Source organism: Ambystoma mexicanum, chromosome 3p (genome assembly GCF_040938575.1).
Source record: "Ambystoma mexicanum isolate Mex_15411 chromosome 3p, UKY_AmexF1_1, whole genome shotgun sequence".
In the NCBI taxonomy this organism is placed as follows: Eukaryota; Metazoa; Chordata; class Amphibia; order Caudata; family Ambystomatidae; genus Ambystoma; species Ambystoma mexicanum.
The window spans coordinates 86,674,463-86,746,551 of NC_090925.1; positions in this window are offsets into that span (position 1 = coordinate 86,674,463).

The following is a 72,089-nucleotide window of genomic DNA, read 5'->3' on the forward strand; positions in this document are numbered from 1 at the left end:
GCCCAGCTATTAAAAAAAGGGTCAAATGTAGCAGGATCAGCAAAGGAGGTCCTCCGTCCCCCTGTAAAGACGTGCAATGAAAGTGATTGTTGCCGTTCCGCTCTAAGACCCTCAAATTATCTTGCCCTAACAGTACAAGTCCATAAATCTTTATATACAGTGCAGATCATACTGGTCTCATGTGATACATCTGGTTTATTCACAAAGCCGACACGTGTTTCGACCAGTCGGTCATCTTCAAGGCTGTTGTACCATAAAACACACATGTTGTATAAAAAATAATGCATCCAAATGTGATTACCAAAGCATTGCCATATAGCATAGATACACAAAAATATTTACAATAATAGGCACATTTAGTGTCAGAAACAGAGATGGTTACATTTCATTCAGTGAAACAGTATCAGGATGGGAAAACGTTTGCAGGGGAGATAAGACAAAAACACAATATTCAACAACATCGTACGACGAATGTCTACATAGTTAGATCTGTTGTCTTCAAGGGTGCTAACCCTATTGTATATAAATATTACCAACTGCATAATGTCGAAGAGTTGTTACTTATTAAAAAGTGTTTGCATGAGTGAACTGCCAGTTGTATCAGTAGCAGTGGTTCATGTGAATCTTGGGCATATGTGAGTGTTACCTATATTACCTGGAGATACCTTATCAATAAATGTGAAATCACACCAAAATTGCTCATGGCTTGTTGACTGGCATACTGGTTTACTACTGGTACAGACAGGAGGCATGCGGAGTTAGAGAGAGCCCTTGCGGCCCGATCTTTCTTAAGGGCAGTTATACTTATGGTTCCTGGTCCAAGATAATACACATATTCCAAATTGCTGATGACCATTGAACTGGGTTTTATGCAGTGTATCGGGGGAGGTGGGGTGTTTGGGGAATGTCTCGTCCTTGGATTTGTTTTGGTATTTCCGATTATGGGACTCTTTAAAGGCACTGTTTTCGACATTTCTGAAATCGCCAGAGGTGGCTAGTATTTTGGACGGAGTGATAGGGATAGCCAACACAGACAGACTTGTGTCCAAACTATGTGGCAAAATAATAGAAACAAGGGGGTGGCAGGCAGAATGGGAGGCAATCCTGGGCTACACCATCACTGATGAAGTATGGTGGTTTTGCTGCACACAGACTAGGAAAATTGCTATTTATAGCAGGTTTAAGCTAATACATTTCAAATATCTCAACCAGTTCTACTATACCCACGATTATACATAGTTTGTTTCAGGACACGCCGAATGAGTGTGTTCGATGTGCAGCTTCAGCTGAGGACATGTTTGACATAATTAGTGTCATCATCAGGGAAAGAGTAGACCCCAGACCGACGGTGGCATTACTGGGATATACCAAACAAATAGTTTTTTCATGGAAGGAGGTTGGTGGGCTGCTCCTACTGTTGGTAAAGAGGAGAGTGGCAATGCCAAAATGACCTACAATAGAGCTTTGGAAGGAAGACATCCTCTATTGCAATGAAATGGAGATGGGGCATGGGACTATGGTGCACCAAATGCTAAGCCCAGGGATATTTGGGATCCCTGTAAACAATATCTTATTTCAAGAGGCTTTGTCAGGAACAGAGGATGGTATAACTTAAGATACAGCCTGGCAGGGGGAGCTAATGAGGTTGTTGGGGGGTACGTTTGGTGCTGTATCTGTTAGATATATAATTGTTGTAGTTAGGCCTATTGCTGAGGGAGAGATAGGGTACTAATGAATGGAGATTTATTTGTATGGACAAGAGAGGGGATTTCATACTGTTTTGTGCTTGGGGGATCCGTGAACTATTGTTTTTCGTGTTTGTCTTGTAAACAATAGAAATAATTTTAAAAAAAAATGAATAGTATTTTGTAATTATGGACATGTTTTCTGGACCATGTCATAAATAAAAATATACTGATGAAATTATCCAAAGACTAATATGGTGAATATTCTCAGTGTGTGTGCAGTTTACAATGAATACAGTTGATACTTACTTCTTCATGAGCGCTTTTTTAAACTCTCCATTTTTCAAACTGTATATAATGGGATTAAAGAGTGGAGTGACAGCTGTGTAGGTTAGAGACACTATTTTGTTGTATTTCGTTGAGTATGCTGACACTGGTCGCATGTATGTTGAAAAGAGTGTTGCGTAGAATAGGACAATGACACTGAGGTGAGAGGCACAAGTCGAGAAAGCTTTGCTCCTTCCCTCCTGGATTTTAAAGATGGCTGAGATAATGTTGATATAAGATATGATTATTAAAATAAATGACATAATTGCCAGCATAACCCCCAAGACAAAGGTAAATGCTTCAATTCCATGAGTGTCGGTGCAAGAAATCGTTATCAAGGCTGGAAGATCACAGAAGAAGTGGTTGATTGTGCGGGCCTCACAAAAGGAGAATTTAGAGATCACTACAGTGTGAGGAATTGCATCTAAGAGACCAGCGAGCCAGCTTCCGGCAGCCAATCGCATGTTCACAGCATTGTTCATGATAGTCGTGTAGCGTAAGGGGTTGCATATGGCCACATATCGATCGTAAGCCATGACAGTGAGGAGATGGAACTCACTAATCACCATGACAATGTAAAAATACATCTGCATGAGGCATTCAGTGAGAGAAATTTGTGATCTGTCCTGGAAGAAATGGACCAGCATCCGAGGGAAAACCACTGAAGTGTAGCTGATGTCGATCATTGACAGATTTGTTAGGAAGAAATACATGGGTGTGTGTAGATGAGAGTTGCAGTAAATTATTGACATAACAAGTGCATTTCCCACCAGAGACGTCAAGTAAATAAGCAAAAATCCAATGAAAAATGGAACTCGCAGCTGCGGAAGATCTGAAAATCCAACAATCAGGAAGTAATCCCCAGAGGTCTGATTTCTGGCTTCTATTTCCATGGCAACATACTCTTTCACATATTTTAACGGGGTCTGAAAGCAAATGAATACAGTTAAAGTAGGGACTTAAAATGTCAACTGTGTGTCTGAAATAAGGGTGCATGACTAACAAGATATTTTAGAAATAAAATTGTACATATTGTTTTCAAACTAGAAAGTTGAAGACTATCCATTTCTGACAATTTCAAAATGTAGTTGAAGTTTATTAAACATGAGGTTAGTGTGCAAACTTGGGGGTGCAAAACGCTACATGTTGGAGTACACATGATTCTTTTTTGAGTACAATATCAAAGCACATGATCGTGTAGCGACATCCAACAATTCAGTTTTTAGATTTGGCTAATAGGTGGTGTGCAATGCCACCTTTTGTGAGCCAACAGTAAATCTCTTCTCTGCTTCTGGTGTAGTGAGGGCACTGCAGAAGCAGAGGGTTATCCCAAGTGTTCTTTTGGTGCCCATCTGAATGTGCCTACCTATGCCACAGGTAGAAGTTAAGTTAAAGCTCATTAGACTCGCTCCTCACATGATGCTGAGCATGTAGCCTATCAAATGGGGTGAAATAAAGAAGGAAACCAAAGTAATTTTTTTCATGGTTTGTCCTTTAATTGGTGAGCAGGAGCACTCCATATCACAATGCCATCCAAAACGATTGGAAAGTGGACAGGGCCAGAATGTGCCTCCATTGCACTGGGTAGCCCTCCTGATCCACAAGTTAGCATACTCTCTCACTGCTAAGCTCTGATCCACAACCAAAAGTACTGTCTGGTGTTCACCACCTCCTACCTCTGTGCCTCAGACTACTTCCCATTACAAGCAACAACCCCATTTTGTATGTATACCTATATGTATACCTTGCATCATGTTGAAACCTGTATAGAATGAAGCTGCCAGATACTGGTGGATGTTACTCTTGGCAGTTCAGTCATAAGTTTATCAACTATCCGAAAAACAAGATGCACACCCACCCAGCCAGCACATCAGGCTTGGTCTGTGCCAATCCTATTAGATTGATTCTCCAAGCATCCCTGCCTTAATGTTGTGAGGTTGAATCATTATGTTGCTGACAATTCCAGGACCATGTGTGTCATATCTTTAACTGAACACAGGTGGAATCAGGTTACATAAATATGCACTTGAAATATTATTTATTTACATTTGAAACCTAGGCACTTCAGATGACTTGTATGCAAAACAAATCGATTTTTAATGGACAGCTGACATCCTATAAGACAATTAATAGAGCAGCAGTGTCGATGTGGGGCCATTTTATTGTTGTTATTAAGATTTATCGTTCAATTGTTTAAATATGTATCTTTCCATCCAAAATCACACATATTAAAACTAGAAGACAAAGAAAGATTCATCTATTAGGTCCATTAGGGTACAGCCTTTCCCCATATAAGTCAACATTCTGTAAAATTAACCTTGAAAGAATTCAGCAAAGTATTCACCCTCCCCTTACTTCCCATTTCCCCATCAAGAAGGTCCTCATTCCTTGCCTCTCCCCAAGATTTCCTTTAAAAACTGAATTGTCGCCATTAAGATTCACCCACTGTGATCCAAGTCCAGATAGCTTCAGCATCTCCCATGCATCTTCCTTCAATCAATTTATCAAGGTTTCTCGTACGGATCTCTGTTATCCCTGAGCAGAACAAGACAATGGGGCTCATTTCGAGTCCGGCGCTAAAAATCTGGTGTTACCGTGATGGAGGTCCCACCGGTTCTGTCAAAGCCGGGCGCTGAAAACTAGGTAGTATTACGCCTTGTCGGCTGTGCGCATACCGTATCTGTAGAAAGGTGCCACAGCCATCACGGTAACACTGTTGGAGACGGATTTACTGAGATGGTTGAATTCTCCAGCGGTCTTCCACCTGCCCTGTCATTTTTTCATCATCGAGCCAGTCAGACAATTCAAACCCTACTGGCAGTAATAGATGTGCTAAATCTAGTCGGGACGCTTTTACGATCCCTGAGTGCAGGTGTAGGATTACTCGATCTTTGACTGATTCCCTTAGAAATTCCACTATTTTTATGTCTTCAGATTTGATGAACTTTAATGGAGGGATATGTTGAAAAAGGTTTGTTCCGTTCAAACTGATGAGCCGGTCCTCCCCTGGAAAGAGACATTGAAGTTGCACTGCTTGGTCATCAGTGTTTTTCCTAGCTTTATGCCGCTTGATTTTGCTCGTCCATCTTTTTTGCCCTTCAATAGAAGCCGTTCTTTCAATTTCCACCAAACTTATTTAGAGGTCTTTTCCCCTTTTTCCATCTTGTCTTTCGTGATCTTGTGAATGCAGGCTCTTTTCTGTTCCAGAGTTAGAAAGTGAGGGGCTATCTGCATTGTTTATGATTGGTGAATGGGTATGTGAACCACTCTCTCATCCATTAAGCAATAGCGGGCTTGTGAAGATGTTGTTCTGGAACAGTCCAGTTGGATCCCCCCCCTTGCGTCTTGTATGGTGTCTTTTGTTTCTCTTTCATATCCAGCCAGAGAGGATGTGATAGCCACTTCCTCCTCATCATTAGTGTAGGTGTACTAGCCCAATAGGTCCACTTCCCCGTCTACTAGGCTATTCACCATCCAGTGTTTGGTGGAGTCCTGAATATTCTGCTCCTGTACAGGCTCCTTGACTTCCTCTGTTATTGCGGCTGGCAAAGGAGGCTGTCTTAGGTTCCTTACTGACAGCGCTGGTGAGGTTGTAAGGGGGCTGTCTTAAGTTCCTCACTGACAGCACTGGTGGGGTTGTAAAGTGTCTTATGAAACTTTCCCTGTGTAGAATTTTCTTTTTTTGGTAGGGGGGAGGTTTTGGGGTTTCTTCTGCTTTGTGCCATTATGTTTTTTCTCGTTGGGCAGGTTAATTTTCTTAAATTACATACACGGCCTGTGCTTCCAATGGGAAGGGCACGCCTAAATTATTAGCTTTTGTCTTTGTAGTGATAGACGCGGTTTCCTGGAAGCCTTCCGTAGGCTCTAGCATTATATGTTCTGTTTGTGTCCGCTTGTCTTGCAAAGTGTCCCTATTTCGAGTAAATCCAGACCCGAAGTCCAAGATTTCTTCTGGTGTCTCCCTGATCTTCATATTTAGATTTTTCTTGTGCATCTTGGAGGTATTTTATATCCAAGTGAGAGTGGGGGGTCGTGGGCGTGTGTTGTCTGGTGTGTGTTTGTCAGCATCAGCATAGACATTTGCTGTGTGCTTTTAAATGTATCTTTCCCTTCTGTAGAGCATTTGGTCTTTATTCGGGTGCCTGCGGGAGTCGAGCGTCCCACACCCTCATGACCTGACATGCTCTGCCGTACATTAATGACCGAAGTAGGGACTCCAAATCTTGAATATGGCCTTGTTGTAGCCCACGGGATGTATCCGGGCGTTGTACACACAATCATAGTTTCTCAGAGCTGGCCACTCCTTTGGTGGCTTGCAGGCATAAGCTCGATATAGACAGTTATGAACGGATATGTGTTTCCCTTTCTGGTAAGCTTACTGTGCAGTCCCGAATCGATCCGAGGTTAAGTGCATTTCTTCCCACCTTCCTCACTGTCCTCACAGAACACACAAAACACTCTGTCTCACTCCGTGAAGATCAATGTCAGAGGCAGTGTTTTAAAGAGTTTTAGGTATTGAAGCAGCCAGCAGAAAACAGCGAAGAAAGGCTGTAGCAGGGTCCCAAACACACAAAACACTCTGTCTTGCTCTGCGACACGTCAGAGACAATGGGCCTCATTACAAGTTTGGAGGTAAGAAACCGCCATTACCAGCATGCTGCTGCTACTGTGTCCGTGCTGCGCTGCTGCAGGAATCAACAGTTGATTCTGAGTCTGCATACACGCACATAACGGCATGCCGGTAACGGCAATTCCAGCATGCCGGTAAGGCCTTCAAACCCCCTGATAGCAGCTTCATCAAATCTGCAGACACTGTCACCGGCATCGCGGAACCCGCTAAGAACGGCACTGTTGGTACTGTTACCGATAATAACAACAGCGTTAACAACTGCACCGGAAATAACATCAACGCGCCGGAATGGGAAATGCAAAACACAATCCATCGCAATCCTCTGCATACAGGACCTCGATTCCAGAACTGTGTACCCTGCCATCGAGACCATGTCCAAGGCTACACGAAAACGCACACCTCGTCTGTGTAAGCCCCATTTTTCTGACGAGGAGTTCAATATGCTTGCAGACACCCTTGTTGAGAATGCAAATGTAGTATTTTGCCAAGACCTGCGCTGTGCTGCACCATTAAAGAAGAAAAGTATCTGGGAGGAGGTGGCCCAGAAGGTCTCTGCAGTGGGGACAACCCCACGCAGTGTCAAAGACTGTCGCAAAAGGTGGAACATTCTGTGGCTGCGAGGACACAACATCTTGTCCTCCAACCACATCCAGGCAACAGGTGGTGGTTCCTCATCACCCATCAAGCTGGCAAGGTGGGAGGAAGCCTGTAGCTCCGTGATCGACATGGAGTCCATAGAGGGAATCGGCCAGTCGGAGATGGGAGTGCCATCCTCGGCCGATCACGGTGAGTGACCCTTAGCGTAATACAAAAGTCACCACACACCCCCAATACCCCAAGTACAAAGTTAGACTCCAAATGACAAGTAGATAAGAGCAAATACATGGCACATCACCTCCCACCTAAAGTCAGCCCTACCACAAACACCACATCCTGGCCATGCAAACACACAACAATCCCCACTGGCACAAACCACATGAAACCACAATTGCAAACACACGCAACACATGCATGCACATACACACACACACACACAGATACATCACTGTCGAGATGCCGGCCTCACCACTGTGCCATCTCAATGCATTGTGCACACAACTCCACTAACGATTGCACACCTGAGACACAACCACACAGCACATGGCACACAGCCCCTGAGACATGGCTACAGCACACAAGCCACATCACACCTGTAGGCCACCCAACATACACCATGGCCATCATGGCTGCACCACAAGGATGCCAAAACAATACAACCCTCCTAACCCCTGCAAGCACCATGCCTGCCCCCAACATGCACACGACAATGCAGATGACCCAAAATGTACCAACAACGGTGTATGTAGTGTTATGCAGAATCATATGCAGTACCCTTTGGGAACACCACACACAATTAAGACTACAGGTAGAATACAGATTAACTTTTGGTACAAGCCTGTACTACACAGTAAAGTGGTAGTGATGGCTGAGCAGCCAGACTTATCTCAAGAGTAAAGTGAGCAGTACCAGAAGTTACACAAAGGACAGCAGTTACAATGGTTCAAACAAACACCGATTCAAGGTTTCTGAGTAAAAGAATATACATTCATTTAAACATCAGTTGTAAAACATTTCACTAAGTGAAGCAGCAGATAAATCACACTCTTGATATACTACACCACACTCAATCAATTCTGGACAAGTTAAGATCAAAATGAAGTGTGAGCAAAATGGCACTCCAGTAATTTAAAAAGGGAGGGCAAGGCAAGGTTATACAAAATTAAGCAGCACCAACAAGTAATGGGCAGGACAATCTAGAAAAAGGAACTACAGTGAGGAAATATAATCAATAGGCCTGGGCCAATGTTAATGGGTCAAAGTCTTTTGCTCAAGATCACACAGTTCAGGGTAGTTCGTGGTTAAGTCTTTGCCAAGAGTTCAGAATGAAGTTGGTCTGCAGAAAAGTTATTTAAAAGAGTAGAGAAGGACAAGCCCTCGGTTTGGAGAAAGATTTCAAACACTTTCACCACGGTCAGATGAAACGAACAACCAGATTTGAACAGTACCTTAAATGGAGAAGAATGCGGTAGCTGAGGCAGACGTTCCTGGCAGGTCCTGCAGGCTCACGGTTCCTGAAGCGACTGTCAGACTGACACTGAGTAGGAAGACTGGGGGGTACTGCACTGCCCAGGGAAGAAACCAGCAGCAGTGCAAAGTAACGAATAAAAGGTGTGCTCCTTAAAACCCAAGCAGTGTCCGGTCCTCCTGGCTGTCCGGTTCACTGCAGCACTAGACAGCAAATACGACCAGGAGAGGGAGGCCTTGCTTGGAGTTTGGGCAAACTGATTAGTCCCACCAGCTCAGGGGAAGAAGATTCCTTGCAAATCTTCTCTGTCGTGGAAGTTTGAAGATTCGGACCTGCAGCAGGCTTCACCGGGAGGTTCAGTCGTGGTAAGGGGCCACTTATGTCAGCTTCTCTTTGGTTCTCTCGTTCCAGTGGCGACTCTGCCTTCTCAGTCCCAGAGACCTGCTTTTATGCAGTTTTCCCCCATTCACACAGCCTGGCTGTCAATCACACAGCAGGTTGGCTGTCCTGGCCGGACCTGGCCAATCAAACAGGAGCGCAACTTGGGTTACCAAGGGAACCCACGGCAGGGGTCCTAAAACCCCTCCCTCACATCCTGCCTTCCCAGACATTCAGATGCCTAAGGAGGGCTTCAGTGCGGAAGCCCGCGAAAGGACGGCAAACAAAGGAACCAAACCTGGTTTGACGCGCAGAGTAAAACACAAGAAATAATTTTACAAAAAGAAATGGCGACTAAACCCAGCTGGAACAAAATAAGAACATATATGGTCCAGCGGGTTTAAGTTCGAGGCTACCAAGATAGCCTTAAACAATACCAAGGCTATGTAATATAACCGCGGTATAGAAATAATATGGTAGATACCACTGCCACCAGCCAATTCTTAATGAAACGGGAACGAAACAATGCTCCATGAGAGACAGACAAACAGGGATAACTAGTAACCCTTTCCAGCACTCTATGTAAGATAGTTTGTACTGGGTATGTGGATTAAAAGACTAATAAAGCCAATGGCAACTTTACATGTTCTGCGAGACAGTAGTCAGTCCCAGAAAATTGAGTCTGAGGTGGGAAGTCTGAAAAAGACAACCCTGTGTCACTGCACTGAGGGTGCTGTGTAACACACAGCAAAAAGATGAAGCCTATGGAGTAGGTGAGGCTCCACAGCAGGGGAGTGGCTAGGTCTGGAAAAGATCTGGGGCTAAGCTAATGTCCAGGCTGTCAGGACTCGGGGCTAGCTAGTCTTTTGGCTGTAGCTCCTGAGCTTCTATCCGGGGCTACAGCCAAAAGATCCGGGGCTATAGCCCCCTCAGCCCCCCCCTAGCAACGCCCCTGCTCCACAGTCTATGAACACAAACATGTTAAACACACACAGCAAAACACATGTAAGAGTGGGAAAAAGGCTCACACTCTTACCAGGTAAAAAAAATAAATTCTAGAAATCCAGCAAAGCTGCTGAGGGACTCAGTAGGTAAGGGTAATTAGCCATTTTGGAGAATTATCCCTAACATGTAGGATGTACGTTGACCCATGACTGATGCCCTGCCTCTCCGTCCCCCACAGGCTCGGGATCAGACAGCGATGTGGAGCACACCGCAACTACCTGTAAAGCACCTGTACGCAAGGGCAGAGGGGACAATGACGCCAGCAGGCCGTCTACCTCCAGGGCCGTCCCAAGGAAAACCACTGCACCCAAGCCACAGACCACCAGCAAACAGGGCAAACAGGCCAGAGAGCAAGCTAGCTGTGACAGAGAGTCATGAGCCCCAGGCCGGACAGGTTGGTGTCATTAAGGTACGCATGCCAAAAGACAACCCGCACCACAGGTCACACCCAAGACAACTCCGGCCCCCCAGCAGACACCTCATGTGCAGAAGGATGAGTCACCAGGGGCCAGTGATGTTGAGGGGCCGTTGTCAATGGCCACAAGTGACATAGGTGAGGCGGCAAAATCCGCACAGCATAGCGCGCAGGAGTATGAGGAGCATGATGATGCAGACACAGCAGGCCATTGAATGTTCGTAGACATGCAACACACCCCGCCCATGCAGGACAGCCCACAGTGCTCCATAGGTGGATCTGGTGGAGGCAGTACTGCATAGGAGATGACCGAATGTGAGTTCAGCCCTGTGAGAGGTAACTCACCACCTCCACCTTCCGTGCAACCGCCATCTGCAACATCCATACTGGACTTTGAGGGGCGGCTGAGCCGCATGGATGGGCGCCAGCAGGCGCTGCACGACATGATGAAACAATACCTGGCCGAAGGGGAAGCCACACGCCGGGCCAATCAGGAAAACACCCAGGCAGTTACCCGTGCAGTATATTGTGTGGTAGGCGGGTGCGTGAGGGCAGTGCCTGCCACCATGGCCCAATCTCATCCTGCCCCAGCCGACCCACAACCCCCACCATCGTCAAGCTCAACCCCGGCGAGCTCGACACAGACAAGTCCTGGTCGAAGGTCCATTTGCAGTATGCGCCGGTCGTTGTATCAACCCTCTCCATCAAAAAGGGGGCGTTAGTGGCCTGAGACACCTGGACATGTTAGGAGGGAGTCCAGTAGAACTCTAATTGGTTGCAGGGGGGGCATGGGTATGTGGGGGTGTTGGGCCATGGGGGGTCGGGGTGGGGGGCGTGGGTGTGTGGGCTTGTTGGGCCATGGGGATCAGGGGGTGGAGAGTGGGTGTGTGGTGCTGTTGGGCCATGGGGGGTCAGGGGTGGGGGGTGTGGGTGTGTGGGGCTGTTGGGCCATGGGGGGCCAGTGTGGGGTGTGTGTGTGTGGGCGTGTTGGTCCATGGGGGATGGGGGGAGGTGGGCATGGGTGCATGTGGGTTTTGGGGCATGGGTGTTGGGCCATGGGGGTTGGCAGGGTAGTTTGTAGTATGCTGCGGGTGGAGGTCTACGTTGATTCATGTACATAGTTGTCATTGCATTAATACACCTGGTGTGCTTATGAAAAACACATGACTGGACATTGCTTGTTGTGTGTGTGTCAATTTATTTTTCATCGTGCCCACTGCCCAGTGTCCCCGTTCCCAGTGCACAATGTCCCCCATTCCCAGTGCACAGTGTCCCCCATTTACAGTGCACAGTGTCCCCCGTTCCCAGTGCACAGTACCCCTGTTCCCAGCGCCTTGTGTAACCCAGTCCATCAGAAATATTGTTCAATCAAATATTGGCACACAGCACATCCTTCACGCACATTGTGATGTGGCCGATGTGCAGCATCTTCTCCATCATCCTCCTCATCATCCGGTGGAATTTCGTCCATGTCAGGGGGCAAGGTCACGTTGCACCGGATGCAGATGTTGTGCAGCATGGCACATACCAATACAATCTTGCCTACCTTCTCAGGCCCGTAAATGAGTGCCCCACCTGACCTGCTGAGGCAGTGAAACCGTGCATTCAACAGGCCAACAGTCTGCTCAATCATCACACGCGTGCGTGCATGTGCACGATGGTAGTCCTCTGCGTGCCTGTTGAGTGGATGCCTGACAGGGGGTGAGGAGCCACGGCTTCTGCTTATAACCAACCTCACCTGCATGGGAGCAAAAGAAATATTGACTGTGAGTTTTATTGGCATTCCTTGTGTGCACGGGCTGTATATTGTTCATGGTCAAATGCAAGAGATTTTCACTGCCAGCTATTGCCATTTCGTCTGAGTAAAAAATGAGGTTGGTGTACTTGGTGGGGGAGCAACTTAGGGGCCTTGACATCCCATACAGCACTCACACAGATGAAGTCAGAAGGTCCATAATGTAGTCACATGTGATGGGTGTGTGTCAGAGGAAGAATCAGAATGCATGTAGAGCGCTGTATGATGCATTTCCCTGATGTCCAACATGATACATGTAGGTTTGGCCATCATGCTTTCGACTGCTTGATGACGCCATGCTCTTGTCTGTCCACAACTTCACCCATGTGACCATGGCACAATTGAATTGGTGGTATGGTCCGCCAGTGTAGGGATGTGCTTTGCGGCGTTCATGTGAATTCTGCTTTGTGATGGCAGAATGGTGCACTGTGGTACCTGTGGCTATGGTCTGAGGATGTACCATGTGCATGTGCAGGGGTGGGCACTGTGTTTGTTGCTGACATTTGCACATTGTTGTGCAGCCATAGTATGTCTGCATCCATTCTCAGTCTCATGTATTCTGTTGAAATCATTTGGGTCACAGTGTTTGGCACCCAGGGCGGTGTCCCGCCACCCAACAACTCCCCCCATGACCCAGACAGCTGACAGGTTGCATATGCCTGTGCCCCCCCAACAACTCCCCACATGGCCCAGACAGCTGACAGGTTGCATATGCCTGTGCCCCCCAACAACTCCCCCCATGGCCCAGACAGCTGACAGGTTGCATATGCCTGTGCCCCCCAACAACTCCCCCCAATGCCCAGACAACTGACAGGTTGCATATGCCTGTGCCCCCCCTCCCCAACAACTCCCCCATGGCTCTGTGGTCAGACCTACCCAGCAGCCAGGCACATTGTGCAGCGTGTTGTTCCATGTAGTGGGGAAGCGTGGAGTTCCGCAGCACCATTGCATCATGTGTGGATCCAGGGAATCTAGCACAATGTGTGATTATCTAGCTTGCACCACACACCATCTGGACATTGAGGGAGTGGTATACCTTCTAGTTTCAGTACGCCACTTCCACAGCAAGCCAGACTACCAGCTCCACATGGGTGCAGTCGATAACGCCAATGATGTTTGGCATGCCTGCCAATGCATAGAATGCAATTTTGGTGGCATTCATCTCCTCCGCAGTCCGTGGTAGGGATATGTGGGCCCTTGCATGCTTCAGAAGTGCATCCAGCACCTGATTAAGCACATGGGAAAACATGGTTGTGAGATACCATGCAGCTGCCCCACTGTGTGATGGTAGGTGCCTGTGGCCAGGAAGTGGAGCACAGTCACTACCTTCAGAAGCGGGGATGGTGGTGCAGATGTTGATCAGGCTGTTCAGATCATCATGAATGAGGTCCACTGTGGTGGTTATGGTGTCCCTGTCCAGGCGGTACAGGGTGTGGATGGGTTCAGGATTAAGTCAAATGGACTGGCCCTTATGCGAGGGTTTGGTGGCTGCGTGGTACCACTGCCTGCAGTGGTGGGATTTGCTGGCCCGGTCTCACCCTCCTTCTCCTCCTGCGCCTCCTCTGCAGTCCCTGGTTCAATGCCAGTGCAGGCATGTTGTCCAGCTCCTGTATAGCAACTGCTAGTGGTATCATTTTGGACTTGAAATGGGTGTGGTGTGTGGGTGTGCTCCTTTTGTGCTGGGCCAGACTCCGTTGCCTCAACCTGTGCTGATTGTGTGCACCTGTGGCAGGTCTGGACACAGCAGATTGCTATTAATGGCTTCCACGCGATGCCGTTGTTGACGTCATCATGGTACCTGTTCATACCGGCATCTGGATGCAGGTAAGTGCATGTCTGAACCTCGTAATGTGCACTTGTTTACAGTATGCCGTTGTTACTGGCACGGCTGCCGCATGCCTGCGCCTATTCCGGGTTGGTGCTACCCAGTCACAACGGGTCCCTGGAGATGCTGGTAGCACCAGCATTGCGTGTCGTAATACACTGGTCTGGTAAACTATGCCGGTATTCCCTTACCGGTATCGTTATTACCGGACTGCCAACCTTAAAGTGTTTCTGGAAATGAAGCAGCCAGCAGCAAACAGCGAGTAAAGACAGTAGCAGGGTCCTAAACACACAAAACACTCTGTCTCACTCTGCAATGCTCTGCGTGAGAGACAGTGTTTTAATGTGTTTCAGGAAGTGAAGCAGCCAGCAGCAAACAGCGAGGAAAGACTGTAGCAATGTTCCAAACACACAAAACACTTTCTCTCCATAAGAGATTTTAATGTTCAGAAAGTTCTGTGTAAACTTGCGAGATTGTACGTCTTCTTGTCTTTGGGATGGCTCCTCAAAGGCAAGAGCTGGCGATTTCCATTTGGAGAGATGTTTTTTTCTGCATCTCTGATGTAAAGATGTTAGGGAGAATTCTCAATATGTGCTAATTTCCCTTACCTTTTGAGACCCCCAGCAAATTTGCTGGATTTCTAGGATTTTATTCTTTTACCTAGGAAGAGTAAAAGCCTTTTTTCCCACTCTTCGATGTATTTTGATGTGTGTTTTACTTTTGTGTTCTTTGGTTATGGAGTTTTAAAACAAATTCATAGGCATCATCTTTTTCTGTGCGTCACACAGCACCTTCAGTGCAGTGGCACAGGGATGTCTTCCAGACTTCCCAAGGTTTAAATACCTGCTCTGGGACTGACTACTCCCAGAGCATGTAAAGTTAAATTGACTTTACTAGTCTCTTTAACTTCACTGACCCAGCACACACTATCTTACTATAGAGCACTGGAGGGGTTGCCTAGCTTCCCAAATCAAAACACTCATGTAACAGTCAAATGTTACCCTTTCATACTTTAAATGGCTGGTGTCAGTGGTTTAGATCAAACTACCATGATTTTTCCCGACTGCTAACAATGGTAGCTAAAAATCGGGTCAGCCATGTTTTTCAATATGGCGCCCAAGACCTATCTGTAAAAACAGACTCCAGTCAACTTTTTTCACCATTTCTTTTAGGAAAGGTCCTTCTTGTGTTTGTCTCTGCACACCAAACCAAGTTTTGTCCCTTTGTTGGTTGGCCTTTGGCGGGCTTCGGTGCTGGAGCCCTCCTCTGGCGCCAGGGTGTCTGGGGTGGACAGGATGTGAGGGAGTTGCCCGAAACTCCCTGTGCTTAGTCTCCTAGGAAACCTGAATGCACTCTGGTGTGATTGGCCGGCTGACTGTCCGGCAAGGACAGCCACCCTGCTGTGTGAGTGACAGCCATGCTGGAATGAATGGGGGAAAACTGTTTAAAAGCAGGTCTCTGGGACTTGGAAAGCAGAGTCGACCACTGGAACGAAAGAACCGAAGACAAGCTGAAGGAAGAGGACTGCTGCAACTCCTGGACGACCGGTGAAGCCCTGCTGCAGGTCTGAATTTCCTGAAACTCCATCAACAGAGAAGCCCTTCAAGGTTAACTTCTTCCCTTGAGTTTGGTGGGAACAACCAACTCATAAGCGACCTGGACACCATCCCCATCTGGTTGAATTTTCATCAGAGTGCTGTTGAAAAGGGAAGGAAACCAGCTTGTGGACTTTAAGGCATTCACACCTTAAACAGACGTCCTGCTAAAGCTTTTGGCCTCATCCCTGGTCATTGCAGGAATCTCCCGACATCCTCCTTCTTGTCCCCACGACTGAAGTTCAACAACAGCGAGGTCTGCTCGTACTGCCAGGAACAACTGCCTCAGCTACAGCTCTTCTTTATTAACAAGGTCCTGTGCAAGCGCGGTCCGGAAATCTTTTGGCCATCAAGAAAGTGCGTGAAACTTTCCTCAACTGCGAAGGCTTGTCCTTCCCTTAACATACATCAAACTTTTTCGCCTAGCCACATTCTTCTAAACTCTGTGGCAAAGACTTAAACGTTATCTACCATAACGGTGCTATCCTATACAAAGACTCTGAACCATTGGCGTTGGCCCAGGACTATTGAGAAGAATTGCTGGTTGTATTTAGCTGAATCCCTTTGCCCTGCCTATGAATTTATTTGGGCTTGTCTATTCTTATAACCTTGTCTTTTTACCCCTTTATGAAGTATCTGAAGTGCCATTTTGCTCCCACTCAGGGAGCAGAATTTTACTTACCGGTTGAGTATTTGTGGTTTATTAGTGTGTGATATTGAGCTACTTATGCTAGTATAATGTTTTCTAACTGACCGAGTAAATAAATGTATATTCTTTTACCAAGAAACCTTGAGTAAGTGCATATTTGAATCACTGTATTTGTTGGCCCTTTGTGTAACTTGTTTTACTGCTCACTTAAACTCTTGAGATAAGTCTGTCTGCTCAGCCATCGCTACCACTTTACTGTGTAGTACAGGCTTGTACCAAAGGTGAAAATGTGCTTAAACTTGTAGTCTTAATTGCATGTAGTGCTCCCAAAGAGTACTGCATGGGATTCTGCCTAACAAAAGATATATAAAAATGCATCAAATATATTGAAGCTCAATATTCGTTTGTGGTCCGGGTCAGAAATGTTGACAGCTAGTGCCTTCTTGAGTTGTTCATTAGGTAAGGGTGCTAAGATCAATGCTTTTCCAAAAACCAATGGCTGAACTTTGCCTGGGTATTTCTTGGAAAAGCCATAAGCCATTAACAAACTAACATGCCAACAGAATTGTTTTTACAGAATCTCATGCTGGCTAATGGATTGAATCCGTTCATCGGCTAACATATGCTTTTGGAATTGGAATACAAATGCAAGTAAATGATGAATGTGTTTTCCCATACTATGTGGCCAATGACCTATGACCTTGAGGCCCCACATTTCAAACAAATACTTCTAAGTTACAAAGCAGAAATGCACAGGATATATTTTCCAAAATATCAGAATGTGTCTGTCCAAACCCAAATAAAATGTAGATCCAGAAATGTATATTTTTCCCTAAAGTCAATAATTATTGATAATGTCAGTTCTCTCTTGAGTTACTATGACATACATTTTAAATAAATACTAATCTGAAGGTCTTACTTAAGACAACATGCACAAGCCACTCAAAAAGGCACAATTAGGAGTTCCCTTTGCTAACATTCAAAGTCTTTAGAACAGTAATTTGGGGAAGGGTAGGCTCTTATGTTATGTCCTAGTGACCTCATGCCAATTGGAGGACCCATCCAATACAAGGCCGCTGCATAAGATTGCACTGAAGTGGCGGGGTACAAGAAACATAAAAAACAGGACCCTTTAAGAAGGGAGATCACTTTAATCCATCAAGCCATCATCCAGAAAATTCAACAACAGAATGTGTCTCATTGTCTTCTTGGCTTTTAGTTTGTGTATCTGATATTGTGCTACTCATTTCCCAATCTGATTCATTGGCTGATTCTTCTGATCCGCTTCAAGATTATTTGATCACAGCTGTTTCCCCTTTGCTTTTCTTCCATTTAGCCAGTTGTCTTTGGCATGCACTTCTCCTCCTTTGACCATTTCACACCTGAAGAAGTCACCAGAGTTTTTCACTCCATGAAGGTCTCTTCCAAACAGGATTCCCATTGCTCATCCAGAACCATCAAGGACAACATTGACTCTCTTGCCCCTGCACTCGCTGATCTCTGAATCCTTTGCCACTGGATCTTTCCCCTCCTCCCTCAAGCACTCCCTTGTGCACCCCCTCCTTAAAAAAAAAACATCAGCAGACACTACCTGCCTAGGCAACTACCACCCTATTTCCATCACCCCCTTTGTGGGGAAACTTCTGGAGAAGTTGGCCCTGCCCCAACTCAACTCTCACACTGAACTTGTTGGTGGTCTCCATGACCATCAATCTGGATTCCGAGCATCGAGAGGCATGGAAACTGCTCTTCTGAACACATGTTTTCGTCCGTGGATTCCAACTCACCAGCTGTCCTCATCCTACTTGATCTCTCGTCGTCCTTTGACACAATCAATCACTCCATCCTCATACAGAGGCTCCACAACATCTGAGGTATCTCGGAGTGGGCACTGAATGACTGACCTCTTTCCTATCTGACCGTTCTTCCCACATCATCCAGGGCACCTTCTCCTCTCATACATCCTTCTCCACCTGTAGTGTCCACCAGCGTTCAATCCTCTCCCCATGGCTATTTAACATCTACATTACACAGTTGCCATGCCTTATCTCCTCCTTTTCCCTTAACGTCCAGTGTTATGCAGATGACATACAACTTTTTTTCAAACTTCCTGATGACCCTCTTGCACCTTCCATCATCCCTGACTCTCTGTCTGCCACCCAGGCCTGGAGCACTTCCAATGATATCTGCCTCAATGGCAGCAAGAAAGAGATTCATCCTATTGGGAGCCATGATACTGTCTTCTTCCTCTCACTCTGACCTTCCTCCTTGGACTCTCGCCCTGCTCATAGTGGTTGAAGTGTACAAAAAGAAGTAGTGTATCTATGTTCCCTACTGGCCTGCATCGCTCCCCACAGACCCATCGCCCGACCCCATCGCCAGACTCCATCGCTGCGCCCTCTCCCATGCACAATAAAAAAACGAAAAAAAATGTGCCTTCTATTTAAGGAAATGTCCTGTGCAGTGCACTGAAAGTGCAAGTTTCAACTTCTTCCTACACTTTTATTTTAAAATGAAAACATTCCGGAATGGTTTCTTTTTAAATTAAAAGTATAGGAGCTGTAAAACGTAATTAAAAGAAGTAGATGAGCACCGCTCCCGCCCACTTCCACCACGGTCTGCTCCATCTTCTGAAGCCAGAAACCTTGGAGTCATCGTCGACTCCCTCACACTCAGGATGTTGCCAAGAAGTCCCACTTTCGGATCTTCCTTCTCAAATGAATTCTACCTTTTCTCGCTTTCCCACATAAGCTCAATCTTACCCCAACCCTAGTTCTCTCCAGGCTTGACTATTGCAATAGCCTCCTCCTGAATCTACCTTTTTCCATTCTGTGACCCCTTGAGCTAATCCAACATAGGACAGCAAGACTTATCCTTGGCCTCAAGCCCAGGGACCGCATCTCTCCTGCCCTAAAAATCCTTCACTGGATACCATTAGTCACTTCTACAATACTACTACACTTAGCCAAAAATGGAGGTGCTGAAAGTAGACAATTGTCCTACTTTTATTCAAAATTAAATTTGTGGTCTTCAGTGCGTTTAGATACATACCTTGGATGAGAAAGCAGAAATAAGAAAAAAATGTTACATATTGAGATCAGAATAATAAAACCTCTTAAAATGGAATCATTGGAGGAACTGGAAATACATTTAAAAAACAAAAATATAAATATTGGTTAAAGGCATATAGGCACTCTTTCAAAAAGACAGGCAGCGTATGTTGGAAGCCATTCACAAAAACACTAGTGCTCATTGTTGGTCATACGCACAAAATGAATCTCATATTCAAATGGACACTCCTATATTGGAAGAGAGCTGGGTAAACTACTTAGCTATCTTGTTTAAATCCACTGGGAAAGTGGAACCTGTTAGTATTATGGATGAACCATGGAATGCTAATGTGAACTATTATGTGATTTGTGGCCTAATTAATACATCTTCTAACTCATGGGACCCTGTCCCAAATGGGTTGAGTAATAGGGTGCTTAAGGGAGCACCTGAGCTGTGGGCTACCATACAACCGCCAATGTTTAGTAACATATTAAAATAGTAGATATTACCCAAATCCTGGAAATCATCGTACATCATCCCAATTTCTAAGAAGGGAGACAGAATAATCAGGCAAATTATCGTCCAATGGCACTGCTCGATTCAGCGAGCAAAATATTTGCATTGTTAATTCATAAAGAAATAGGTAGACCTTTGAAATTTCAGACTGGGTTCAGGAAAGGAGCTAGTACCTCTATTAATGGTTTTATTAAAAACACACTAATAGGAAATGTTTATGAAATAGGTGCTGCTCCACTGTATGTTGCCTGTATGGATCACAAACAGGCCTTTGACTTGGTAAATTGAGAATGTCTACAGTAAAAGTTGAACAAATTGGCAGCTCTCTAATGTTATATTAAACATTCTGATCCACTTGCATAAAAAAAACAAATCTTAGAGTTAGATTGTAATTGAATGGGGTGTTGTCCAGGAAAATACAAGCAGCTAAGGGACTCAGACAGGGTAGCGTATTCGCTCCCTGTCCTTTTAACATGGATGTCTCCAAGATGAAAGATTATTTAAACAAAGCAGCATCAGTTTCCCCTCAAATAACTGGATTCAAATTTTTCTGGCTAACCTATGCTGACGACGTAATCCTTATAGACCACTCCCAGGTAGGTCTGCAACATCTTATCAGGGGATTCCAAACATGTACTGACGTCAATGAACTAAAAATAGACTCAATCAAAACAAATACAATATATTTCTCCAGGTCACAAAAGGGCCCAGGTTACTGTTGGAAACAGGGGGCACCTAGCATTCCGAAAAGCGATTAAAACCATACTCTTCAGCTAAACCTAACCCATACCCTACCCTCACCTGAAACGCATCAACCTGTCCTAAACATAACTCATTTCTAATGACTGTTTACTCTTTATGTACCCGCTATCGTATTATCGGTAACCTGCCTCCATTACATGTATGTAACCTTATGTACCCGGTATTGGATTATCAGTAACTTGCCTCCATTACATGTATGTAACCTTTACGAAACTAAGTATGCCACAAGTAACAGTGCCATGATGCCTTTGGCCTGTATGTGCGCTATACAAATGTAAAAATAAAAATAAAATAGATGCATGTGATGTCGTGAGTGAGATAAAATACTTGGGATTGCATCTAACACACAAAGCGTGTAGATCTGCATCGCTCCATAGATTATAAATGAAAGCAGCACAATTTGGTGTCCAGATGACACTCAGTGCCAGGAAATAATGCAGATGTTCACTAAACTCACCGATAACATGTTATTGTGGAGAAGCTATACCAACAATTATTTATGGCCTTGAGATTTGCTCGTGCTTCAGGAGGGGAAACTATTTCCTATGGTGCTCTCACTGTCAAACTGTGTACCGGTTACAATGTTAAGATACAAATTGAGCCTTTACTTTGATGTATGCTTCTTATGTATGGAGGGTTACACTCCTTTTTAGAAATATTGTAATATCTTCTGAAAATGTATTATAATACGGTGTGTTATGACAAATGGAGAACCCTATCCTGGTATCAAGAATCCCTTCAAAGGAAAGTGTTGTACAACATTAGGAAATGTTAAATTTACAATAGATGTTACAACCGCAAATCTATCTGCTGTTAAGAAAACATTGTATGAGTGGGACTGGTCCAACACCTCTGATAAAAAGGGACCACTATAAACTATTTAAAGACATTTCACAAAAAAATCAGAAATGTGGTGTCATTCCACTGCACTATTAGACGTGTCCTGACGGACGCTATATAATGATTTATAATAGATTTTATCTGCATCAGGAACATAATCAAAGAAAGTACATGTAGATTATGTACAAATGCAACAGAAACTGAGACCATGTCTAACATTATAACAAAATGTCCTGCTCTGCACATTCAGCAACAGACTATTCTTGGTACTACGCTCAATTAACATGCCCCATGCATGTGCTAAACATTACTTAAACTTAATATACATAACATCTGAAAGGGATTACATTTTCAGTACATTGGCAAAAGTATTATATGCATTGAAATGATACTTTTTATTGATGGAAATATTTATTTTTGTATAATGTTTGTATAACATCTTTATATATTTGTTCGACATCTTGATGAGCACTTGTGTGTTGTTTTTTAGAGTAAGAAACTCATCTTAGTGGTAGGGCCTAGAGAAGGTTTTCTTCAATTTTGAATAAAGAGTTGTGTTGAAACATGTGCTCTTGTGCGTCTCCTATATCTTACTTACCACACTCTATGGATGTTCCTTGTTTTCTCTCACTTCGCCCACCTTGTCACTCTGTCTCTCTCTCTCCCTTTCTCCTCACTCTATCCATTGATCTAACTGGTATTCCCCACTTCTTCAATATCCACCCTGCAACTGATCTCCCCCTCACCCTATATTCCACTTCCTTGTCTTATCTTTCTCCGTCTTTGACTCCCTCTCCACACTCCATCTGCCCTCCCCTGTCTCCAGCCTGCAACTCCCTCGTGTTCTCCCATATCTTCAACACTCCTTACACCCAACACTACACCTGCCTCTACTCTACTAACTCTGTTACTTACCCCTTCCCACTCTCTCACCCAAATGCACACACAAAGTCTCTCTCTCAAATCACCTTTTCTCATCTCTCAACCCCCTTTGGTTATATTAGCTTTCAATTCAATGTATCAGTCACTTAAACGCACACCCACACACACACACAAACACACAACCCACCACAATTGTTACCATCCATCAGACCTTTACTGGCTATTCTCCGGCAGTTTCAGCTTCCTAGCCACGTGCATACACCTTTCTCAGTGGTCTCTTGCAACACCTCTTCTGCTACTAACCTCACCTGAACACCTTTCACCATTCTGCACTTGCTTGCCTTTTATAGCCCATCCTACCCTGTTGTGTGTGTCTTCCTAGCTCCCATTTGCTCTCTATGCCACATGCTCCATGTGACGAATTGGATTCTGCTTCGCAGGAGTACAAGGGTGAGCAGGGATGAAATGGCTTGCTCAGCCCTCACACTTCTATTAACCAAAACACAAAGCAATCATAAAGGTAAAACTGTCGTAAAACTCCCCTGTCTCACCTGGGATCGCTTCTGGCTCTGTTCCGCAGGAGGATTCCTCTTGTGGACGGACCGGGTCTTGTATAGGCTCGCTCGAGTCTCGTCTGGCTGCAGAGCGCGTTCAGAGTTCCGGGAAGGTCGCTGTTCCAGGATGTCCAGGAAAATAGGTAGCGGGCGCTAAGAATGGGGATTCCAGGAGCAGATTAGAGGGAAGGAGTGAAGGAAGGAAGAAGGACCAGGATCTAGGAATAGTGGATTCGCCGAACAGCACACACATGTCAAGTCACTACCTAATGATAGCGTTGGGAGGCGCATGGCCACGGGGGCATGGCCAATTTATAGAACATGCCGTGTGCGACGTGGAAGCTGGTGCGAGTTAAGTCGCTTGTTGCGGCCATGTTGGGAGTAACATAAAATACAAGCCCCGGCGTGATAAGGACCAGGAAGTCCAGAAGGGGCAAGTTCTATTGGTCATGACAGCATGCCTCCTACGAAGACCTGTTCAACCAGGTTTGCCCGGGTGTATGAGATGGAATCTTCTAAGCAGTCGAGGAGTATTTAAGTTAGAAACTGGTTCCCAGGTTCTCTCGCTAGGAGGGTATCCTTTCCATTCAACCAGGTACTGAAGTCGACCCCGTTTATACCTGGAATCGCATATTCTGGACACTTCATATTCCAGCTGATCGTCCACAATAACAGGACTGGGACTGCAGGATTTTCTGGAGGATTGGATCTAAGGTTTCAATAGGGAAGTGTGAAAGACTGGTTGTATTTTCTTTCAGGAATCAGGTAGCTTGAGTCAGAATGAGACAGGATTCATGACTTCCTTTATGGAAAATGGTCCATAGTACCGAGGGGCCAATTTGTTTGGCCGTAGATGTCGCGGTAATAGTTTCGAGGACAACCAGACTTGATCACCAACAGAATAAGAGGGCGCTGATCTTCTCTTGGAATCCGCATAGAGCTTAGTGTGTGTTTGAACCTCTGTCAATTGTTCCTTGGCTTCCTTGTGTATGTTGATGAGAGTCTGTATCCATGAGTCGAGAGTAGGTACTGGAATGGGATGTGGGAGAACAGAAGGTAAAACGGATGGGTGAAAACCTTGACTGCAATAAAAACAGCTGACCTTGAGTGCTGAGTGATCGGAATTGTTGTAGGCAAACTCGGCCAGGGGTATGAGGAGAGACCAGTCATCCTGAACCTTTGTGACAAAAACAACAAAGATATTGCTCCAGAGTTTGATTTACACGTTCCATGGCCCAGTTGGTTTGTGGGTGATAACCTGATGAGAGAGCGGGTTGGATCCCTAGAATACGACACAGATGTTTCCAGAATGGTGGGACGTATTGAGGTCCTTGGTCCGATATGATCTTGGAAGGAAGTCCTTGAAGACGGAAAATATGTTCCAAGAAGATTCCAGCAAGTTCTGAGGAGGATGGTAGTTTATACAAAGGTGTAAAATGAGCCATATGGGTGAACAAGTCTATGGTCACCATGATGGTCGTGTACCCTCGGGAAGGTGGTAATTCCACAATGAAGTCTGTAGAAATATACTCCCATTATCATGTTTGTTTTGACTGCAGACAGTACAAGCTTTGACTACTGTTGTACGTCGGTCTTCATTCGAGGCCACCAAAACTGTCTTTGTATAAGACGGAGGGTGTTAGTTATACCACGATGACCGGAGTGCAGGGTATAATGGCAGAGGTGTATTACCCTGTGTTGTAATTTCTGCATAGGAATGACCAGTGCATTGTCCTTGGATAGATATTCTTCCTTGACTCTTAGATTCCATGGATTCTTCCTTGAAATATCCTTCCAGAGGTCAGAGGACTAGGTTTGCACTCGGATTTCTTCCAAGAGGTTGATTGCTTGAGCTACAAAGATAGTTTGGGGAAACATCTTAGGATAGGCCTTGTCCTCAGTGGCTGCGTAGTCAGGACGTCGAGATAAGGCGTCAGCAATCATGTTTTGTGATCCGGGAACATGAGTGATTTGAAACTGGTACTGGGCAAAGAAGTAGGCCCAACGGGCCTGATGACTGTTCCTGCACTCCAACGACTGTAGTTTTTGGAGATTCCGATGATCTGTGCGGACATGAACTGGATATCTAGCACCCAGAAGTAGGTGTCGCCATTCAGTGACGACTTGACGGATGTCCAAGAGTTCCTTCTCCAGGATGGAATAGTGTGTCTCGCTGGGGGTTAGGGTTCGTGAAAGGTAAGCAATGGGGTGTTCCAGTCCATCCTCAAGTTTCTGTTTCAGGACCGCCCCTATGGCATAGTTAGAGGCATCCGTTTCCACTAGGAATGGGCGATTTATGTCGGGCTGGGTCAGGATGGGTGCTTGTGTGAACTCTGTCTTCAATCGTGGGAATGCTTTATCTTGCGGTGTAGACCGGATAAAGGGGGTGTCTTTCTTCAATAGAGCAACAATCGGCTGAACAATCTCGGAAAAGGTAGAAATAAACTTCCGGTAGGAGTTGGCAAGCCCCAGGAAGGATTGCACTTGTTTCACAGATGTGGGAGCGGGCCAAGCCAGTATGTCCTTTACCTTTGAAGGGTCCATACCAATTCCTTCTGGGCTAAGGATGAATCCTAGGTAGTGAACAGAAGTAACGTGGAACAACCATTTTTCGGGTTTGGCTAACAGTTTGTGTTCACAAAGTTGTTGTAGTACTGCCTTTACATGTTCTTCATGTTTTAGAGGATCCTTGGAAAAAATCAATATGTCATCCAGATAGACAATGACGAAGAGGAACAACATATCAGAGGACACCCTGTCCATAAAACGCTGAAAACTGCAGGAGCATTGGCTAGTCCAAAAGGCATGACTTGGTATTCATAGTGACCAAAGGGTGTTCTAAAGGCTGTTTTACATTTGTCTCCTTCCTGGACACGGATTAAATGGTAGGCACCCCGGAGATCCAACTTCGTGAATATTACGGCTCCTCTCACAGCTTCCAGGATATCCGAGATCAGGGGCAGTGGGTACCGATCTTTGAGGGTGCATTGGTTTAAGCCTCGATAATCGAGGCAAGGTCTGAGTTCCTTGGTATCCTTCTTGGGAACGAAGAACAACAAAGCACCCGCTGGAGATTTTGAGGATCTTATGGTGCCGTTTTCAAAATTGGTGTCTAGGTATTCCCGAAGGGCCGTTTTCTCAGGTTCGGAAAGAATGAACATTCGGCCGAAGGGAATTACAGCTGAGGGATCTGTATCTATGGCACAGTCTTCGGGCCTGTGAGGGGGTAAGGCTTGGACTATGGCAGTAGAAAACACATCAGCATATCCCTGATAGGCCTCTGGAACTTGTATGATATTGGAAACCATGAGTGGTGTTTCTTGGTCTCTTGCTGGTTCTTTAGGAGTTATCGAGGAGGGGTCCAGGGATAGACAGTGGGACATACAGAACTCTGAGCCCAGGAAAAATGATCCTGCTGTCTAATTGATATATGGATTGTGCTTTTGTAACCAGGGCATACCCAAAACCATGGGATAATGGGCTTACTTAATGATGTCGAAAGTAATCCGCTCTTGATGATGGTTTATGGAAAGTTGGATCTCTTTAGTCTGCAGGCTTATGGGTCCTGAAGAGAGGGGTCTTCCGTCAATTGCTTCCACCGGCTGCATGGTGTTTCGTGTCTCGTACGGAATATGATGACTAACAACCCAGTCTTGATCAATGAAAATTCCCATAGCTCTGCAGTCCACCAAGGCCAGAATGGGATAGGTCCTGTCTTTGGAGGGCGAGAGGAAGGCCTGTAGTAACACCAAACTGTTTTGTCCAGGAGAATTCAAGGATGGAATTGATGTGGAGCAAACATCTCTCTGCCGAAACCTCGCTCCATCTAGGATCGGGAGCTGGTGTTTCCCGAACGCTGTGGAGGGGCTAGAGGGCATTCTCTAACAAGGTGTTTATCCGAGGCACAATACATGCACAGGCCTGTGTGGATCCTTCTCATCCTTTCTTGCGGGGAAATAGGCCCATGGAAGGCTCCGATTTGCATTGGTTCCGGATCTATGTCAGGGGTTGGGGCAGAATCGGTTTTAACAGAGGTCTCAAGGGAATTCTTTTGAAAGGGTGTCTTGGTCTTTCTTATTTCAAACTTTCTTTCCTGGATTCGGAAGTCTATTTGCATGGCTAGATCCATAAGAGCCTGGAATGAACTAGGACGAGCCATCCGGGCTAATTCATCCTTAAGGTCCTCTTTTAGACCCCTGCGAAATAGAGTGAAACTTGCTTCTGAGGACCAATCCGCTCCTTGGCCAGTTGTTTGAATCTAGTAACGTTCGTTAGCATATCCTGAGTACCCTGTCGGAAATCAAGTAAGCATTCCTGAGCACTAAAAACCTGTTCTGGGCAGTCGAACATAGTCTTGAGTGCCTGAATGAATCCATCATAATCATCCAGGAGGGCATCCCCGGAGTTGGATAAGGGAGTGGCCCAGGTCAACGCGTTCCCTGTGAGGTGCGAGATTATGAAGCCCACCTTCGCCGTAGAAGTTGAAAAATAATAGGGCTTAAAAGTAAAATACACCAAGCATGAATCCAGGAATCCATGTAAGGATTTTGCTGATCCATCATATTTGTCTACCACTCCACCCAGTAACACACTGTCCTTGCTAGGGGGGTCGCGAGACAAAACAAGCTTCCTTAACCCAGCATTCTCAGCCTTTAAGTTCTGTACTTCAGTTGAGAGCTCTTGCATGCCACGCATAAGGTCCTGGATTGCTTCCTCCATAGCAGTATCAGTGTCGGTCGTTGGGTGTCTCAAACTGTCGTAAATCTCCCCCCGTCTCACCTGGGATCGCTTCTTGCTCTGTTCCGCGGGAGGATTCCTCTTGTGGACGGACCGGGTCTTTTATAGGCTCGCTCGAGTCTCGTCTGGCTGCAGAGCACATTCAGAGTTCCAGGAAGGTCGCTGTTCCAGGATGTCCAGGAAAATAGGTAGCGGTCGCTAAGAATGGGGATTCAAGGAGCAGATTAGAGGGAAGGGGTGAAGGAAGGAAGAAGGAACAACGTGTAAAACTCCACGCGCCCCCTTCAGAATACACAAACCCCTCTCGCATTAAGGAAAATGTGTGTAAAACTCCACGCGCACCCCCGAAATACATGTACCCCGCTCGTGCAAGGAAAATACTGTGGAAAAAGTCCCCCCTGTGGTGTTGGCTGCCTGTGGGGCATGACCAGGGTGGATGGTCTGCCTGTGGGGCATGGGGAGGGTGGATGGGCAGCCTGCACAAATTTCGGGGATACACGTGCAGTACTACACGCGATAGGCCCTGTGCGAGTGGGGTACATGTATTTCGGGGGTGCTTGTGCAGTTCTACATGCGATAGGCCCTGTGCGAGTGCGGTACGTGTATTCCGGGGGTGCGCTTTCAGTTCTACACGCGATAGACCCTGTGCGAGAGGGGTACGTGTATTTTGGCGGTGCGCATGCAGTTCTACACGCGATAGGCCCTGTGAGAGTGGGGTACGTGTATTTCGGGGGTGCGCATGCAGTTCAACACGCGATACGGCCTGTGCGACTGGGGCACGTGTATTTTGGGGGTGCGTGTGCAGTTCTACACACAATAGGCCCTGTGTGAGGGGGGTACGTATATTTCAGGGGTGCCCCAACATGAATTGGCAGTGTGTGTCCTCCCAGGTGTGCCCTCTCCGCCCTCCCCAAGCCCTGCAGGCAGCTCAGAACACAGGGGACTACCCTGCACCCCTGGCCATGCCCCACAGGCAGCCCTTCCACCCTAGCAATGCCCCCCAGCCATCCCACATGTCACCATGCACAAGTGAGCACCGAGACATGTCCCCCTGCAACACCACCCACCCAGCAGTGACAGGCACCTGCCAGCAGGCCCCGACTCATGTCCCCACACCCACTCACCCACCCAGCAGTGACGGGCACCTGCCAGCAGGCCCCGACTCATGTCCCCCCACCCACTCACCCACCCAGCAGTGACGGGCACCTGCCAGCAGGCCCTGACTCATGTCCCCCCACCCACTCACCCACCCAGCAGCGACGGGCACCTGCCAGCAGGCCCCGACTCCTGTCCCCCCAACACGTCATCACGATCCACAATCATGGCCCTTATGGTCAACCAAATCCCACGCCACCCCTGTCCAAACACCCAACCAAATATTCCAACCACCCCACATTGAAATCCCCATTACATGATACATCCCAAATGGCAAGTATGCACATCAATACATGTCTGTCACCCACACACAATGGGTGCAAGTGAATGAGTGAACCCACATCGTGACGTGCATGAAACCAATGAGAGAATACCACACATTGAAGTATGAAAAAAATGTAATAAACAAAAAGTCAAGGGAATGAAATGAAATCACACAACAATTGAAATAATAAATAACATGCTGCATGTACCAAAAAAATTAAAGAAAAAATATCTGAAATCAGAATAGAAATAAATCCAAATGAAAATGGGTCCAAAGTGTCCGTTCAGCAAACCAAATCCAAAGAAAAAATATATGAAAAATCCATTGCTCCATGGTAAACACAAAAGAAATGATGAGAAAAGCAGTCTTCAACTATATACAAAGAAAAAATCCAGGGTCCATGAGCCCAACAGTTGAAAGGAAACCTAGAAAAATCCCTACCTAATAAAGAACTATCTACAAAAAGGTGGGGCACAGTCCAAGCACCCCAAATGAAAGAAAAACATAAATGAAATCTATCACTAACTAACTATATACAATGGCAGCGGGCAAGTCCTACGGCTCACTTGTTGATGTCCCGGGCCAGGGCATCATCAAATTCCTATTCAACGTCCTGGAGGCGGGCCTGTTCCCTGGCCCAGAGGTCTCGCAGGGATGACGCCATGTCCACCTCCAACTCCCTGCGAATTCCCTCGAGGCACTCAGCCCGCCTCAGCACCCTGCGCATGGAGTTCCCCGCACTGACCATTGTGAGCCGTGCCTCCTCCGCCCGCCACCGCTCCGAACCTATCTGCTGGCCCAACCGCTGCCACACGGAAGACACTCCCATTCCAGGGTCCTCCTGCCCTCCGGCCGATGCCTGCCCCTCTGATGTAGATGGCCTCGAGCCATGATGCCTCCCACATTGAGCCTGCCGCTGGCTTTGATGCAACTGCCTCTGCCAGCACAACGGCATCCAGGCTGATGGAATCCACTGGCACTGTCGTGCACGTGCCCTGCCCGATGATGCCGGCACATCCTCCATCTGCTGGGTTCCAGTTGCTGGGGTGTCCACACCTGCTGGACCTGCGACTCCCAACTGTGGCAGGGATGGGATCTCCACTGAGCTGGCTGCTTCGTGATGACGTGCGCGGTCCCCCCAGGAAGCTTGCACGCCATCACGAATGTCACGCGTGCACAACGCGACACCAATCAGGACGGTCTCCATATGGTCATGGGTCCCCTCGTCTGCAGGTAGAGGCGTGTCAGATAATGTGGACCTCCCCCCTACCTGCGGACAGGCCTGGGATGGGGCATCCCTGCTGTTGCATGGTGGTGCAGTCAATGGGTCAGGGACAGTGACATGCACAGGCCCCTCCATGGCAACCTTTGCTGCCTCCTGCCCCTGGACTGCACCACTTGCACCGGTGGTACCACCCCCACCAGGCCCCATGTGCGGTTCAGTAGCGGCCTCCTCCTCCTCTGTGCGAACCACCAACCTGGATGGCTGCACACCGTCTTCCGCCATTGCAAGCCCCTATGGGGGCTCACCCACCGCTTCCGCTGCAGCCGTAGTGGCAGACACAGCACCAGTCCCCTTGCTCCCGGATGATGGTAATTCCTGGGAGGGTGGAGGCATCCCTGCCGCTTTGCTCCACAGCGCCGTCTCCGCCCTCTTCTTCACTCGCTGCTGTGTAGAGGGAGACATAAAACACAAGCATCAGGGTACTGTACAACAGTCCCCTAAACAGGAAACAATAGCACATGAGTGGCGCTGTCAAACGTCACTTCCATCATTTCCCTCACAACACATGGGTCAATGCAGCCAGCACACATGCAGAAACAGGTATGGCGCATGCAATCAACTTTTGCATCCATGTCCAAGGAACTCTATTAACATACAATGTTGGGTTGAAACTCACATGCATCATGGGTCATACTGATCACATGCACACGCATCACCAGAGGGTCATACATCTGGCCCTGTATGCCCACAAACACAGTGGTTACAAGAATGAGTAGGCTGTATCAGTGAATCAACACATCGTCACTTACATGTGTCATGCATCCATGGCGCACACACTGCTCTGACACACAGACATGTACAACATGCATGTCCATGACAGCAGCACACGTCTATCACACCACTAACATGTCAAGGTACAGACACAGGCATGCATACATGTGTGCCTTCTGCATGCTGCTCAGCATGATGCATTGTAACACTTACACCATCCATGTGGGTCACGCCTGACTAGACTCACATGCAGCACCGTCATTTCCCTGCACACACACATCCATACATGACCCATGTCACACATGCAGCCGAGTAGGTAACTACCACCATGCTTCAACATGCACTGTTTCAAACGTGAATGCATGGCCACTTACCGCTCAACTCCAGACAGGCCTGCATCCTGAGGATCTGGTGGTGAAGCACTGGGCGAATGCGCTCCAAGACCCTCATCTGCTGGCTGGTAAAATGGGCCCAGTGCCCCACTGCATCCAAGAGACACCGGGCCTTCTTTAGGGTCCTGGATTTGTAATCCTCCCAGCGCTTCCGGACGTGTTTGATGTTGCGGGGTGCCACCCCCTCCGCATTGATGGCACCCACTATGTCCTCCCAGATCCTCTCCTGTCCTTCCTTGTCGGCGCGCGATGGTGTGAAGAGGGCACAGAACTTGCTCCACCAGGATACCAACTTCCTTGTCACTGAAGCTGGTAGGCCTCTGCCTCTCTGGCCTGGGGGTAGCCAGTGGTCTCTGATGGTGTTTGCCCCGACATGGTGACCCCCAAGGCAGGTGTAGGTGGGCAACTGCGTCCTGGGGCTGGGCTGTGGAGCGATGAGAGATACCAGTCGGGAGTCTTCTGTTCCAGCAGGGGTGGTCACAGCAACTGGACCCCTGCAGATGGCAGATGTGCAGGCACCAAATGGCAGGGCACGGTGGCAGCAGGCAGGCAGGCAGCAGCAGATGGCACGTGGGAGGCTGCCCGGGGCTTTAGGGGGCAGTAATTCAGCCTTCTGGGCAGGAGCGTGGGCTTCTGTGTCTTGTCGCGTGGCCAGCTTGATACGGAGTGATTTGGCATGTGAAAAAACTGCACGTCAGCGTGTAATTCAAGGAAAGGCCCTTAGCGCATAAACGCATCTGTGATGTGACACGTGTGGGCGTTCCCCTGGCATGGGTTGAAGATCCCACGTGGGTTTTCATCACTCTGTACTTGCTTTTCATGGGAAGCGGTGCGTGTGTTTTCCAGGCGTTGGAGTTCACACGCGATGACGTCACAGCAGGTGGGTGTTGGCTACGTGTTCTTCTTCTACACGCAAGCCAGACGGTGAGTCGCACACGCTATTTTTCCCACTACGGGTGTCCTTGTTTGTCGTGTACCTCTTTTTTTACGGGTGTACTAGCCTGCGTGTTGATCGCATATGTATTTTTAGTGTTCCTGACTAGCACAGCGTACTGCGTGTGTTTTTCAACATGCACGTGGGCAACAGGGGTCGCTTATCTCTTTTTCCTGCTTTTCTGGGATGCCTGTGCATTGCGCGACACGTCTTTTCTCCTGGGGGTCCACAGAATGGGACATTCATTGTAGCTTTATATACGTGTTTTTTGTTTGCGCACACTTTTGTAATGCGCAAGGATGCTACCGCCTGCCTTCGTGTGGCGGACGTGTTTAGGCCTGTGCGTGTCTTTGGCCATGCACGGGTTTCCCCTATTTGATTCCATGAATACATGTGGTTCGCGTGCGTGTGGGCGTTCTGTGTGCTTCCCAGCAGTACATCCCTAGTTACGCCCTTATTTTCACGCGTTGTTCCCCATTCCGCACGTTACGCCCTGTGATCGCCCCCTTTTTGGTGTGTGCGCTGACGTTGCGCGCTTTCACGGTGCGCCTTGCTCACGCATTATGGATGTTGCAATGACGTGTGCGCCCGTGTGAGCGACGCACGGATTTGGTGCACATCCCGCCGGAAACACACGCAAGCCCTTCCTTGAATCGCAGGCATGGGCGTGCTTTTTCATGCTTGTACCAGCTTGCGTCAAGATTTTCGGTGCACATTTGTTCTATGAATCGGCCCCACACTGTCTTTGCCTTTTGTGGTTATACGGTCCGCAGGCAGGCTACACTCCTATGAGGGGTGTAAAAGTGAACCAGTATTGAACCAAACAACACAGTATCACAGTCCTAAAATAAAGTGAATGTCTAATCAAGGTTCTTTAAAAATATGAACACTTTAATAAAACACACCATCTTCAAGAGGATCGAAAGAGATAACTATACAAAAACCCAGGTCAAAGGAAAGAACAGAAAATATGTGACAGACTGGAGAAAGTATCACTTTGAGTATAGTTCCAAGCGAGGCAGGTAAGGTACTATCGAAAAGGATATCATGGCAAAGACAGGGACAACTGTGACCTAACCAGCCTCTGGGACCCAAGCGGACAGTGGGTGCAGTTTCTTGGTGAGCAGACATGTCAGACCTGGTTTTGAACATTGATGCGAATTGATCAGGCTCTGTCAGGCACGTAGGATCATGGAGTCCTTGTCAACAAGCGGGCGTCAAGCAGGGGTGAATGTGGGTGCTTGGGGTGGTCAAATGGCAGAGGTTCAAGAGATGCACGTCGGGCCGGTCCGAGGAATGCTTCAAAGTTAGCCAGACTGGGCCGGCGATCATAAGTCATGAAGTGGTGCTCAAGAGGGGGGGGGTTGATGTGCAGAAATGAGGCAGCTTTTCTTCAGCAGTAAGCAGGTGCTTCAGGCCTGGCATGTGACGTGCTTGATGTGGACATGATGCTGTGTCGGGCTGACGTCAATACAATAGTTTGGCTAGAAATGCAGATACCAGCACCTGTGCCTTCCCTTTTGCTCAGGATCCAGTGAACACAGAGTGTCCAGTTTGGTGTGGGTGAGCATGGAGTTGCGGCTGATCGAGCCCTCCGGGTTGCTGTAATGCTTTCACAAAGGATTATAGGACAGGATACTCCAGTTCAGGGTTGGCTCTTCTGACACAGAAGATCCATTGCAGATTGTTGGTCCTAATTCACAGCACTGGTCACTCCCTATGTTCCCTGGGAGTGGGTTGAGGACAGAGTGTTCTGCTGTATTGGATGGTTCTTTCTTCACCTCTGGAGGACGACTTTGGCCAGTGCAACTGCCACAAAAGATGTCCAGGTGAGAATCTTCAGAATATCTCTTTAACCTTAAAAGATCCTTGAGGAACTGAAGAAGTTCAGTTGAAAGGGTGCAAGACCCCCTCTGAACTTTGAGACCTAGCGCCCTTTAAGACGAGGTAGCAATACTTAGAGATAGACGGGGATGCAGAATCTACTCATACATCAATAATCAAATCGACTCAGGATGGTGGCAAAACACTGTTTATTTATAATTATCTAAAACAGGGAGTTACAACGGACATCAACTGACGTTTGCTCGATTTCTCTCAAAGCATCAAATGAAAAAACAGCATTCTTATACTAAGAATGTGTCACTACTGATGTCATCCTACATGGCAAACTGAAAAAACCTACTAAGGGATGTGATAGGCTTAATGGAAACATCTAGCTATACGTTCCATTCTGACAGGAGTTGTGATTGGGTCTCTAAGATCAGGTGGACAAATAAGCCCATCCCAAGTGCAAGTCATCTTCTGTGTCATACTAATACACAACACCCTTTTGGTTACAGAAACTATAGGGCTCTTTAATACGTGGCCCTCTATAATTGGTTGGCAAACTTGTACCCTTCTGGAATATTTCACTTGGTAGCAGCACACAAGCTGGTTACCCCAGGTGCTGGTAGGGATGGCCTGGTCATGCCTCCCACCCAATTAGCCCTCATCCATCATCATTCCTGCAGCCTGCCATTCAATTAAGGCTTTGAACTCGACCTTGTAGAGGCTCACTGTGCCTGAGAATAAAAGGGCATGATCTTATCTTCTGGTTTCGGTGTAGTTTGACCCAAAGTCTATTTCCATCTTAATAATGTGAGTGGAGACAATGTTTTCAAGCTTTTACTGCATAAAATACTATTAAATGATGAACTCTTGACACGTTCAGTGTTTTTCCATTACACCTCAAACAGGAGTTTGCTTCTTCCTCACATTCAAGTAGCTTCTCAAGCAGATAACCAGGCTCATGGCAGCCCCTGCTCTTGATACTGGGCCAGCCAGCCTTTCTTGAATTCTCCTTCGCCATCAGTTATTTTCAACAGCGCCACATTTCAGCCCTTTCCATTCTAGAGGTTTAAGTTTGCTAAAGTGCATAGTGGCACATTCAGATTTGACATATTTCCTATGTTTATACATTTGTGTATCACTGCAATCTATTTATTACGTAGCCAGCATCAGGATTACTTTGTCTACTTGCGTTACAGCATCTTTACAAAATGACTGTGCAAAATGACTTTGCATTTCTTCAGTGTTTCTTTGCACAGCAATCTTCATTTTGATCCCGAAAGGTTGCTTTACTTTGATACTTCATCCTTAAATCCTATAGAATGTCTATATTCTTTCTTCACTTTTTATCTTTTCTGGGTGCATGAATTCTGACGTCACTAGTCTTCTTTCTTATTCTTCTTCACACTTCGTCCAGGACCTTCTCCAGAAGACCATTATTTCTTTGTGAATGCATATGTGGTTTTCTCAATTGATACCTGGTTTCAAGGTTTCTTTGCGATATATGCATTTGTCATAGATTTGCAACAGCGGGGGCTCTAGTTAGCATAATACCCCATGGGGAAACATTCACTAACATCATTTTAGATACTAAAAATAAAAAAGCCAGGGCTTTGCACCCTTTCCAGAAGGCAATTCCTCAGATGCCCCCAGCCAAACATATTGAGACTTACCCTTCTAAGAGTCTGGCTTTTCCTCATGAAAGTTCCTTCTAAGGCCATCTGCATTACAGTGCTGCACCCCTGCTTTGTGTTAGATGTCCATGTCCAATTCCTTTAGGGATATGGCTGAACGCAAAAACTCAGAATTCTCTCCCTGCATGGTGATACACCAATTTATAGGTCTGTGGTCAGTTTGGACAGTGAAGTGAGCCACAAAGAGGATGGGTTTCAACGTGTGTACCGCCAAAACTACCACAAATGTCTCCTGTGACCCAGTTTCACTCTCGCTAAGTCAAGCATCAAGGTAGATATGCACAAGTTTGTTTCACCCATTCAAAGTTCAGCTGTGCTAATACTACACTGTTGACAGATTTGCAAGTGTCTGTTTGCACACTACACTCTTTGCTAAAATACAGGATCTTTTGAAGGGGGCCTGGCACAGGGCATCCTTGAAGCTCTGTAAGGATGACTGGCAGGCAGGGGTCCAAGTGACCTTCTTCATCAGCTTCTTTGAAGTTAATCGTTCAAGTGTCGATACTGCAGACCTCTTTTTTTAGGTCAAAGGTACTCACGAAATGGGCAGCGCCTAACTGGTCCATTTGTTTGTATGTCCGAGGGATGAGGTGTGCATCTGTCTTTGTGACAGAGTTGAGCCCTCAATAATCTATGAGAAAGTGGACCTCAGTCTTCCCTCCACTGGACATTTTAGGGACTAGGTGCTAGCCTAGATGTAGCAGGAAGGCCATCACCTTGGAGACCTCCTGCTTAATGGTGTTTTGGCCTTGTCTGACTTTCAGTGAATCCTACTTTCACCAGCTTACTGACTCCTGTCATGGATGCACGATCGATCTTCCCAGTAGTCATGGAGAACAGGCTGGCGTACTGATCCAGCAACCACTGGCAGTCTTGCCTCTTCTGCTCTGTGAGATCTAACGAGAATGTGACAAACTCAAGAGACCCATTGGTGGGCCCTGCGTGTAACCGATCGGGGAGGGGATTCATCTTCTCCTCTGTCTTGTGATCCATAACCAGAGTCATCACCACGTCATTCTGGCTGTAATGGGGTTTTAGTCGGCTAACTTGAAAGACCCAATGCGTCTGTTTTAGGGTCTTTGTATCAATTAGATAGTTAACCTCACTGTTCTTTTCCAGCACCATGTAGGTCCCAGTCTTCTTGTCATGGAAGGCAATGGGCTTGATAGGTTCCATGATCCAGGCAAGCTGGCCTGGCGTGTACTCTGTCACTATCACCTTCTTGTCATGGCAGTCCTTCACGACCTCTGAACTGGCCTTCAGGTTCTGGGCTCTCTGTTCCCTCTACTTGGCCACCCAAGAACAGAGGCTGAGCGCATAGTCTGCTATGTCGTGGGAATGAGTGTGGGGATTGCCCTCCCATCCTTCCAACACACCACTATGAGTGAACCCCTAATAGGATAGCCAAACTGGAGCTCGAAGTGACTGAACGCAACAACGCTCTGTGGGACCTCACAGTAAGAGAGCAGGAGGCATGGTAGGAGAACATCCCATTTTCTCCTGAGTGGTTCATCTAGACTACTTATCATACCCTTTAAAGTCTTGTTGAATAGCTCAACAAGCCTCTTGGTTTGTCGGTGAAAGGCTGTGGAGATCTTATAGGTAACTCCACATTCATCCCACACCACCTTCATACACATGGATATGAAGTTGGACACCCTGTTGGAAATAACTTTCTTAAGGAATCCCCAACGAGAGAATATCACAATGAGACTGTTTGCAACCACCAGGGGCCTTGATGTTCCTCAGTGTGAACTCCCTCAGGACACCAGGTGGCATGATAAACTACGACCATGATATACTGGTTTCTGGAGGAGGTTTGAGGATCCAAAATACCGACCTACAATGTTCCTACCTATTCTCTCGAAAGGCCACCCCACCACAGATAGTGGAATTAAGGGGGTCTTGGTGGCTCCGCCTACCTTGCCAGATGTTTGGAAAAATTGGCAGTACTGGACAAATGCTTTTACCATTGACCCCACCTGGGGCAAGTAGAAATGAGCCGACAGTCAGCCAGCTGTTTTCATCATCCCAAGGTGACCTGTCAATGGAATGTCGTGAGCCAAGTCCAATAGGAGCCTTCTCTGGCACTGGGGAACCACCAAATGCTGGCTGGCCCCCACCTCAGAAGTCTTGGGCTCACTGTCCAGGTGTCTGTTCTGCCAGTACACCTTGAGCATCCCAGGGCCTTTGCTCTGGGCTTGCGTCCCTGCCTGCTCATGCAGGGTCTGCCAAAGTTGGACAGTCACACTGCACTTGGAAAAAGTCAGCCTGGCTTGGGCCCCAAAGCTAATGACAAGTCACTTAGCTCAGGGAGACCCGAGAGGTCTGAAGCTACTATGTCCTCCCCCTCAGGTTTGGTTTCTATGCCTGTAGGTGACCCTGAGGTGTCTGAGTCATGTGCCACGGCAGCAGGAGATTCAGTGGCCACTAAACCATCTCCGGAAGGAGCAGGTGTCTCTGTGGACTCCAGATCTGGAATGGGTAGTACCGGTGGAGCTGGAAGAGCCACTGGACCCATTGCTGCCAGGACTGCTACCTGAGCTGCATACTTGGCCCACGATTGTGTGATCATTTCGGCATCAGGTCTCTCATTTCCTAAGAGACAGCCTGCTGGAATGGCATCTTTAACTGTGTCGCAGAGCTGTGAGTTTTCTGCCCTTCAACTGAGCTCCACGATAGCCAGTGGGCATCGGGTGAGACCATTGAATCCCCTGACTAACCTGGGAGAACCCTGGCTGTAGTGGACACTTGATCTTGAACCCAGGGTGCTTTGCTCCAGAGGAATTGGGGGTGACAGGAAAGGGAAATAGAGACAGCGAGAGACACATGGTGGAATACTACTTCCAATGACCAGAGCACTCCTGCCAATCCTACTCCTACCTCCTTCTCTCTGACTGAGGAACAAGAACCTTGCATGTGCAGCACCCTGGTGTCCTCACACTCCTCCTGATTGGCTGTGCCCCTTTGATATCTGGGCTGGGGACATCTACCTGCTGTGCAGTTTTCTCCAGGTGAGAGCCGGGGCTTAGCACCCTTGCCACATGGCGATTCCTCACACTACCCTGGACCAATCTCTGGGTATTTTGCACTTAGCACAAAGTTAATTTGCAAATTGGGTGTGTCATGTGTTTTGGCCTTGTTGGACCTCCTCAGTGAGTCTCACCTTCACCTCAGTGTCCTTAAGAACTTTTCACAGAAGCACAAACCTAGGGTTCTGTTAAAAAAAATGATAATTGGTATGATATAATGAGGAAACCCCAAACAAAATCCAAGGTTGTTTGTTTGATTTCAGGGAGCTTTATTCAAACTTGCCTAATTGCGATTTCTCAGATGCAACCCCTCTCAAATGTTTGTTGAGGACCGAGGGAAGGAAGGAAGTAGAGGAGCTTTGCCATCTGTGTTTTCTTTGTATTTGTATTTATTTATTTGTATAGCGCGGCATGCCCAGATGCAGCTGAGCGCTGTTCTTAAATTTAATACAGTTTAACAGTTATCAACTGTTTAGGACTGAACAGTGATATTACAGGTTAGTGGTCATGATAGTGAACAATACATACAGAAAGGCATATTAGGATTATAAGGCAATACAGGTAATAGCATAGAAAGTACAGTTTAGCCATCATATATACAGTAGTGGCAAGGGTGATGTATGATTCAGATTAGGGAGTGGGTAGGTTGTGATCTGGTTCAATAGCCAGGTTTTGACCTTATTGCACAAGACGATGAAGGATGTTTCTGCCCTTATGTCAATAGGAAGAGTGTTCAATTTTTTAGCAGCCAGGACTGGGAAGCTAACCCCGCCCGCTCGTTGTTGGTTGAATTGTGGTATGATGACACAGTGTGACTGGGCAGCTCTAGTGGGTCACGTTGATATGTGTCGTGAGATGGTGTCACAGAGGTATAAAGGTGCCTGGTTATGGACACATGTGTGTGTTATTGAGAGTGATTTGAGATCTATCCTTTGCTTGATGTTAATCCAGTTTAAATTCTGTCTGGCTGAGGTGATATGATGTTTCCTAGGGATATTGCAGGCTGATCTGACAGCATTATTTTGCAAGACTTGCATTTCATCAATGTTATGTTGTGATGTTCCTAGGTAGAGCACATTACAATAGTCTAGCTTAGGTAGTACTGGGGCTCTTGCCACTCAGATGCAGTTGGATGAGAAAAGATACGGGTGACAAGCTGTGATAAGCTTACATGTATAATATGTTGCTGACACTAAGGCATTTGTTTGGCTTGTGAGGGATAGTGTGGAGTCAATATATATACCAAGTGTTTTCACATCATTAGTTACTTTAATAATGTTACCGTCAATGTTGAAGGCTTTGAATGAAGGTCCTAGCTTATTCAGTTTAGATGGAGAGCCAAGTAGGAGTAGTTCCATTTTAACAAATGTTTTGACATAAACCATGCTTGGCCATCCATATTTGTATGGTAGTGTATTTATCGTTCAACTTTTTGCTATCTACAACGTAGTCTGCGGTGATGGGGATGAGTACCTACGTGTCGTCCGCATAGTTTTTCTTAGGCAGGGTTTCAACAAGCCTTAGCTCACCATGAGATGAGCAAATACTAGACATACCCGCTGGCCCAATTAACTCCTCTCTCCAGATGTCTCTACTTTTGTCATAGCGCCCCATAGAATAAAGTTGAGTCCCACAATACATTTGCTCCAATTGTACCCATAGCTCACCAACTCTTCCTTTTCATGCCTTCCTATTTATTTATTTATTTAATTTATTTGTAAAGCACTGGGCGGCAGCCCTGAGGCATGAGAGCGCTGGAACAGACAGACAACAGAAAACACATAAACATCAGAGGAACTTGAGGGTGAGCAAGTAAAAGTGTGGAGTTATTCAAGGTTATTCAAAGAGAATGGTTTTCAGGTTCCATTTCAGTCAGGTCAGGTGGCAGTGTATTCCAGAGACGTGGGGTTGAGAACAGGAAGAATCCTCTTTCCACAAGTGACAGCTTTGCTTTCGGCGTACGAAACATAACCCTCTTGGCTGTAGGAAGCCAGTGTAGTGATCTCCTGGTTGCCAACACAAGGTCAGTTTTTCGCAGGCCAGCTACTACCCTGACTGTGTTGTCCTGGACCACTTCCAGGCTGTTGATCTCCCTCTTACCTACGCCTAGTAGAATGCTAGCACAGTAGTCCAGGCGACTGCCTATAATTGCTCTAGCTAAGGCAGCACAGCTGGACATTGTAATTGTAATTTGTTATTTATAATGAGCTTAATACCCAGAGATTTCTAAGCGTGGACACGGGGATCGAACCTATGCTGCTCCATGCCGTCTTGCTTCTAAGGATGAGCGTGTTGCCCCTGAGCTATCCTCCCAAGACCATTGCAAGATATGGTCTGAGTTGAGCCACAAGCTTGATGTAATATGAGGAGCTGGACACTAAACAGCTAATGTGAGCTCTCATTGAAAGTTGCTGATCGATGGTAACTCCCAAGGTATTCACTTTTTTTAGAGTGGGCAGCAAACAATCAGCAATTTATATAGATGAATAGGCTTGGTCTAGTTGACACAGCTTAGGAGGAGTGCCTAGAATGATAAGCTCAGATTTGGAGTTATTTAGGGCAAGGCCACTGTACAGCATCCAACACTGAATTGCGTTGTAAGTAGCATTGATGACCTCAGTGTCTTTGATGTAGTTCCCAGTAACTGAGAAAAGACACTGAGAGTCATCCGCATAGTTGGCATAATGGGTATCCCCCAGATCCAGTTGATCAAACAATATTTGCATGAATATGTTAAAGAGAGTGGGCGACCAATAGGAGCCCTGCGGCACTCTGCAGTTCAGAGCATAACCACCTGACACGCCCTCCTCATGGAAGACCTTAGCTGTACGGTCTGAGAGGAAGAAGAAAAAAAGCTCTGTCACATAACCTGTAGCCAAGATAGAATGATCTACGAGATTGAAGGCAGCCGTTAGGGCCAAGATACTATAATCAACTAGATCGAAGGCAGCCATTAGGGCCAAGATAGAATGATCAAATAGATCGAAGGCAGCCGTTAGGTCCAAGAGCAGCAGTAGCACATCTTTGCCTTTATCCATTTGTAGTAAAATATAGGTTTTAAGAACCAATAGTGTGGAGTCTGTACTATGAAAGCTCTGAAAAACCTGATTGCTTGGGTCCTAATAGGAAATGTGTGCTCACAAAAGCATTGATCTGTTCATGTGCCACCTTGTCCAGAATCTTTAAAAGAAACAGGGATTTTGTAATTGGGCGTTAGTTATTTGTCATCCCCGGATCCAAGGAGGGCATCTTTAGAAGGGGGTTATCCAAGATTGTTTGATCTCCCTTGGGAATAACCTTTCTGCAAAAGAAGTGTTAACAAATTTAGCATTAAAGTTGTTGTAAATCTCCCCCGTCTCACCTGTGATCGGGATCTCACTTGTTCGGCCGCAGGACTCTTCCTGTGGATGGTTCGGGTCTTGAATAGGCTCGCCCAAGCCTCGTCAGGTTGCAGGGCGCGTTCAGAATTCCGGGAAGTTTGTGGTTCCAGGGTATCCAGGATTAGCGATAAACAAGCAAGTAGGGGGGGAAATCCAGGAACAGGAAAATAGGCAAGGAAGGAAGTAAGAGGATCAAGTAAACCAATGTAGAGAGCAAACACACGTCGGGTCACTACCAAAGATAGCGTTGAGACGCGTGGACCCGCAGGAGCGTGACCAATTTATAGTACGTGCCATGACGTGAAAGCTAGTGCGTAGCACGGAGCTTGGTACGGCCATGTTGGGAGGAACAAGGAGTACAAGCCCTTCATGACAATGACCATGAGGTCCAGAAGGGGCAATTTCGCCGGGTCATGACAGCATGCCCCCTCCGAAGACTGGTTCCTCCAGGCTTGCCTGGGTGAATAAGATGGGCAAACGAGGGGTCTTTAAATTAGAAACTGGTTCCCATGTTCTCTCGCTAGGGGGGTAGCCTTTCCACTCGACCAGATATTGTAGTCGACCCCTCCTATACCTGGAATCACATATCCTGGACACCTCATATTCCAACTGGTTGTCCACAACAACAGGTGTGGGTTTGAAGGGTTTTCGAGTAGAACTAACATAGGGTTTCAACAGGGAAGTATGGAAGACTGGATGTATCTTCTTCCAGGAATCCGGGAGCTTAAGTCGGAAGGAGACAGGATTGATGAACTCCTTTATAGAAAATGGACCATAATAGCGAGGAGCCAATTTGTTTGGTCGTAGATGTCGAGGTAACATTTTCGAGGCTAACCAGACTTGATCGCCAACTGAATAGGAAGGTGATGGTCTTCTCTTAGAGTCCGCTATCTTTTGGTTCAAGTCTGGGCCTGTTCTAACTGATCCTTGGCCTCTCTTTGTAAGTCGATCAGCGTCTGAATCCAAGAGTCAAGGGTAGGTACCGGAGTAGATTCTGGAAGAACTGATGGTAAAACAGACGGATGATAACCTTGACTGCAATGAAAAGGCTGATCTTGAGAGCTGAATGATCTGAGTTATTGTAGGAGAATTTGGCTAAAGGTATAAGGAGAGACCAATCGTCTTGAACCTTGGTGGCAAAACAACGAAGATATTGTTCCAGGTTTTGATTTACTCGTTCCGTTGCCCCATTGGTTTGTGGATGATAGCCTGAAGAAAGGGCACGTTGGATTCCTAGAACACGACAGAGATGTTTCCAGAATTGTGAAATATAATGAGGTCCCCGATCCGAAATAATCTTGAAAGGAAGGCCATGAAGACGAAAAATATGTTCCAGGAAAATTCCAGCAAGTTCTGAGGAAGATGGTAGTTTATACAATGGTGTAAAATGAGCTAGATGAGTGAACAAGTCAATGGTTACCATGATGGTTGTATATCCTCGGGAAGGTGGTAATTCAACAATGAAGTCAGTGGCAATAACTTCCCAGGGTCTGGTTGGCAACGTTGCTTGTAGAAGCAGACCCGCCGGCCTCTGATTATCGTATTTGTTCTGATTACAAATAGCACAGGTCTTGATATATTGAACTACACTGGACTTCATCCCTGGCCACCAGAACTGTCTTTGTATAAGACGGAAGGTGTTGGTTATTCCTCGATGGCCAGAGTGAAGAGTATCATGGCATAGATTCATTACCTTCTGTTGAAGTTCTTTTGTCGGAATGACCACTGAATTGTTCTTGAATAAATATCCTTCCTTGATTGTCAGACGCCAGGGATTTTTCTCGGATATGTCCTTCCAGAGTTCAGATAATTGAGTCTGTACTCTGATTTCTTCCAGGAGATTGATCGCTTGAGATACAAAGATTGTAGGTGGAAACATTTTAGGATAGATCTCTGGAACTTGTACAATATTGGAAACCATGAGTGGTGTCTCTGGACACCTTGGTAGACTTATAGTGGCTGTGACTGAGGTATCCAGGTTTAAACAATGGTTCATACAGAACTCCGAGTCCAGGAATAAGGATCCGGCCGTCCAGTTGATATATGGATTGTGCCTTTGTAACCAGGGCATGCCCAGAACCAAGGGGTAATGGGCTGATTTTATAATGTCAAACACAATTCTTTCTTGATGATGATTTATGGAAAGATGGATCTCCCTTGTTTGCAGACTTATGGGTCCTGAGGAAAGAGGTCTTCCGTCAATTGCTTCCACTGGCTGTGAAAAACTTCTTGCTTCATATGGAATGTTATGACTTCTGACCCAATCTTGATCAATGAAGACTCCCATTGCTCCGCAATCCACCAAGGCCAGTATGGGGTAGACCTTGTCCTTGGATGGCGATAAAAAGGCCTGTAATATTACCAATTTGTTTTGTCCAGGAGAGTTCAAGGATGGAATTGATGTGGAGCAAACATCGCTCTCCCGAAAGCTTGCTCCATTTAGGATCGGGAGCTGGCGTTTCCCGAGCGTCGGAGAGGAGCCAGAGGACACTCTTTAACTAGATGTTTATCTGAGGCACAATACATGCATAAGCCTGTGTGTATCCTTCTTAACCTTTCCTGCGGGGAAATTGGTCCACGAAAGGCGCCAAGTTGCATGGGTTCAGAATCAGTGCTCGGACTCTTGGCAGATTCTGTCCTTGTAGTATTCTCTAGGGAGTTTCTTTGAATTGATAATTTATTCTTTTTCTTTTCAGCCTTTCTTTCTTGGATTCTGAAGTCTATTTGCATAGACAAGTCCAGGAGGGCCTGGAATGAACTAGGACGTGCCACCCTAGCTAACTCATCCTTAATCTCTTCATTTAGACCTCTGGGAAACAAGGTAAAACTGGCTTCCAGGGGCCAGTCCGCCTCTTTGGCTAGCTGTTTGAATCTGGTAACATAGGTCAACATGTCTTGGGATCCTTGTTGGAAGTCAAGTAACTTTTCTTGAGCACCGTGAACCAGCTCTGGTCGTTCGAACATGGTCTTGAGTTCCGTGATGAACCCTTCATAATCATCCAGGAGAGCATCCCTGAATTGAGTAAAGGAGTGGGCCATGTAAGGGCATTACCGGAAAAATGCAATATTATGAAGCCCACCTTAGCCCTAGGAGTTGTGAATTAGTAGGGCTTGAAGGTAAAATGTACCAAACAAGAATCCAGGAATCCACGTAAGGTCTTTGTTGAACCGTCATATTTATCAACCACTCCTCCCAATAATACGCTGTCCCGAGCTGTCTTAGCGCCGCATTCTCGGCTTTTAAATTCTGCATCTCTGTGGAAAGTTCTTGCATTCCGCGCATCAGGTCCTGAATAGCGTTCTCCATGGTAGAATCCGTATTGATCGTTTGGCGTCTCAAACTGTCGTAAATCTCCCCCCGTCTCACCTGTGATCGGGATCTCCCTTGTTCGGCCGCAGGACTCTTCCTGTGGATGGTTCGGGTCTTGAATAGGCTCGCCCGAGCCTCGTCAGGTTACAGGGCGCGTTCAGAGTTCCGGGAAGTTCGTGGTTCCAGGGTATCCAGGATTATCGATAAACAAGCAAGTAGGGGGGAAATCCAGGAACAGGAAAATAGGCAAGGAAGGAAGTAAGAGGATCAAGGAAACCAATGTAGAGAGCAAACACATGTCGGGTCACTACCGAAGATAGCGTTGAGACGCGCGGACCCGCAGGGGCGTGACCAATTTATAGTAGGTGCCACGACGTGAAAGCTAGTGCGTAGCACGGAGCTTGGTACGGCCATGTTGGGAGGAACAAGGAGTACAAGCCCTTCGTGACAATGACCACGAGGTCCAGAAGGGGCAATTTCGCCGGGTCATGACAAAAGTGGGCAAGGGGCAGAACACAAGCTTTTAGTATTGCCCTTACAATTCATGGGTATTATCCTGTTCACTTATCTATCCTCTGCCCTCATGCCAACTTGACTTTACCCCTCCCATCCTCCACTGCATGTTCTTTCATACTCCTCCATTGCCTCTCTGATAGGCAAAGTGCTTCTACAACATAGCCCATGCCAGTAGACACTAAACAAATGCAAGACAACTTATAATCAGATGCTAACATGTTACTTTAGATTTGAGAACATGTTTCCTTCTGTCCACAGCTCTCTTCATTCACATCTGCTTTACTGGATATTTCAGTAAGTTATTAACAAATATTATCAATTTCTAACAGCTTGCCTGGTGGTAGATTCAACTGTTTGGGAACTGTATCTTGCAGCAACTCTTAGGGTTGTCTTGTTTAACTACCTCAGGAAAGCTGCAGACCCTAAGGCTACTTCTGCGCTAGTAATTGTCTATTCCACTTTGGCAGTTTGTGACTCTAGCTGGCTGTTTAGCAATTCACTTATGTTCCCCTGTGCCTGACTGTGGTTCCCTTCCTTGGCCACCCTTTCCTACAAGACATATCTTTTGCAGATTAACACTACTTAAACCTCAGGATTTTTAACCATGGCTAATTTGATAACATACATGTCCGCACCTGTTTTAACATGGACCTTCATTATCCTGCCATCTTTTTCTTCCACTAAAAGGTCATCATTTTAATGTGTGGCACTTTTGCCAGCTTAACCTCATGCCCAAATTCGGAGTAAAAGGTGAAATTATCAAATAGCACATGTTTTACCACTCAGTCTGATTCAGAGGAGGAAAAACGATAAATAACACATGCAGTAAAAGATACATACTGCGTCTTCGAAATGACACCTGTGAATATCCTTCAAAAACACATGAGGAGGATTCAGAGTATTGAAGACAGCTCAACCCAAGTACAGGCCTCCTGTTACAAACAGCCACACCTATTATAGAATTTCACAATGCATCATTTTAATCATTGATAATGGCCATCCACAGTTCAACACATTGTTATTTCCTTGTGAATATTTGATAGTTATTTTTGTATCATAAGCAGTAACGCTGAATACATAGCCAGGAGTTTCGCCTATTCAGGCTTTTTCAAGGCAATGTTGAGATTACTCATATCCACACGTATAGAACTGCTATTAGTAAAATATTAATAGATAAAATCAAAGAGACTACAAATAAAAAAAAAGAAAAGGAAAAAAGAAAAACAAACAGTAAATAGTTCATGATACAAGTAAGCATCAGAGACGTTTAAATTAATGACAAGCTTAATATTAGTATGTTAATCAAGTACCTCCATCCAGGTTCTTGAAATGTGATGTCATGTAATTGATCAAATTCCAATCAGAGTATTTATACTGCCTAAATTGGCATCAAAACATCAACATTAAAGATTGCTTCCTGCCAAAAGCAGGAGGAAATAGGTGCCAGGTACACTTAAACCAACCACAAATGGCCTCCAATCAGCCCCCAGATCATAGAATAGGCACAGCCAATTGGCAGCCGAGTCCATCTCATTATAAAGCTTTCATAATTTATTAAGGCAGGAGACGTGATGCTATGCAGCAGCATTGGCGACATAGCCATGGGAGGAATGGGGAGGCCACACATCCCCACAGTAAGACCCTCACCTTGGACTCTTCTAGACAGCCAAATAGTGTTCCTGCATCTTCTTGATAGGAACACCACTCTAGAGGTACAGACAGTGTGGACTGGCCGTTCGGGAACACTCTGAAGTTCCCAGTGTGCCTCTGAACCAGGGGCTACTTTTATAAGGGTAGTATGGTGCTCTGATCTTGTTAACCTCTTTCCCATCCACACCACCCCACCTACCACCTATGCCCCACATCCATTCAAAATAATTTGTTATAACAATCCAGGACCTCATTCCTCACTCTTTGCAAATCTTGAATGTCATTTTTGTTGTTAAGTTTAATTACTTTTTAAGCTTTAACATTCTCAATGTTGACCCATTTTGTCCAAACGTTCTTGGAAGAGAACCCCCACGACCCCATTTTAGAGGGTTGGACTTGCTTACTACATTGTAATATGGGGCCACTTTGAAACATATGTCTAGCTCTTCCTTTGGATCCCAGTCCACCCTTGAGTACAGAAGCTCATAGAGGGTGATATGTTAAGTCACATTGGCATGCATGCATGTATCGCCTCTGAGCTGAGCTTGGTGTCTGTCTTGCATTTCCTAGGCACCGGCACCTTCCAGCACTCAGTGGGCATGATGCATGGCACATTGTAGGCAAGATTCTCATACTGTATTACGTCCCCTGCATTGACATGCCACTACCGTCCTTACTCTATCCGCCACCATGGAAGCCATCAATACCAACAAAGGAAGCTTTTCCGTTATTGCCCAATTCCCTATCCTCGTCGGTGCTCTGGAATGCACACATCTCCAATTGGTGCACCCCATGCAAGGAAGCAGGTCTACAGGAATGGCAATAGGCAACAAAGCATCAATGTGCATTTGGCATGAGGTGCTGATGTAACCATCGAACTCTGCTGCAGTCAGTTACTAAAGTCTATGCATATTTCTATGGTAATGCATAACAGCACTCAGCCAGCCAACATGGCCACCTACAGAGGACAACAAATATGTCTCTAAGGTATTCTACCTGTACATGTACAGTCAGACAATTGTGGGTATGTGTACATGTAAATACCAGGGAAATGAAGAGGTGGAAGTATGCAGATGGAATACCTCAGAAATAAGGTTGAGTATTCATATGGACTACCACTACCACAGAAATAAGGTGGGGTATGCATATCGAATACCTCAGAAATATGGTCGGGTATGAATATGGAATACCTCAGAATTAAAGTGGGGTATGCATATGCACTGCCATAGACATAAGGTGGGTTATGCATACGGAATACCTCAGAAATAAGATGGGGTATGCATATGGACTACCACAGAAATAAGGTTGGATATGTATATCAAATACCTCAGAAATATGGCAGGGGTATGAATATGGAGTACCTCAGAATTAAAGTGGGGTATGCATATGGACTACCACAGAAATACGGTGTGGTATGCACATGGAATACCTCAGAAATAAGGTGGGGTATGAATATGGACTACCATAGAAATAAGGTGGGTTATGCATACGGAATACCTCAGAAATACGATGGGGTATGCATATGGACTACCACAGAAATAAGGTGGGTTATGCATACGGAATACCTCAGAAATACGATGGGGTATGCATATGGACTACCACAGAAATAAGGTTGGATATGCATATCAAATACCTCAGAAATATGGTGGGGGTATGAATATGGAGTACCTCAGAATTAAAGTGGGGTATGCATATGGACTACCACAGAAATACGGTGTGGTATGCACATGGAATACCTCAGAAATAAGGTGGAGTATGAATATGGACTACCATAGAAATACGGTGGGGTGTGCATATGGAAAACCTCAGAAATAAGGTGGGGTATGCATATGGACTACCACAGAAATAAGGTGGGGTATGCACATGGAATACCTCAGATATAAGGTGGGGTATGAATATGGACTACCATAGAAATAAGGTGGGGTATGCACATGTAATACCTCAGAAATAAGGTGGGGTATGCATATGTAATACCTCAGAAATAAGGTGGGGTATGCATATGGAATACCTCAGAAATAAGGTGGGCATGCATATGGAGTACCACAGAAATAAGGTGGGGTATGCATATGGACTACCACAGAAATAAGGTGGTGCATGGATATGGAATATCTCAGAAATAAGGTAGCGTATGCACATGGAATACCCGGGAAATGAAGAGAGGGGAAGTGTGGAAAGTGAATACCTGGAAAGCGAAGAGAGGCAGAATGCCTACGGAATGCACACACAACATCCCTACTCTCCTGGTGCAATGTCCTGCAGGTCCTGAACCAGTAGGCATATGCCATGAAAAGAAAGCCGAACACACATTGTGCAATGACATGCACTTTTCCTTCTTTCATTGGCGGGGATGCAGGCTTCCCCCTACTTCTGTGGCTACAGAAACTCCACGACCCACAGACGAGCTGGTACACTGATTAGCACATGCATAGAAAGAAGATGCTTTATTGAGATGGCCTATTGCCTATTTAAGAGAGTCTTCTTCCACTGTCATCACACAGGTGAAGGTCTAAGATACGCTTCAAAATTGGTGGGCACATCATCATTGTGTTCTGTATGTTACACAATCTCTGCATCAGGGGGCGTTCCTCTGAGGCAACACCTGGCAACCTGCCATTACGAGTATGCCCTTAAGAAGGGCATGGCTGCCTCCATACCGGGTTCAAGGTCCGGGTCCCATGAAAGAGGACTTACCGGACCATTCCGAACTTGGAGGGCCTGGTAAGTCCCTTTCACGGACCCGGACCCGGTACTTCCCCATTCCCAGTTCAGCCCCCATAAGGCTCAATGGGAATGGGGAGGGTGCTAACAATGGGCCCGTTCATAACAAGCCTGTTGTTAGCACCCTCTACTGCTAGCGGGTCCCGCTAAGGACGTCTGGTCAGACCATATGTCCAAAGCGGGACCCGCTGCAGACCCCGGAATAGGGTGGCCAAAATGAACGGCTGGACCCTTACTGGCGCCCTTCATTCCATTACCGCCTGCCTCGTAATGAGGCCCAGTGATCATAAAGATGAAGAAGACAGGCACATTGGGTGCCCAGAATGGCATCACAGCAATAGGTGGATCACCCAAGAGGAATTAGCCAATACATTTGCTGGAATTTATGTTCCATTCGTTATGGCCTGTAGAGGCACACTTGTCATGTGTACAGAACATATATATGTATTTGCCATGCCAACCCTCCATCCTCCCTCTCATGCAGTCCCTCAACACACCCAACACTCCTCTACCCTCTCTTCCTATCTGTCCAACCTCCATCACTGCAGTTGCATGATTGATAACATTACTGACGTGCCCTTTTTCCATGCCCAGTTGGGTGGTGGGACAGATGGTGGGAGGCCAAGCGATGGGAAGAACTACCCTGCTGGGATTCCTCTGTTGGTGTAGCAGAGGTGGAAGGTATAGGCTCGCCGTTCACACATAGCATAGCCGGATGAGAGGCTGATCCATTGCTATGACAGTCATCAGAACTAGTTCATGTGGGTGGATGTGTCACAGGATGTCCACTGACACCTCACTGAGTGCTGAATGAGTGTTTATGGATGTTGTCTCCTCAAGGGACCTTGCACTCTGTGCAAGGCTTGTCTCAGTCCCATTGTTGGCTTTGCCCAGAGGGTAGGACTCACTGAACTCTGCAGAGGAAGGCAAAGTGGTGGTAGTTGTGGTGCTATTGGAGGTGGGGGCTCTGGCACCAACATATCCCCTTGTAGTTGTCATTTGGAGGAGCATGTCCCCATGATCACTGGAGGAAGAGGGAAAAGCATTTGATGCTGCAGCACATTGGTGAGACTATGCATGCATTCACTTAGTTCATGTGTGACAGGAGAAAGCAGCATCTGTGTAGCTGCTCACATAGCTGCACTGCTTGGTCAGGTGGTCATGTTAGGTATTGGGTTAATGCATAGGCCCCTGTCTGTACTTGTGAGTTCTGTGTTGCACTGGTAACTATCTCGTCTGGTGGAGTTGGGTGTGCGTTCCCCTGTGCCTCTATCAGATGCTGAATATGTGAAGACGATCCAGCTTCCATCTCTCAGTGCGCACTTCAGACTTGACTTCCATATGCGGGTGCCATTGGTGGAGTTGTTGGCCAGATTTCATTCAGTGTTTGTTCCACAGGTCAATTACTGGGAGAATGGCACACATATGTCTTCCCAAATTCCCTCTGGAGACCTCTGGAGACCTGTGACTGCCTGACCATAGATTAATATTAAGCAGTTGCAATGTGTGAAGCTGCCCAGACTTCGCCATCCCCCGACCCTGTCACTCCTGTGATGTCCACATCTGAAGCCACTTTCATCTCCCGGGGATGTGTGAAAGGGCCACCTACAGACCCACCACGATTTAAGATACATTCATTGCAGGGGTCGGCCGGGATGCCTCACACAGATGTTTTCTGTTTATCCCAACACTTCCTTTCTAGACCAGGGGGTATGTGGGCACAGCTCCGACATGGCCCCTGGTATTGTCCCATCGTCCAGGCTGCTTCCTGGAAGCAGTTGCGGCCATTGGATTGACTACCAGACATGGTGCCTCCTTGGCCCCCTCCTCTGCCAGGACTGTCAAATGCTACTGGTGGATTTAGTTTTATTACATTTTTCTGTAGAAAATCACCACCGCCGTCATATTTCAGAGAATCCCTACTAACAGCAGAGGTGGTATTTCTGGAATACCTCCAGAGCTGTTTTCAGAAATACCATCTCAACCATTGGCAACATAAAAAGGTGTATTTTTAACAGTAATTTCAGCCATGTTTGCCCTCGCTCTGAAGGTAGAAATATATTATGCTCAATGGTGGCTCATAAAACTACTCCACCTTTGCTATGCTTTAAAGGGTACATGTTGACCCTTTTATGCATTGCATGAGTATGGTGATGAGAGGAGGGGACAAGCAGAGATCCCCACCTGTTGTCTCCCTTAACATAGCCCTGTCGTAAAACCATGTTCACTACATTCGACTGAACCTCCTGCCTTCTGTACAGTGAAAAACACGGTTGGGGCCAATTTGGATTTTTACCTCCCTCCCCCTTTCTTGGAGGTAGAGATAGGTGGATTTTCAGGATGACCATCTGAGTCTTTGGTATATGCCATTGTATTCTCCAGAACACTCTTAGCTGTTGTGGCCCACAAACGACACACTGTAAAAAGATGCATCCTTCCACCTGTACTTTACATACATGCACTCAAACTCAACGCCACAGTCTCTGAAACCCACACACACATATATACCACCTTCCTTGAAAACTGAAATAAATATATTAGGTCACTCTTGCTCCCTATCCCAGTAAGATTCCCCTTGCAGTTCTCTCTGCTTCCATAAATTCATATATGCCAGCGACCTTTCAAGGAAGTGCAACTTGTGAACACAATAAAAGCCAGGTCCACTTGGCGTGTTTCGCTTTGCATTGTCCAAGTCCAGCCCCTATAGTCACAATTACGAGCAAGACCCTGACAACGGCTTTATGTTGTGTCTGGCGGGGACTGACTGGCAAATCAATGTGGTCTACTGTCTACATTTGAACCAGGGCAATTGAAGGTGGTGAGGAGCAAGGAATGGGCTTGGTGCGATGGGCAATTAAAGGCGGCAATTAGCAAGGCACTGGTGGGCAAGGGAAGGGAGTCCATGCAAGGTAAGGGAAGGGGTTTATGGTAAGTGTTAAAGAACGGAGATGTGAATGTTACTTGTAAGGAATGGGGGTGCATAAGACTGAGGTACACATCTTGGTAGGTAGTGCAGCAGGTTGAAAGACTGCTGCCAATCTATGTGCCTGACCTGCATGTATTTGCACTGTATTGTAGGACTGGCTCAAACGCTTTCTCTTTTCTGATGAAGGGATTCATACGTGCTTTATAAACATGTTTCAATGAAGACCTCTTATATTTTGTCAAGCTGCTTCATCATGTGTCTCGGCGCTCTGAAATTGCACACAATTATGCTGGCTAAGATTATAATTACACTCTGTTTTCAATATATTTATAATGTTTGTCTTTGCAATTGTGTGCACTCTCATTTGTTTTTGCTTCAGGATAGAGATGATTTATAGGTTTCCCTCTTGTAGATACATTGGTGATTTGACTGACAGATTTATTGAACATTGTACTACTTTAGCCCTTGAATAGCAACTTTCGAGAAAGTGTTTTGTTGGTTCTAATATTGAAGATGGACTTGGAGAAGATATAGCCTCCCCTACTCTCTAAATTGGAAACTGTGGAACCAGGGAGACAGAGCGGAAATCTCCCGCTTCCACACTTCATACATTATGCAAGCCTGAGAAAATCACTTTTCAACACTGTGCCCTATTTCCCCCTATCTTTAGGTCTCACTCATATGGGTTTATATAGTGCTACTCCATAAATATTTATAATTTTAAAAATTTACATAATGCATACTAATCTGGAGGGAGAATGGCAAGTGATGGTCTTATGTGGTGGGAGTGGATAGACAGCCTGCATAGCCAGATATTTTGTTGTGGGCTGCACAGGCAGGAGGACAGGAATGGATGTTTTGCTGTGCCATCTCATGTTTGTCTCGGAGAGTGAAGCCCGACCCCCTGGTTCAGCAATGGCTCTGCTCTACCAATGAATTCACTAGTTCATCACCTCTTCACATTGGTCTAAAACTAAAGGCGAGATTGGAGGAGATGTAGCCTGCTGTTAAAATTATGAACTGGGACACAAAGAAACTGGGGCACAAACCTCAGCTTTCCCATATGACCAAGTATATTACCCTGGTGAAATAATGTGTTTATGTTTAGTGTCTGGGGTCCGGATCTCAAATAAACTACAAACTTAACTGAAAGATATGGTGCATACAAGGAAGGCAATGTCTTCTATGTACACTTGAGCATGTTTTAGAAAGATTAGTGTTGAGTTAACGTGTTCTGGAAGGTGGGGTTTCTTGACTGTGGACTTGGGCCACTGGACTATGGGCCGGAAATGATATGCAACCTTGAGACCAAATGGTGCTAGGCTTCCCCCAGTAAGGAACCCTAAAGAAGGTGTCATGCTAACAAAGTAGAAAGAGTGTTGATTAACATTATAAACATGCAAGGTTGAACAGACGGGGCCAACGCTGGCCAGGTGTGAGTCAAACCTAAGGCACATTCTATGCACAAGAAGTGTCCCGGGATTTACAGGTTGTTGATCAAACTATGCATGCACAATGCAGGGATGTCCAGCAAATACACAATGAAAAAGACAGGGCACCTTAAATTCATGTGCCATCTTTGTCAATGAAAACCTTTAATCACGCCACCTTGAGCCAGGCAAACTATACTGTTGTGCCAATAAAAACCAAGAGCAACTGCACAATGCCAGAATATGTCACAAGCAAACACGCATCATGGTCACCAGGTTTCTGAGTAAGGTGGAGTGTCAGTGAACAAGCAGAGAAGGATACAGGCTGTGTGTGGCCATGCAGTATACACCCACCACCTCACAACATCACAGACATCTAGTAATCTGATTCCTACACTAAATATTTAATTGTTGTGAAGATCATATATGTTGTCCTATGAAACATAATGTTCTGCCTTCCTTAAAACTCACTGAGAAGTATACAGAGGAGGGTTTGGGGGGCATCGTAACATTTGCCGGTCAGATAGCACAGTGAGTTAAGCGCTTGCCCCTGATATCTGTGTACAGCTTGCTGTGGCAGGTTCGAATTCTGGCAGCGTCAACTCAGCCTTTCATCCTTCTGAGGTCGATAAATTGAGTACCACTCTGTCGGATGATAATGTCTTCTGCTATTTGAGTGCTCTGAGACCTATGAGTGTGTACTGCTATGTAAGAAAGACATTATTATTATTTATGTGCATTAGTATAATTTTTCAGGTGTGTGCATCTGATTCTTGTGGCTATGTCTATAAAGCACGTGGACTAAATTGGTTAATATGTTTTTAGAATTGTTAGGAACATATGCCGACTTCCTATACTGAGGTATGTATTCATTTAAAAGCATTAATTATTATAATGCAACGTAAATGGGTATCATAATGATTTAAAAAATCTGTAAAATGGAAAAGTTTATCTAAAGTTGATTCTGTATGACCGCAGCTGAAATGTAACCCTGCTGCCTCCTATTCAGGCTTGAATAATGTATCTGTAATGGGAGAACCTCTCAGTGCTATCTAACCAATGAAAGGCAACTGTAACCATGACACCCACTTATACATTTTAACAACACGTTTATGCAGGCTAATGTAACCAGTTGCAACTAAGACATACTCCTGTAATAGCACCTCGATGCCCCTGGGCAGTGTGAGCGCTTTATAAATGCAAATAAATAAATAAATAAACAGAATTGCATATTTCTGAGCTCTGTAACTGATGCTTATATTGAAATGTCAGTGATACACAATGAATTGCAAAGCTCTCCTCCATGTAGGCTCTGCTTCTGATCCAGGGGTACTTACCTTTGACAAAAGAGAGGCGCAGGCAGGCTTCCGCCAGCAGATTCCCGAAATGCTGCCAAAAGGTTTTCAAAAATAGAAGTTCCAGCTACTGACATCAGTGAGTGTGGGGGTAGAGGGGCACCCATTTCAACATGGATGGCAGCTGCCGGTTCCAGAACAGAGGTGTGATCCTTTAGAGATGAACCACTATGTGATGGGCAGAGGAGGAGACCCAGCCGGGGAATCCAGGGTGGTCAGCATCACTAGAAGTGTTTGCCAATGCCATGTTCTATGGGACGGTTCTGCAAGGAAGCAGACGCTTAATATTATATGTATGCTCCCCTGGGGCTTGATTCCCAAAGCTGGGCATGGAAACCTTCCACCAAAACCGCAGCTGCAGCATCCAGTAATTACAGATGGATTGTTGATTACAAGTTGTGAGTTTGTCATCAGTGACGGTGACAGTGTAAGGTTGCACAAGGTTCTCTGTTGATGAGCCATTGAGTGCTTTTTGAGTAAGCTGCATCCCATGCTATTTGCAATGTTTGGGTGGTGTGCACATGTTATGCTGATTTGTAGCGTGCACCGCTACCATCCAAGGGCAGTCTCCAGGCGCTCTCACATTGCATTCTGCTTTTGCACACTGAATAGTTATCATGTAGTCATTGTTAGGTAAGAATGAGTGCAGTCTAACTGGCGTGGGACTGCACAAGACTTAACTCTTGGTATTAGGTAACACACCTTTTAATGTAGGCCTGTACTACACACGTTGGTAGTGTGACTGAGCAGCTAGACTTATCTCAAGAGGGGTAAATGTGCAATGAAACCAGTGAATACAAGTATCCAATTAAACACTTGCACATTTATATAATACATCTTAAGTAGTAATTAGCTGGAACATAAGTTCTCAGTTAGGATTCAATTAAAAAGGGAACAATAAAGGAGTTGAGTAATTAATTCATATGTTACACATGTTCCAGCACACAGAGATGACGTGAACTGAGGTCAGTATACCATGTATACAGTATCACCTTTTTAATAATGAGTTTTTCAAGGATTGAAAGGTTAAGGTTAGATCAGAACAGACTGATAAGTGATAAGAACAGTTACAATCTCCCAAAGGTATGCAGTCTTTTATCCCAGCATTAAAGTGTTTAACATGTAAGACCTGTGAGGGAACAAGCACTGCCAAAGCCAATATGTTCTGATGTTCTTCTTCTTAGAAATATGTTCTTAAATAGTTAGTGGTTAAAAGAGAAATCACAGCAACTCAAGAGGAGTCACCTTCAGACAGCACAAGCTGTAAGGCCAATGCAGGTAAGGTGAGGTCAACTTAGTGCAGGGTTAAATCGCACTCCCAAAGTTTAGAAGCACTCCTAATGGCAAAAGGATAAAATACCCCAAGCCCCACAGTTCCTTGAAAATGAAGAAATAATTCCAGCTGGTTACCTTCACGATGCAATGCAGTAGATCCTTGTTCCTAGTCCTTGATCGTGGTGACAAAGGGAGGATGTCTGGCAGGCTCCTGGGGAAGCACTTGAGAGAGGGACTCAGCATCAATGGATTTCCATCAATTCCCTGGTTCTTTGCGGTTTTGGCACCTTTTTTCTCTGCCCTAACAGAGAATGAAAATCTCCAGTGAGGATTTCCTTGATCCCGTGGTCATGGACTCTGGTGAGGGGACTCTGGATGTGGACCCTTGCTTCAACTCTCCATCCACACACCTCCCCTCTCAAGCTCCTTGCTCCTCTACTTCTAACTCGCTCAGGGTCAGACGTTTTTCAAAAAAACAAGCTGGGGGTAGATCTCTGTCTTCGACTGGGGCATCACTTTGGAACAGCCTCCATGCCACTCTGAAACTTGAGAAAAAACATCTTTGATTCCGGTAGCACCTCAAGACCTTCCTCTTTGCTACTGCCTTTGCCCCCCTCTCCTCTGCTGAGCTATTTCTCTCTTGGCACGGTGCACCTGACCACCCTCTGTCCTCTGGGCTCAGGTACCTGCTCACCCTGCCATTCTCCTGCACTGCCTCTGGCCCACCCCTTGCACTGGGGTCTGCATCTGTACCCATACAGTCCCCCACCCCATTTCTTTTCTATCTGCACTTATTCAGACATACCCAGTCTGCTGCCTCAAACACAGCACTTGCTGGCTGCACTATCACTGTTATTGCATTTTTAAATGTATTATTATTTATCTGTTCTCCTCTGCTCCACACTTCTCCCCCCTTCCATGCACTTCTCCCCTTTCCCGCTCCCATGCACTTGCGTGTTCTCAATGTCACTGGGTCTAGTAAGATCGTTGTTTCGTTCTCCCCTCTACCCCTCCCTTGCCTTTTCACGCCCTGAAACACTTGTGTACGAGTGCAATATAAATAAATGATCATATTATATATCCTCTGGATGCCCATGACGATCTGGCCAGATTCATACTTTGGACGAAAATGCACTCACAGGTGATCAAGGTACCGTGGGTATTGGGCTTTTGCAGCCTTTGAAAGCCGCAGCAAGACGGGGGTTGCGCCAAAATAGAGATTGTCTCAAGGCTAGTTGGTTCTACCAGCCTAAGGGAGGAAGTCATCGTATAGGGGTCTTTCCTGAAAACTGGGTCAGCACAGCTGCAGGGCTTCACCGGGCACTTTGCGGTCCAGGAGTGTGCTGCTGGCATCTTCTCTCATCTTCTGCTTCGGATGTTGTGCTCCAGTGGCCAACTCTACTTCTAGATCCAAAAACCTTGCTTTTTATGCAAGTTCCCATTCATTCACAGCCCTAGTCTGTCAATCACACCACAGGGTGGCTGACCTACAGGACAGCCAGCCAGCCAATAGGAACTGGTTTCACTCAGGCACACCTAGAGACAAAAAACAGGGAAGTTTCAGGACCCTCCCTCGCTTCCTGCCTTTCCAGACACACTGGCACACTGGGCAGGCTTCAGGGCTGAAGCATGCCAAAGGCAAGACACACACAGGTCTCACTTCTGTTGCAAACAACAGAGTAAGAGCCCAAAAGAAACAAACTAACAAGAAATGGCAAAAAAAGAAAACAGGGGCCATTTTGAGAAAATGGTCACTATTGGGCGCAGCACTGCAGCTGAGGTATCAGCCTACAGATACATGTCACTAAGTAGTAAAAAAGAAAGCACTGCCACCAGCTATTCAAATGAGTTTGTGTAACAAAATGTTACATGAGGATTGGGTTAAAGGAATTACTATGTAACGCCCCAGCACTCCATGTAGGGTGGTGTATGCAGGACCCATAAAGTCAGTAAGACATAGGAGTTCCCCCAAGAAAATGTAGTTAAACATTAAGAAAAGTCCAAGGGACTTCTCAGTGGCACTGCACAAAAGGTGCTGTGTGTCACCATGCAAAATCAGATGCCTATGGAGTTTACCCGACTCCACAAAACATTGAGGAACATAGAACATCATAGTCAGAAAAACACATGAGTGAGTAAGAAAAAGATCCCACTCACACAGGAGTAAACATTAAAAACCCCTGAGTCCAGCATAAGAGCTGGGGGTCTCTAAGGTAAAGGGAATTGGCACAGACATAAAAATGTTCCCTAAAAGTCATTCATAACGTTGGACTTTTACCTTAACCACCGTTTCCGAAGATCACAGCCCCAGGTGACTAACTGTGACCCTAACTGTGACCAAAACTTAAAAGTAAGGGTCTGCTAGGTGGCTCAATGATGTGAACCCATGAGATGTGCGCCCACTCTGTTTCACTAAGTCGGTCAGATAGCACAGCGAGTAGAGCACTCGCCTTGACATCGAAATCCCGGCAGGGCCAAACTCAAGCTTTCATCCTTCCGAGGTTGAGAAATGAACACCACACACCGTGGGAAATAATAAACAGCGCTCAGATGCCTGAGGGTTCGTAGCACTGGATAAATACAAAAAAATAAATAAAAAATAAGCGAGCATACAATGGTGTTATTCTGAGCCAACCACTTTATGCATGCATGCATTTATGTATGTATGTATGCTGGAGAGCAGTGGAGGAAGGCTCCTAACTCTGCTGGGTAGGGCAGGAAAAACACTGCCAGTGGGCAGCCATCAGTGGGTAGCTCAGTGTCCCCTCAAGAGTTCTAAGCTCTTTCCTGCAATGCAGGAGAGTGCGGGCTGATTGGCCGCTTGCAGGAATGTTGCGTTGAAGCACGGGAGTGAGGGTGGAATATCCACATTTCCCTTGTGGGTACCAATCTGACGAAAGGTTGGCTCTTGCTGTTGCATTTGAACCCTGACATGTCCAGGTATGAAGATGTCTTTGCCAACTGTGCTTTACAGGTGATTTTCGTAGATACCTCAATGAACCCCACACTACAGCTTCTTTTGAATTAAATCCTAAACATAAATGTTGTTATTGGAGATGAATCTATCAAGCTTTTGAAGGTTTATAGAACAAGGTTTATTGTATGTTTTTTTTTTTTAATCTGGTAAAGTAGCCAGTTGTTTACTTTGTTTTCAAATCAGACACAATTATGATAATTCAATCAACATTAATACCAAAAAATATATATTTTTAGAATTCAAAGATACAGAAGAAAACGTGTGCTTAAGCAACTTCAGTATGGTACAAACCGATAGGCATTCCTAATTAACACTGACCAAGCTCTAAGACAACTGTGCAAGGAATGAATAACCTCCTAACCAACACAATGGGCATCATTACAACAGTGGCGGTAAGGCAACAACAGTCAGACCAGTAGTGCAGAGCGGCACCCGCAAGCAGACCTGGATGGTAGTAATGGTACCGTTATGAACGGTACCGCTGCTACCATCCTCCCCATTCCCATTGAGCCCTACGGGGGCTCAAATGGGAATGGGGTCGTACCGGCTCAGGGTCCCGCGAAAGGGGAATTACCGGTCCCGCCAAGGTCGGAATGGCCCGGTAATTCCCCTTTCGCGGGACCCGGAGCCGGACCAGAGTTTGGAGATAGCCATGCCCTTGTCAAGGGCATGGCTAACTCCAACCTCGTAATGTGGCCCATTGTATATACACAGAAGCTTCAACACAAGACACACCGTCATATGTAACCATACGTTGTGCTAGGCCAACGCTTTGTGTACCGGACGCATGGTTTTCTTCTAGCAACACACAGAGGAGACAGTTAAGAGATGCCATTAGTTTCTTTTTAGGCCTATTGCTGTTGGAAAACAAATGTGTCTGCCAGAGTACACTTATATGGTCAAAGGGCACACTGTGTGTCATCTGATATTGCATATGTTGTTGACAATCACTGTATGTACCTTTGCTTTGCCAGGCGTATACAGCCTTTGAATAATGTTACACAAGGAAAAGACTGATCCACCACTTGGACATGGAGCACTGTTAAATCGATGGCAAATTGAGATTTGGTATTGACTTTGTGTGCCACGACCACCACCAGTGGTGTCCACCCTGAGGAGTCTGTGGTTGTACAATATCCTTTTCTGATCATTCGAATTGATGCTCTTTTGCTGTCCCAAGAGCTCAATGCTCTTACAAGACTGTTTTGTGACAAAAACACCACCGTTTCCCTATGCATACCAGGGCATCTACTGTTTCCGTCACTGTACTTTAGACACCAACCACACACAAAGCCTGGAAGGGAATATTGACATTAAGAGTTATTAGCCCCTTCTGTTCCCCAATCCAAGTCATTTCACAGACCCATGTACACATTGAACATGGTTCTGCTTCCATGAGCATGACATAAACACCAGACTTTGCCAATATACATATTATCCAATATCTTTCCCATACTCCTCCTAAGTTATTGTATAGTCAGCGGCAGAGTGAACTAATAATGAGACAATGACATTGTTGATCTTATCAAGAGGCCAACATCATGTGTAATCCCACAGGCATCAGAGACATCTCTTAATACTAGATAGACACAATGCTTTCAGCATCCAGCATGACACCCCTTATTTTCACACTCCAGCCACGTGACTCTAAATCCTGCTATCTCCTCCCATAGGCTATTACACAGGAAACATCATATTCTCTTGTTATTGACCATTGTCTTTTGCTGAATTGACTACTTTATCCAGAGATGGATCGCCCTACATCCATGTCTAGTCCATCATGTCCTCATTCTTGCATTCTTGCTTTCAGCTAAAAATTGATATCAGTTATCTCCATCGTCCTTAAAGACAAGAGGTCAGTGATCAATCCATGCACAGCAGTTACACAAGTGTTGTACCAACCCTCCTTCCTTGTGATTCCTGGTTCCACAATGGTCCCTCTCAGGAGTACATGAACCTTTGGACTGTAGTGGCCATCCAGTGATAGGATGCTTTTCTCATAGGCATTTAAACCAGAGACACCTGCATAGAAAAGCTACACACATTACAATAACATGTTTAAGGTATATTAATAATATGTACTAATGCTTCATGTTTTGATACGCTTTTATTACAACAATGTAGAGTTTTTTCTAACCTAACCAGCAAGAAAGCAGGAACAATTGGATGTTGTCATGTACAGAATCTGAATGATTAGACAGCAATCAGCTTGTGGAATAGTAGCCTGCAAACCATATACACCAGATACTCCACAAATATAGAGATTCCATTGAAATGTGGGTTTAAGTGAGCACGTGCTACATAAAATATGTGGCTAAGAAGCATCCCTGGGCGTTCACCTCTAGCCATTAAACTGAATGGCTGCCAGGCCCCATTCAGATACCCGTCTGGGCACCCTGGGCCTGTATCCAATCAGAATCGAGCATGCAACAGAGGTCCACAGATAAGAGGAGGCATGACACATGCAGTATATGTCTGCAGAAGCATAGAAGAAGTATGCAGATGAGGACGTCACAATGCTAGGGAGGGGCAAGGCCATGAGTCGTGCATGCTGAATGGATCCAAGGTGCACAGGTGCTGCTGAAACTAAACTAAAACTAGACATTGTTTTTGCTACTGAAGGATGCATGCATGACGGAATGCGCAACTGCCAGTCGACACATGCCATTCAAGCTGCTTTGATCTTGCATAACGAGATTACATATATTGCTCATTCTTCACAATGGGTTCCGTGCAAAGCGATGCATAATACGACAAAGGACAGATATATTGTTATTGCATCCCCTTCGTTGTGATTAACCCCTTAAGTGCCACGGACGAGTATGCTCGTCGTTTTTGCATAGTGTTGCATAATAGCCTGGCACTTATTACACAAATATGCACCTTCTAAAATAAGGGCTATGTAGTCAGTACTAGGGCAACAAGGGCAGACAGCAACGAGAATACGTATGGAGAATTATTTTAAAGAATAAAGAGGTTTACTGATCAGTAACAAAATATGCTAAAGGCTTTCTTTAATATATATTATAAAATCAATTTTTTTGAACAAAATATACAGAAATCCTGCAAGTGGGTTTTATGATTATAAATGCCTAGTACTATAAATGAACACATATTAAATGTGGCTGTATATTTTGAATAGTAATAAAAGAGTATGCAAGACTAATCTGATAACAATCGACACTTGAAGGGAAAGTAAGAAGCCTGTTTGCAGAAATACTATTTATCTAAAGACCAAGAAACGTGACTTGACAGTTTGCATCTGTGCTCCTAAAACACCGTCCGGCGATTACACATCCGTACCACCATAGGCCCAAAGCATTGAGCCGCAGCCTTAAAGTCTAATATAGGGTCAGGTTAAAGCTAACAGGCCAGGGGTTATTTCAGTTACAGAATACACATACATCGTGCATGGGAAGGGAGAGGGAGGACACAGGCAGCATTTGCAGGGATATACTAAAAGGTACATTGAAAAGGTAGTTACCGTCATTTTCGAATTGGTTAAGTTAATCAAAACGTATTTGGCGGAAACGCATCAATGCATCTTTCAACGCCAATTCAGTCCCAACCAGCCTAAAAGAAGCATGGGTGTGCCCTCTTCTCAAAAAACCTACGTTAGATCCTGAAAACACCAACAACTATACATTTATCACGACCGTTTCCTTCCTGCTCAAGATCCTCGACAAGGTGGCCTACACACAAATCCAGCAATACCTGGAAGAACACTGCATCTTAAGGAAAAGGCAATCAGGTTTCCGCCCGGGACACGGGCCCAAATCGGCCTTGATAGATCTCAAAATCCAACTCAATGGCATCATGGACAAAGGGAAACCAGCACTCCTGCTCCTGCTAGACCTATCCGTGGCCTTTGACCTGGTCATCCATGATATTCTAGGCACGCAACTCAAAAAGGAAGCACACTTCCCGCCGGAAGCCATCTTTTGGGTCACATCCTTCCTCGAAGGTTGACTTATGAAAGTTTTTTCCGACTCAGCATGTGCTACCCCCACCACAATCCAATGTGGTGTCCCACAAGGGGTCTGCACTGCCCCCCCCTATACAACATATTCACCCTCCCACTATTCAACGACCTGGATCGTTGTCACATAGCTTACAGCAACTACACTAACGATACGCAAGTCCTGCTCCCCCTCACAGGGATCTATGAACAAGATGCCACGGCACTAACTAAGATCTACACAGCCATCCAAACTTGGATGGCAGCCAGTGGCCTCTGCCTAAATGGGGACAAACCAGAGATCCTACTAGTTGGCACCAAAGAAACACTAAACAAACTCCCGCCTCAATACAAATCCTTTAACATTGATAACTCCACCATCACAGTTTCCTCTGCAGTAAAAACGCTAGGAGTATACCTTGACTTCACTCTATCGTGACAGGCCAGGTCAATGCCATAGCCTCCTCTGCTGCGCTTACCACAAAGGTAATTAATGCCGTAAAACCCTTCCTATCCATAAATAACTGCCTGGCCATAGCCAGAGCCACAGTAGGCACCACATTGGACTACTGCAATGCCCTTTTCTTGGGCACATCTGCAAAAAACCTAAAATAAATGCAAGTCAAACAAAACAATGCCCTGAGAGCAGCTCTGAGTATCCCAAAAAGGGAGCACATCTCCCAAGCCAGAAAAGAGGCCCATTTGCTCCCGATAAAAGAATGTATCCTATTCAAATCCATGGCCATCACCCACAGATGCCTCTCCGCCAACGCTCCGTCCTATCTCTCTGAAAGAATCACTCTCAATACATCCACCAGACCCACCAGGTTACACCTAACTAACCAGACCTATGGTCCCACATTCAAAAGAAGCAAAGCCAGAGGGTCCAGCTTCCAACCCCTAGCACCAAAAAACTGGAACGCACTCCCCACTACTCTAAGGAACGAAAAATCATACCATGCGTTCGGCAAACTACTCAAAACCACTTTGTTCAACTAACCCTCCACCCCCTACTCTTCTACTGTATATTACAACTGTATATGCTTTGTATGGGAGTTTTGTATTTACCTATGCTATTTCCTGATATAATCCATGCACCATGTATGTTATGTAACAAGTAAGACTACTTTCAGCGCCACGATGCCCCCGGGCAGATGTGTGCTATACAAATCCAAATAAATAAATAGATGCTATGCATGTTTGCAAATTATCCTCTAACGTGAAGGTATGTTTAGCCTCAGCCGCATTCATTCACAGAACATGGATCAGAAGAGCCTCATATGCATCTGATCTCTGAGGTATGACATCATATTAGTTGGGACTACATGTGGCTTTCCATGTTCTGTGTAAATATCTTAAATGAACAGTGTAATTTATGTGATCTGTTTTATGTGTATATATAAATGTTTTATAGTGTCTCTAATTGTATCATAATGTGAGATATATTTGAACATGTTGAATGTGTACATGTTTTTTTTTTAATGACTTTTAGTCGAAATAAAGCTATACACACAACACATGTATGTCACACTTTTGGGCAGGGAGGCTAGCTCAGGGAACGTGTTTCTTTTGGAACCAAGAAAACCCAGAAAAACACAGATTTGAATCCTGGTCCTACGATTGGAGACTGGTCACCGGTATTAAGTGCGCATTATATAAGATTATTGAATTAATTCATTATCTTTTCTATCCTTTGTGGAAAGTCACTCTCTAAAGTCCATTCAGACAAGATGTCTTACACATTTTGTTTATGCTGATCTGATGAGAAGAGAGATATCAGGCATCATTATGAGTTAGGCGGACATTCGGGGGTAAATCCTCCAAAAAAGAAGCCCTGAGGAATTACTGTTACAAGTGGTGGTGGTGGTGGAATTCCCCATTAATTTTCGGTCCATTGGACCCAATGTTTTTGTGCGATATTACCGCTGCCGAATTTCTGCTGCGGTCATTCTGCCAATTCTGCTGATATTTCGGCATGGAGTGGGAGGATTTACCCCCAGGTCTTTGCTCAAAACCCAAACTCATAATTTAGAATAGTGGGCAAATTGGCAGTAACACAATTACCAGCAATTTTACCACTTACCGCATAACTTGTAATGAGGATGATTATCTTTCAAAGCTGAAAACACTGGGGAAAACCAAGTGATGCGCAATGAAGGGCAACCACCTGAGTTGCTGGTAAGAAATCTACAGACATGTTGTGAGGCACAAGCATCTGAGACAGTGAGGCGTTGAGTAAAAGAAGGATTGACATATATCCTAGAAATGGCTGAGACACAGAGTGAAGAAAACACTGGGAGATGGGATGTCTATGACAGAACATTGCTGGGTCTGTGAGAGAAAATCTGATAAGACACCAGGGCACCCCAGGGGCAGAATGCTTCATCCACAGGCAGACATTGCAGGATGTAAGTAAGGAGTAAAAGCCATGAAACAGTCTGTGAATTGAAAGGACATAAAGAGTAATAAGTCAATGATGGCTATTGGAATACAGGCCTCAATCATTCTGTGAATGAGAAATATATTGAGTGTAACAAGTCAGATACGTGTTCAGTATTTTTTTTTTTGGGATTAGCTGACAAAATCAACTTTTCAAATACAAAATAATTATATAATTCTGTATTTGGATTCTGATGCAGATGTTATTGAGTGTAACAAGTCAAAATGTCATTTATTGTAATTATAGCAGCAGTCAATAATTATTCTGAGATTGAGGAAGATATTTAACGTAACAATTAAAAATTGCGGGCTGGGAAGTGGTTTAAAAGTCTCAAAGAAGTCTCTAACTGTTAGGTACATTAAGTTAATACTGGTGATTTGATTGAAGATCCAAATCATTCTATGAATATAAAAGAAATGTATTGTAATGATGCTGCATTCTTGTTTTGTTGATAAGAAAAAGAGACATAAGTGATAGCAATTGTTTATGAGAATATAGATCCTGATGAACACTGAAACACCGTACTAGGAAATGAAGTTGTTTTGCTTAAACTCTATTTCAGTTATTTGAAGCCATCGGAATAACCTGATGCAAGAGAATGACCAAAAGTGGTGTTCACACTGACTCTGTGTTCTTCTGGCGCACTAATATTTCTGCTTAGACCTCCAAATAAGCGAAAGATTAATGTTTTGTTGTTGCTCTGTGAGTTTCTCTTAGGGCTGAAGTTCTGGCATTAAGAAGGTTGAGGTGAGAAGCTCTTTCACCCATTAGTTATAGGCCTGGCTGTTTATCTTCTGCTGTCAGAGTTCCACTCTTGACATGGTGATGAATGAATAATTATTTTTGAAGTCCATCAACACTTATTATAAATGACCAATCAACCATCGCCTGACAACTCTTGCCAGGGGCAAGTAAAAAGTAATGTTTTAAAACTTCTCTCTAATCGTCAAGAACAGTTATAGCTAAAGTTGCATCTTTTAGGAATCAACACATGCATATATAGGCTCAACATGCAATGACTGATGGCCAACAGGGGGAAAGGAGGATAAAATACAGTCATGCTGCCCCACACATTCAGGGCTTTGTTGATACCACACTTCCCGCATTCAAGGTCTCCACCCTGGGTTTGATCTTTAATTTATCCCTCCCTCTAACTCGTGTTACAAGGGCTGTGTTTTATGCTGTAAGAAATACATTCGTGCAGGATTAGATCTTTTATGGACACTTGAAAGGATGGTTGCTTGCTTATCATGGAATGCAGAGGTGTGGGGGTCGAATCAGTGGTGTGAGCCTAGCATTGCCTTTGTGTGGTGGGGGTTAAAGGCCTATTGGCAGTTTAATGGGGATGAACTAACACTGCGTAGAGCCTGATGTTCTCTCACACTCTTTTAGGGTGCATTCCTCTGAAAGATACTAACAGAGTAATTCATAGAATTTCGCAGAAAAGTGTCGCAAGCGGCTGGCGCAGAGTGTCCGCGTGCGATTGTGTGCGCCAGGCACGTGCGCTAAAACCGATTTCCGCGCACAGCGTATTCATGGATTTCATGCTCCCAAACCAGCCGTGGCGCAGAGTATCGCTGCGAGCCTGCAGCAGCGCCAGTAACGCCCCGAAGAACGCCCTCGCGCAAGGAAAAGCCATCAAAATCGCTAAATCATCGCAAAGGGCTGCGCTAACCCTGGACCAGTGTACAGGGCTGCCAAACAAGGAACGCAAAGCGGGCAACCTTCATATCAGGAGTACGCGGGAAGTTTTACACGCGATTAGCCAGGGTACGTGTATTACAGGGGTACGCGGGAAGTTCAACACGCAATTGTCCAGGGAACGTGTATTACAGGGGTACGCGTGAAGTCTTACATGCGATTAGCCAGGGCACGTGTAATACAGGGGTACGCGGGAATTATCACACGCGATTTGGCAGGGTACGTGAATTACAGGGGTGCGTGGGAATTATCACACGCCATTTTGCTGGGTACGTGTATTACAGGGGTGCGTGGGAATTATCACACGCGATTAGGCTGGGTGGGTCCTCACAGGTGTTCCCTGTACACCCTCCAAGGCCCCTGCAGGCAGCCCACAAAACAGGGGACTACCCTGCACACCTGCTCATGTCCCCCTGCACCCCCACCCCCCAGCCACCAGGGGCAGCCTCCACCAGGCCCCCACCCATGTCTCCCACCACCCCCACCCCCCTGCCACCAGGGGCAGCCTCCACCAGGCCCCCACCCATGTCTCCCACCACCCCCACCCCCCAGCCACCAGGGGCACCCTCCACCAGGCCCCCACCCATGTCTCCCACCACCCCCACCCACCAGCAGTGCAGGGGCACCTGCCAGCAGGCCCCCACCCATGTCCAACCCAGGTCTCCCACCACCCCCACCCCCCAGCCACCAGGGGCACCCTCCACCAGGCCCCCACTCATGCCCAACTCATGTCTCCCACCACCCCCACCCCCCAGCCACCAGGGGCACCCACCACCAGGCCCCCACCCATGTCTCCTACGACCCCCACCCCCCAGCACTGTGGGGCACCTGCCAGCAGGCCCCCACCCATGTCCAACCCATGTTTCCCACCACCCCCACCCCCCAGCACTGTGGGGCACCTGCCAGCAGGCCCCCACCCATGTCTCCCACCACCCCCACCCCCCAGCACTGTGGGGCACCTGCCAGCAGGCCCCCACCCATGTCTCCCAGCACCCCCACCCCCCAGCCACCAGGGGCACCCTCCACCAGGCCCCCACCCATGTCTCCCACCACCCCCACCCCCCAGCACTGTGGGGCACCTGCCAGCAGGCCCCCACCCATGTCTCCCAGCACCCCCACCCCCCAGCCACCAGGGGCACCCTCCACCAGGCCCCCACTCATGTCTCCCACCACCCCCACCCCCCAGCACTGTGGGGCACCTGCCACCAGGCCCCCACCCATGTCCAACCCATGTCTGCCACCACCCCCACCCCCCAGCCACCAGGGGCACCTGCCAGCAGGCCCCCACCCATGTCTCCCACCACCCCCACCCCCCAGCACTGTGGGGCACCTGCCAGCAGGCCCCCGCCCATGTCCAACCCATGTCTCCCACCACCCCCACCCCCCAGCCACCAGGGGCAGCCTCCACCAGGCCCCCACCCATGTCTCCCACCACCCCCACCCCCCAGCCACCAGGGGCACCCTCCACCAGGCCCCCACCCATGTCTCCCACCACCCCCACCCCCCAGCCACCAGGGGCACCCTCCACCAGGCCCCCACCCATGTCTCCCACCACCCCCACCCACCAGCAGTGCAGGGGCAGCCTCCACCAGGCCCCCACTCATGTCTCCCACCACCCCCACCCCTCAGCAGTGCAGGGGCAGCCTCCACCAGGCCCCCACCCATGTCTCCCACCACCCCACCCCCCAACCACCAGGGGCACCCTCCACCAGGCCCCCACCCATGTCTCCCACCACCCCCACCCCCCAGCCACCAGGGGCACCCTCCACCAGGCCCCCACCCATGTCCCCCACCACCCCCACCCCCCAGCACTGTGGGGCACCTGCCAGCAGGCCCCCACCCATGTCCAACCCATGTCTTCCACCACCCCCACCCCCAGCCACCAGGGGCACCTGCCAGCAGGCCCCCACCCATGTCTCCCACCACCCCCACCCCCCAGCACTGTGGGGCACCTGCCAGCAGGCCCCCACCCATGTCCAACCCATGTCTCCCACCACCCCCACCCCCCAGCCACCAGGGGCAGCCTCCACCAGGCCCCCATCCATGTCTCCCACCACCCCCACCCCCCAGCCACCAGGGGCACCCTCCACCAGGCCCCCACCCATGTCTCCCACCACCCCCACCCCCCAGCCACCAGGGGCACCCTCCACCAGGCCCCCACCCATGTCTCCCACCACCCCCACCCACCAGCAGTGCAGGGGGAGCCTCCACCAGGCCCCCACTCATGTCTCCCACCACCCCCACCCCCCAGCAGTGCAGGGGCAGCCTCCACCAGGCCCCCACCCATGTCTCCCACCACCCCCATCCCCCAGCCACCAGGGGCACCCTCCACCAGGCCCCCACCCATGTCTCTCACCACCCCACCCCTCAGCCACCAGGGGGACCCTCCACCAGGTCCCCACTCATGTCTCCCACCACCCCCACCCCACATCCACCAGGGGCAGCCTCCACCAGGCCCCCACTCATGCCCAACTCATGTCTCCCACCACCCCCACCCCCCAGCCACCAGGGGCAGCCTCCACCAGGCCCCCACCCATGTCTCCCACCACCCCCACCCCCCTGCCACCAGGGGCAGCCTCCACCAGGCCCCCACCCATGTCTCCCACCACCCCCACCCCCCAGCCACCAGGGGCACCCTCCACCAGGCCCCCACCCATGTCTCCCACCACCCCCACCCACCAGCAGTGCAGGGGCAGCCTCCACCAGGCCCCCACTCATGTCTCCCACCACCCCCACCCCCCAGCAGTGCAGGGGCACCCTCCACCAAACACCCCACCAACCTGGATGACTCCGTGCCATCTTCCCCCATTGGGCCCTGTGGGGTCCCAGCTGCCCCTTCTGCTGCCGAGGAGTCCAACTCCGACCTCCGCCTCTTGGACCTCCCCTCGCCAGCTGCGGCCTGGGACGCCGCACCAGACTACTCACTCCCCGACGAGATCACAACTTGGGAGGGGATCCGGGCCTTGCGTCTCCGGCTGGTGGTGCGACCCCTGCCGCTGTGCTCCACAGCACCTTCTCCGCCCTCTTCATTAGTTGACGCTGCAGACAGGGAGAAAGAAAACACAGGCATCAGGGCACTGTAAAATGGACTCATACACACATGACAGTTATACATGAGTGGCATTGGTAAACCTCACACATGGCATCACAATCCCCAACACACATGTCATTTCAACTTGCACACATGAGCCATACCACAGCCATAATGCAACAGCCAGCACCATCCATTCACATACAACAGCATGGGCAGCCAAAGGTCATCCACACATCACATGCAACATAGGGAGTACACTACACATGCACACACAACACCAAACCTGCATGCATGTGTACACCTCCGCCAACTGTCGCAGTGTCTCGATCGACATCCATGTCACACCTGACAATCATTCCTCCACATCCAGTGCCATGCAAGCCCACACACACAAGCACCATCCATGTGTC